General features: G+C 38.5%; 2 protein-coding genes, 1 non-coding gene and 1 pseudogene across 10 annotated transcripts; 1 reads left to right on the forward strand and 3 right to left on the reverse strand.

The window, feature by feature from the left end:
- Nucleotides 1–23109: 23109 nt before the first annotated feature.
- Nucleotides 23110–38933, reverse strand: LOC116108911 (annotated as a pseudogene).
- A 1408-nt stretch (nucleotides 38934–40341) lies between these two features.
- Nucleotides 40342–40737, forward strand: LOC116108912. Its single transcript, XM_031395157.1, has one exon. The coding sequence runs from the start codon at nucleotides 40342–40344 to the stop codon at nucleotides 40735–40737; it is 396 nt and encodes a 131-aa protein (XP_031251017.1).
- A 3657-nt stretch (nucleotides 40738–44394) lies between these two features.
- LOC116108889 (kinesin-like protein KIN-12B) lies at nucleotides 44395–49983 on the reverse strand. 8 transcript variants are annotated; one of them, XR_004124696.1, is made up of 13 exons: nucleotides 49398–49983; nucleotides 48922–49052; nucleotides 48767–48850; nucleotides 47560–47612; nucleotides 47199–47318; nucleotides 47027–47088; nucleotides 46722–46850; nucleotides 46436–46524; nucleotides 46286–46320; nucleotides 45418–45493; nucleotides 45136–45318; nucleotides 44617–44957; nucleotides 44395–44500 (listed from the first exon to the last, which is right to left on the reverse strand). XR_004124696.1 is itself a non-coding variant. In XM_031395130.1 (4 exons), exons 1-4 carry the CDS (start codon nucleotides 49681–49683, stop codon nucleotides 48580–48582), a joined length of 582 nt encoding a protein of 193 aa, XP_031250990.1. In that variant the 5' UTR covers nucleotides 49684–49983; the 3' UTR covers nucleotides 48470–48579. The 8 variants fall into 8 exon arrangements, 2 of the variants coding, with proteins under 2 accessions (XP_031250990.1, XP_031250989.1); XR_004124699.1 differs by lacking the exon at nucleotides 44395–44500 and having other exon boundaries at nucleotides 44526–44957; nucleotides 47288–47318; XR_004124698.1 differs by lacking the exon at nucleotides 44395–44500 and having other exon boundaries at nucleotides 44526–44957; nucleotides 47259–47318.
- Nucleotides 49984–65828: 15845 nt separating this feature from the next.
- Nucleotides 65829–65935, reverse strand: LOC116109081. The gene has a single exon (XR_004124718.1). It is a non-coding gene; the product is annotated as a small nucleolar RNA R71 (small nucleolar RNA).
- Nucleotides 65936–72089: the final 6154 nt, after the last annotated feature.

Below are 72089 nucleotides of genomic sequence, written 5' to 3' on the forward strand. Positions count from 1 at the left end.
CAAACACACATTAAAATTTTACAAATACACCTCTGACAAATTAAAAAAATCTTAAAATTATAAATATATATATTTTACAAAGTATAGTTATGGAATTAATTTTGGGAATTAAATTTTAGTCAATTTTATAATCCAAAAATACAAATATTATATAATATTATAATTACTAGAGTGAAAATAAAGTTTAATTAACATTAATTGTGAATTTGTGACACAATAATAAAATTAAATATTAATATTAATATGATTTATGAATCTTTCATTAAATAATTAGTATGACTTTAACTTTAAGTTTGTTTAATGATTTCTTAATATAATGTGACTCATGAGGCATGAGTTGTCATACTAGAATGTACTAATAATTTAATTAAATAATGTAATAATTTAGTAAATTACTAATGTTTATAATGTAATGTTATAATTAATTAAGTAATCATACTATAAATCTATAATGTAATGTTATAATTAACTAAATTTCTAATTATTTAATTAAGTAATGTACTAATATAGTAAATTACTAATGTTTATAATGTAATGTTATAATTAATTAAGTAATCATACTATAAATCTATAATGTAAAGTTATAATTAATTAAATTTCTAATCATTTAATTAGGTAATGTATTAATATAATAAATTACTAATGTTTATAATGTAATGTTATAATTAATTAATTTTTTTATCATTTAATTAAGTTATATACTAATGTAGTAAATTACTTATGTTTATAATGTAATGTTATAATTAATTAACAATTAGGTAATCATTTAACTAGTAATGTACTAATGTTTATTAATTTATCATATATAATTATTTAATAACTAATTTACTATAAATATACTTAGAACTTGATAATTGAAGTAAATAACTAAATATTATTCAATCGAATATATTATTTTATTAAAAATAATTCTTTTAATAACATTAAAACACTTCTAATTGGATTCTAATTCTAATTATAATTTATATACTTAATTAATCAAAACTTTAATATTATAATATATTAAAGTCTTTTATATGTAAAAATTTCAATATATTAATTTGATTAGGTTATTATAATATATTAAAGTTTTTTATATGATGAAGTTTATATGTATAATTAATTGTATATATATTTGATTGGTTATTGTCATTGTTACAGTATAATTTTTTATATAACATTTCATCCCATTTGGCCATTTATAATTTTTTTATATGTAAAATTACGAAAGACCCCCAATTCTTTATTGATATTTATTTAAATCCAGGTTCCAATACAAGTTCCTACATGGGTACCCGGACTCGATTCCAAGACATGTTCCATTCAAGGTACCTAGAAGAGTACCCACCAGGGTACCTGTTTCGGGTTCCCATCACAGGTTCTGGTTCCTGGACATATAGGATCCAAAACCGAACCCGCATAGTAACGATTCCAGAAAATTAGAACCGAAATCTTCTCACAGAGTGTCGATTTTGGATAGGTTATGGTTCCAGTTCTACCCACCCGTAGCGGGTCTTATCATGAATGTGGTTGGCATTTGTTATTCTTGTATGTTTTTTAGATGCTATATTCAATGGGTTGGTATGCTATTCTTCTAACAAACAATAACATCATTTGAGAAATGCTAGTCTTACAAAGTGTTATATAAAGAAACCCTACAAACTGACGTGGCATTTGCCACGTCACTTCCCACATCAATTAATGATTTTTTTTTCTCCTCCGTCGTTTTCATTTTCTGTTTCTTCTTCTCCATCGCTCATTTTTTTGCTTCTTATGTTTTTTCTTCTCCATCACTTTGTGTTTGATGAAATAGCCCATTTTTTCCATTTTTTTTCGTCATTCTAAAATCTTCATTAATTGATGAGATTTCATTACAAAATCCTTTAAAATGCCAACAAACCAAACCCTGACCTTAACCACCGAAACCATAGAGTCCGGCACACCGAATCTTCATTAGCTTGACGCCGACATGCCTCGCCACTCGCCGAATCGCCGACTTCGTGATCCCCTGAATGTTATATCTAAGAACACTTATGGTGACATTTCACTTCTGACTCCAGTGATTCGAGCCTTAACAACTTGTCTGTAAAGTCTTCATCAGTCTCAACCACTCAAACCAAAAAGGATGCTTTCCAAGTGAAATCTGGAATTTGGGCAAATTCACTAAGTCGTGGAATAATTGATCTTAATATAGCTGCTTGTAAGTATATTTTGCAACCACCTAAATTTTTTTATGCTTGCAATGTTCGTCTTCACATCTATTAAATAATATTTTCATGTATATATTATGTTGTAGGTTGCTCGATAATGTAATCTTACCTTCATGGATTTATAGTTAGACAAACTTCTTCCTGTATACATTTAATAGTTTGAGTATGGCAGTGGATCCAAGTTGTGTATAATTTACATATGATGCTTGAAGTCTCAGATTTGGAGTTGAACCATGGAATCTGCACTAATCATTTTCATGTTCAGATATGGAGGGGGACCTTGGTACATGATACATTTTGTCTGGCTTCATGATCTCCTGAATACATCAATTGTTCGTAAAGTAAAAGAGAAGAAATTGCGAAAGCAAGTAAATGATAAAAAAAGGTTAAAGGTAAAAATTTAGTAATTATCAAATTTGTTAATATTTTCTTATATTTATTGATAAATAACACAAAATTTGTTATATAATTGTAGGATTGTTGGATACCCAAGTGTAGACGTAAAAATCTACCTGTACGGAAGGAGGGATTGATCCCATGAGGTTGAGGCCACTAGCGATCCACTGTACCTGCACACGTAGAGAAATAAACGTGAAGTGACGGAAAACACCGAGGTGGTGTTTGCCGTAGGCACTCCGACACTTAAGTCAACAAGGCTGAAAGAGGCTGATTTAGTGAAGGCTAGGGAGTAGAGAGGTTACCAGAAGTCTAGTCGGGGACTGTGACTACGGTTGTAATGTGAAGTTCTCAACCGGGAACTCCGGGGTCTGAAGGTGTAAAGTAATCTGCCCTGTGAGAGGGCTAGCCTTTGTTTAAATAGTGACTGTTTGGTATCCCAATCCTACTAGGATTGGGAGTTCTTGTAGTAATCCGTTCCCTCTAGGGATATATCCTTTGGTCCCATTATCCTGGCGTGAAGGGGAGTCCAAGTATGACTCTGATACGGACCTTGAAGGAGTTGGGATGGTAGTGAACTGCTTTATTGATGTTCAAGTAGGAATGTGATCCATAGGTGACCGTGGGCTCTAAATTGTTCATAGGTCCGGGAAGTATACTGGGATTAGGAGGCCTGTGTCCAGATGGTTTGGACCGATTATACTTCGTATCAAATGGGCCTTACTTGGGGAGCTCTGGCTTGGGCCGCATCGGGATTGGGCCTGATCCCTTCCTTACTGTCGGACGCGTTATCCCATTTGGGCCGAGGACATTTTTTGGCCCTAATAGTTTGCCCCCTCTGAGTTAAGGTTTGCTTAAGTCAGAGAGTAGGAATCGAACGAGGTGTATCCGGTCACCCTTCTCGGACGACCGATTGCTGGCACAACTGATCGGTTGGATGTAGATGACACGTGGTCAAGTCACTCTGTGTCCTTCGCCGAGTCAGATCGTGCAGCCAGTTCTAGGGGGAATGGCCGATCAGTGTGCGGGGCCGAGTGGACTGAGTTCAAAGCGAAACGTTTGGGGTGCATGTACCCGCTCAGTGTGTCTAGTTGAGTGAGGGATTGAACAAGCCACCTATCACGGGTGACTTCGGTCGGTATGCCAGGTCAAGTGAGTAAGCAAGACACCAATCAAAGGTGCGCTCGCCCGAGGTATTTGGGGTGAATGAGTGAAAGAGGTCGACTCGTCCGGCTTGCTTGACTGCATGAAGGATGCTCGTGCTGAGCGGTCTGATCCGAGGCAAGGGTTGTACGGATGTTAACCCTTAGGCGCCCTCTCGTCCACTACGGAAGGCCGAATGGACATGACCGCTCTCGCCTCACTCGTCTCGAGGCAGTAAGTAGGCTAGAATGTTCCAGGCTAGTCGTCCTAGCTGGGAGAACCTCCTGGGTGTGCGAAGCATGGAAGTGAGTCGGCCGCGTTCGGGGGCCGGAGTGTTGTCATGTGCCTTCTCGGTCGAGTAGGAGGGACGATCCATCGTGGCTTCCGTACGATGGTTTGGTTTCCTAGGTGGCGTAGATGTCTACCACGTGTACGATGGTGATCGGTTCTTCGTTTTAGGGCAGGAAAAGGAAGAGTCGCTCTGACCTTGGTCCAATCGCAGGTTGCCATGTGTCCACCTCTGTCAGTTTTCTTCCATAAAACCGAGGGAGCGGACTGTTCGTCTCCCATTTCGCGTTTTCATCTGTTTTTTTGCAGTTTCGATTTTTTCCTTTTCTTTTCTACTTTCTTTGTTCTGGTTTCCTTGAGCAACGGTGGTTCTCTTTTTGTAGATTTCGGAATCGTTTACGGTAAATATTATCCTCTTACGCTGATTTTTGGTTTGTTTTGCTTGTTTGCTTCGTTTGTGCTAAGCTTTTGGGAGATAAGGTGAGATTTTGTGAGGTTTTGAGGGGTTTCGTCTGGGTTTTGGAGGTGTTGGAATTTTGATCTTCTAGAATAGGTGTGAATTCTGGATTTCCGGTGATTTCCCGCTAATTTGCCAGTTTTTTGGTATTTGTAGGTTTTTTGGACGGAGTAGAGAAGACGAAAATAAGTTACGTAGCATCTTGATTTGGCTCGGTCGGTCTGCCTGACCGAATCAAGTGACTAAGGTTAAATCTGGGTTAGTAAAGAGCTTGAAGTGGGATAGGTAGGTCACCCAGTCCATGCGACCGAGTGGTGAATGGATCGTGTGAAGGTGAACTTGAACAAGCGATCGATTGTCTAGACCGAGTGGGTGGTTGTACTGCAGTTCCCTGGTTTGGAGTAGTCGTCCGGTGACCCAGGGCGAGTGAAGTAACTGGGAAGGCGTTTGGGTTTCAAACAAGGGTCGGTTGCTCTGGGCACCAGGTCTGCTGGCTGTGAGGGTCGATCGATGAAGTTGCTGGTGTTGGGGGATTGTCCGGTCGATGGTGAGGATTGATCAGTGATCTCGGGCTAGGAAACTTAGCTGTGGGCTCAATCGGGTCAGCCGGTGGTGCAGGACGAGTGATGGTCTTGTACTTAGGATTTTAGGAGTTAGGGTTGTAGAATCGAATTGGTCGGTCGGGTAGGGTGAGTAAGTTGAAATGTCAGATTCAGAGTCAAGTAGTTTGAGTGAGATTGGGGTAGATGTTGGGAATGAGTACGAGCGTGCCCCGACCATGGTGATGATGCCCGAAGGGGGCGTTCCGTTGGGTATATCAACCGATGTGAACGTAGCTGCCCCTAGGACGAGTGTTGTTAATCCGGGTGGTTCAGGCAGGCATGGGGGAAGTTGGGAAGACTCCGAAGGAGTTGGTAGTCCATCTTCGTCCGGTAGTGGCTCTAAGGACGAGCCGAGTCAGCAGGGCAGTGGGATTTTGACTAGGGATTATCCGCCCGTGCTTAAGGATAACGACGTGTGGCGGATCCGGACGATGTATCACATTCTAGATTTGATTGAGATCAGGGTACTACGATCGTATGAACAGGTCGACTGGGAGGCAAAAGGCTGGGTGAGTGTTTACGAGAAGTGGTTTCATGACGGGCTGAAGTTTCCCTTTCCTCGCCTCGTATAGGAGGTGCTGAACCACTTCATGATTGCTCCGTCTTAGATCATGTCGAACGGTTAGAGGTTGTTGATGGCACTGGAGGACCTTTGTGTATGGAACCAGGTTATGTTTGGACTGCACGAGTTGCTCTATTCGTATTTCTTGAAGGAAAACGACAAGGAGAATGGTCGATATCTGATCAACCTCATGCATGATCAGTCTCACCTGGTGACCGACCTTCGATCAAGTGACAAGAATTGGAAGGATCGACATTTCTTTGTGAGGGGTGAGACGATCTTCGGGGAGAGAGGCCAGGGCGATATTCCGAACACTTGGTGAGCCACTGGTGAGAAACCTTGTCTTTGTTTTGTATTTTGATTACTAAATCTTATTGTGTTTCTTCTTTGTACAGCTTGAATTTAATCAGGCCGGGCAAAGCGGAGACGGCTTGGACGTGCAGACCCAGAAGGTTCTTGCCATTCCCAAGGTGCAGAGGGATTGGCGAGTGGTATTGGCGAAGGCCAACCTCAGGACCAGCCATCTCTGGGCCAGAGTAGAAGCGATTCAGCGAGGTATTCCCTTTCCTTCGTTGAAGCAAACTTGGGATGTGCTTCTGACTCGTTACTACAATCATACCACTTTTGGTAAGTCCAGGCTGAACCCACTAACCATTGGAGAGTTTGCGTGCAGAAAGATTGATGAAGAAACTGACTGTCCCCAATGCGAGCGAGTCCATCACCTGGCGTCGGGAAAAGAGGAAGAGGGAATCCTTGGCCAGAGAGGACATAAGAGCGGAGGATGTGGTGGCGACACCACCGAGTCATCAGCCTGCAACCGGAGCCAAGTCGTCCCAAACAGCGATCTTGGATGAAGAGACTAAGATGATCACCTTCCATATTCTGGATTCTGCATCGACCTATTCTGATGCAGCTTCCATGAGCAAGTTGGCTGATTCCTTCGTATTTCTGGCAGATGAGACCCGTTTGAACCAGATGAGGGTGGTCGCAGCCGCTAACTGGGGGATATCCTGTGCTTTTTAGGTAGGGCAAGAGTTTTATTTTATTGTGTTCATCGTGGTTTTATACTGATGAAATCGTTTTGTTGTGCAGGCGTTCATGAGCAGTCTGCATCTGAGGAAGTCCATAATAGTGCAAGAGAAGAGGATATAAGATGTGTCCAATGCGAACACCAGTTTGCTCCAGAGAGAGGCGACAGCCCAGAAGGTCGAGCAGGAGAGCTAGTAGCGTCTAAAGGCCACCGAGGGTGAGTTGCAGAGGCTGAGGAAAGAGTTAGTCGAGAAGACTGTAGAGATTGATTCCCTCAAGGAGCAGTGCCTCACGATTGTTGATGATACCATTATTAGGGCTCGGGGGGAGCTAATGCTAGAGTACAAGGCCTGGAATACTTCTCACTGGAATTTGGATGAGGACATCCAGCTCATGTAGGAGATGTTGGAGGAGGGGGCTGAGCATAAGGAGGAGCAGATTGATAAGTAGATGCTCGACTTTGCTAGCCTGCTGGGGCCATCGATTATTGAGGATGTGAGCGAACAGGCTGCAGGGACGGGTGCTAGCGCTGGTGATAGGGTGACCGAGTCGGAGATGGGTGAGACGACTTGCATCGATGACGCTTAGCTTTATTTTTGTTCTGCTCATGTATTTTGAGGCCTGCGATGCCCTTCCCTAGCGTGTGTGCCTTTCATTGTACTCTGAACTTAGCCATTTGAGGCTTCTTCTATATGATACTTGTGATTATGTTTTTGATGCTTTTCCTTATGGGTGAATCATTTGTTAATTGCTCTTTTGTTCGTAGATGCACTAGGGGTTGAACCGTATGCTTGTGTGATGATTTTGATGCGGCCTAGTGGCTGAGTCGTGTAGACTTTCTATTGGGTTGGGTTGATGACTTGTTGATTTGAGGTGTAAGAACCCTTCACTTGGTCCAGCCGACTGAATATGTAGCTTCATGAACCGGGTAGGGCCGATCGAAGGTATTGACCGTGGATCGAGCAGGGTTGATCCGAAGGTGTAAATCCGTGGATTAGGCAAGGCTGATCCGAAGGTGTAAAAATCATTTGATCGAGCAGGGTCGATCCAAAGATGTGAAATCTGTGAATCGAGCAAGGTCAATTCGAAGGTGTAAATCTGTGGATCAAGCAAGGCCGATCCGAAGGTGTAAATCCGTGAATCGAGTAGGATCAATCCGAAGGTGTAAATCCGTGAATCGAGCAGGTCGATCCGAAGGTGTAAATCCGTGGATCAGACAGGGCCGATCCGAAGGTATAAATATGTGAATCGAGCAGGGTCGATCTGAAGGTGTAAATATGTGGATTGAACAGGGCCGATCCGAAGGTGTAAATCCGTGAATCAAGCAGGGTCGATCCGAAGGTCTAAATCCGTGGATTGGACAGGGTCGATCCGAAGGTGTAAATCCGTGAATCTAGAAGGGTCGATCCGAAGGTGTAAAAATCATTTGATCAAGCATGGTCGATCCAAAGGTGTTAAAATCATTTGATCGAGCAGGGTCAATCTGAAGATGTGAAATCCGTGAATCGAGCAGGGTCAATCAGAAGGTGTAAATCCGTAGATCGGCAGGGTCGATTCGAAGGTGTAAATCCGTGAATCGAGCAGGGTCGATCCGAAGGTGTAAATCCATGGATCGGACAGGGTTGATCTCCGATCTGAAGGTGTAAATCCGTGAATCGAGTAGGGTCGATCCGAAGATGTAAAAATCATTTGATCGAGCATGGTCGATCCGAAGATGTGAAATCCGTGAATCAAGCAGGGTCGATCCGAAGGTATAAATCTGTGGATCGGGCAGGGCCGATCCGAAAGTGTAAAAATTATTTGATCAAGCAGTGTCGATCCGAAGATGTGAAATTCTGAATAATACTTCATTAAATTCGGGCCATAAGGCCGATTGTCTATGGGGAGGTGGATAGGCCCATTCATCCCTTTTAAAATAAAAACAAAAAGAAAACAAACATGTAAACGAATGAGTTGACCTAAAAGTAGTAGTGTTTGAGGTAGATTGCATTCCAATTGTTGCTGATGTCTTTGCCTTCCGGAGTCTGGAGTCAATAGACGCCTTTCCCCGCTTGTTTGATGATCTTGTAAGGACCCTTCGAAATGGGGCTGAGTTTGTCAGAATTGCTCTCCCTAGTGTTTTGAAAGACCTTGCGGAGGACCTAGTCGCCTGTTTTGAAAGTTCTGATCCTGATGTTGCGGTTGTAGTGCCAGGTGACCTGCTGAAGGTAGACAGCGTTGCGGATGCTCACCTGCTCGCGTAGCTCATCGACGGTGTTCAAGTTCTGGCAAAGGTTCTAGCTGTTGGTTTCTCGTAAGCCCATTGGAGCCTAGTGGACGGAACTAATATTTTGGCCGGGATGACCGTTTCAAAACCATATGTGAGGGAAAAAGGGGTCTCGCTTGTTGACGAGTGAGCTGTAGTTCGGTAGGACCAAAGGACTTCGGGTAGCTCATCTGCCCATGCACCCTTCGCTTTCTACAATTGCTTTTTTAAGGTCTGTATGATGGTTTTATTTGATGACTCGACCTAGTCGTTGGGCTGGGGGTTGCGAGGGGTGGAGAAGTTAAGCTTTATCCTCCACATGTCGCAGAAATCCCTGAAGCTTGAACTAATAAACTGGAATCCATTATCCGTGATGATTTCCTTCGGTATCCTGAACCTGCAGATGACATATTTCCAGATAAAAGCTTTTACCTCTCGGTCTTTGACTTGTGCGAAAGCTTTGACTTCAATCCACTTAGTGAAGTAATCTGTCACAGCCAACAGGAAAACTCATTGCCCGGGTGCGGTTGGTAGCTTTTCTACTATATCCATTCCTCACTTCATGAAGGGCCAAGGGGTGAGGATGGAGTGGAGTCGCTCGGGTGGGAGGTGTGAGACATGAGCGAACCTCTGACAACTGTCGCACTTCTTAACATAAGCAGCCAAATCAGTGCATATGGTTGGCCAATAGTATCCAGTGGTGATCACCTGGTGTGCAAGGTTACGTCCCCCAGCATGGTTTCCACATTCGCCTTCATGGAGTTCGGCGAGAACACGTTTGACCTCTTCTAGGCTTGTGCACTTGACGTAAGGACCGGAGAATGATTTCCTAAGGAGTTGACCCTCATATATCGTGAACGTGGCGGCTCTTGCTCTCAAGCGGCGAGCTTCGTTTTTGTCAGTCGGGAGCTCGTTGTGTTCTAGGTACTTCACTATCGGGGTCATCCAGTAGTCGGCCAGTTCGATGTCCATTGCTTCTTTGGGCAACTTGTTTGCTGGTTGTTTCTTCCAGTTGGCTAGCCATTATAGAAATAACAGAGGAATGGATGCCTAGGAAGAACATTGAAGGGCTGAGCCGAGGTTAGCAAGGGCGTCAGCATGAGAGTTCTCCGCTCTTGGGACTTGGGAGATGGAGAATTCTTCGAATTGGGCCTGCAATTATTTGACCAGGTTCAAGTAGGCAATCATCTTCAAGTCTGTTAGTAAACGGTCCCGTATACGCAGCGAAAACGAAAAATATAATATAACAAGATCGTTTACATGAGCCAAGATCAAGGGTATGCTTTTACAATTTATATTAAATAAAATCTGCATAAATATTCAACATGAGTTAAGAGAAACAAACGAAAATTGAAGGCTCCTCCAAATTTGTCGACGAACGTTTTGCTACCGATCCAAGTGTAGGATCGAACCTGCGTAGTCCACACGAAGACAATCTTAAAAGAACCAAAGAGGGATTTGCTAGATCCTCTTTGGCTTCAAGATTAAGAAGAAGACAAAATCAATTGAATTGATTTTAGGCAATGGTGTTACTGCCGTGGGAGAGGCAAAGATTGGGGCTGCTGTGTGTATATTGGTTTTACAAAGAAAAACTCACTCATTAAAAATCACACACATTTTTCCTTTTATATTTAAAAACAATTTGCCCTAATCCCATACGGAATAGGCTTGGGCTCCAACCCAAACGCCCCATGTTGCCAAACACTCCCAATTTGATTTATTTTAATTTCCATCATTATCTCAATTAAAATCAATTAATATATATATTTAAATATATATTAACATTTAACAATAATGATAATATATTTAAATATGTGCGAACACACATTTAAACGTAATTTCACTTATTTAATTTTTCTAACAAATTAAATAAAGGCTACGACCTCAGCAAATTTAATTGCACTGTGAAATTACCAAAATACCCTTTCGCCTTAAAAGACGAAAACGCCCTTCTTTCTTCTTGCATCTTAAATTGTCTTCTATGTGTGTGACCCTTAGGCTCCTCATCATATCGGCAGTGTATAGTATTGCGATTAACACCAATTAATCGTCTCACTAATACACAGACCAAGATTGGCCCCTAGCAAGGCATCATGGCCACCCGATAGATTCGGATTCAGCAAAGTAGCTACCTGTCAACGATATGGTTACCGTGCAATTCGATCCTTTCATCATACGTTATCTCGACGAGACGAAGGCATAGAAATAGTGTCAACCTTCGGTTACTCTCGATATTATTTATTCAGTTTCTGGACCAATGACCCGTATTATAAACTGGATAGAGCAACAACTCAATCCCACTGTGGCCACAGTTTTAGTGTCATTGCCATATACTGAATTGCGCCGTGAGATAACTTTCTCCCGTACCCGGGAGTGATAAATCCTCTGTCAATCCACCATAGTCTTGATACACTCCTTGATGCAGCCAATCACCACCGTATTGACAGCTCTGAAAAGAACTGCGTTAGGCTAGTGTCAAACTACACCAATCGGTGCACAAGGCGCTCCGGTGATCTCAAGTCTAAGGATCACATGCACCACCATTCGTTAGAGGATTTGTTCCATAGACACTGGGGTTACCATCCATATGGAATCCTCTGGTGGGTCAGTCCAGTGAACTTGCTGTGGTGTAATCGCCTACAACAAACACCCATGTGTTGCACCAGGTTGTCACCAAACAACCTTGACAAGTGAGATCAGTCACTGCCTTTCGACAGGGTCGTTCAACACTATGATAGCCTTACCGTATTATCTGTGCCCTTAGTTCAGAATAATACTGGGGCTACGGACGTTTCTAGAATGGCCACCATATGTGCTCATAGGGTTCTCACTATCAAGATTTGAAACACTTGATACCCTCGTCACGGCTCTACCATTCTAAGGACATATATCAATACATATTGCAATAATAATGATTTACGCGATATAGAATAAAATGCCTTTTATTGATTAATGAACATTATTACAAAGAGTCAATTCTACAATAATTGATTGGCTCTAGGGCATCTACTCTAACAAAGTCGCGTGCCTGGTAAGTACCTTGTAGCTGGTTGACCACGAGTTGGGAGTCAGACTTCACCTCCAGTCTCCTTGCTCCGATTTCTTTGGCCAGGGAGAGTCCAGCGATGAGAGCCTCATATTTGGCTTCGTTGTTCGTGCACTTGAACCCACATTGTATTGCCCACTGGATGACATCTCCCTCTGGTGTAGTCAGTACGAGCCTGAGCCCGTTGCCATTCACGTTGCTTGAGCCATCCACTGAGAGAGTCCACTTGGAAGGTGATCCACTGTTCATGCATAATAACTCTTTTTCTGTTTGGACGGTGGTGCACGGGGTGAAATCCCCGAGGAAGTCTGCCAATGCTTAGGACTTGACGGTAGTACAAGGCTAATATGATATGTCGAACTCACTAAGCTCTACTGTCCATTGTGTGAGTCGGCCTGATAGCTCTGGTTTATGCAGTATCTTCTTGAGTAGGAAGGAGGTGAGTATGACTATGGAATAACACTGAAAGTACGGTCTGAGCTTTCTGGATGCATGGATGAGTGCGAGGGCCAGTTTCTCCAGTTGACTATACTGTGTTTTTGTGTCGAGGAGCGACTTGCTCACATAGTAGACCGATAGCTGCTTCGCTTCCTCTTCCCAAACTAACACTGCTGAGATAGCCATCTCTGAGACTGCCAAATAGGTGTAAAGCTTCTCCCCATCCACAGGCTTGTAAAGGAGCAGAAGAGAAGTCAGGTACCTTTTCAATTGTTGCAAGGCTTCCTCGCATGAGGGGGTCCACTCGAACTTGTTGGACTTCTTGAGTGCATGGAAGAAAAGATGGCACTTGTTGGCAGATTTGGAGATGAAACGGCTTAAGGCGGCTACTCGTCCTACAAGGCGCTGGACGTCTTTGATGCAAGCTGGGGATGGTAAATTGAGGACCGCTCTGATTTGGTCGGGGTTAGCTTCCATCCCTCGCTAAGTTACCATGTAGCCCAAGAATTTACCTGACGAGACGCCGAATGAGCATTTGGCTGGATTCAACTTCATGTTATACTTCCCTAGGACGGCGAACGCTTGGCTGAGCTGGTCAAGGTGCTATTCGGCTATCAGGGACTTGATGAGCATGTCGTCAATGTAAACCTCTATAGTGTCCCCGAGGTGTTCAGCAAACATCCTGTTGACTAGCCGCTGATAGGTAGCCCCCGGTGTTCTTCAGACCGAATGGCATCACCTTGTAGCAGTAAGTTCCCCTCTCCATGATGAAGGCTATCTTCTCTTGGTTGTCTGGGTGCATCAAGATTTGGTTGTACCTTGAGAAAGCGTCCATGAAAATAAGGAGCTCGTGGCCTACGGTCGCATCAACCATCATGTCGATATGTGGAAGGGGGAAGGAATCCTTAAGGCACGCTTTGTTTAAGTTTGTGAAGTCGATGCAGACTCTCCACTTTCCATTCTTTTTCTTTATAGCCACGACGTTTGCCAGCCATTCGGGGTAGTGGACCTCTCTGATCATACCGTTGCTTAGTAGCTTTTCAACCTCTTCATTGACAATCCAGTTGAGCTCTAGTGCAAATTTCCTTTTCCTCTGCTTCACTGGCTGGTGATCCGAATCTATCTTGAGGTGGTGGACCATTGCCTCTGGACTGATCCCTATCATGTTAGCGTGGGACCAGGCGAAATAGTCTTGGTTCTATCTGAGGAATTCTATTAGCTTCTCTCTTGTCTCGGGCCCGAGGCGAGAACCTATGTGTGTCTTTCTCTCGGAGTCATCCGGATGTATCTGTACTTCATCCAACTCTTCCATAGATGGTCGATCCGGCTCGGTCGGAGAGGTTTGATAGAATGGTAATTGCTATGAAGCGTTACCCTTGCCCTTGATGGCATTCTTGTAACAATCTCTGGAAGCTTTCAGGTCGCCCTTGATTTCTCGTACCCCCCATTTGGTAGGAAACCTGATCGTTTGGTGGAAAGTGGATAGGACCATTCACATGTCATGGATCCAGGGTCGACCCAAGACAACATTATATGGTGAAGGATAGTCGATCACTAGAAAGAAGGTCTGTTTGTTTACTCCGCTGGTGTAGATAGGAAGGACGATCTCTCCGATGGTGCACTTCTACTCAGAACTGAACCCAACCAGTAGGGTCGGCCTTCTGTTGATGTTTGCTTCTTCTAGCCCCATAGTCTTCACTACTTCAAGGAACAGAATGTTTGCTGATGTTCCCCCGTCTATGAATACCCTCTTGACCAGAATGTTGGCGATCTGGAGGGAGATGACTAAAGCATCGTGGTGAGGGGCTGCCAGGGTGACTGGCTCGTCTTCTTCAAATTGAATTACCTGGTGCGAATGTGACCAAGAGGACGGGTGGATAGATTGTATTTCATGGTGGCTATTGGCTCTGGCGTAGCGTTTGGCTGAAGAGTAACTTACCCTACTGATCTCTGACCCTCTTGAGATGATATTGCAGAATCCCTTTGACGTAGGTTCCCGCGGAGGTAGAGATTTTTCTTTCGTGCTTTTCTAGCTGATGGTATTCTTCCCTTTATCTGTCAATAGATCTCGGAGATGTCCTCTCTTCAACAGTACGGCGACCTCCAACCGTAGGGCAATGCAGTCTAGGGTGTTATGTCCATGGTTGTCGTGGAACTCGTACCACTTGGTCATGTCTCTCTTTGCTTCATCATTTAGCTTGCCTGACCACTTAACACTAGATCCCATTCCTTTCATGATCGCCACCACTTGGGCTGGTTCGACGTTGAGGTTATACTTTGGGATTTTGTATCGGGTCGGTCCAGTTGGTCTATTGTTGGTTCTAAGTGGCTGGCGGTCATATGGTTTTCTTACTTTGTTCTGGTTACGAGGAGGGGGCTGGTGACCAGGTTCAATCGATCTAAATTCTGGCCTTCTATCATTCCGCCTTGGGTCATACCTGGCATGTATTGCCTGATTCATCTCATCTTCTTCCCACCTTATCTGAATCACTACTCTGGCCAAGGTGTCCTCCATTATGGTGCAGCCAAGCTTCGTCAGCTCTTTGTATAACTCTCTATCTGGAGGAGACTCTTCCTGAAGGCATCTACGGCTGTCTCGGGTTACAAGAAGAGATGAAAATTTTCTCTTTGTTGTATCTACTAACATACTCTCTCAGTGGCTCCCCCTTTTTCTGGTATACTCTATGTAGGTCAGCCGATAGTTTCTCGAGTTTTTTGCTGCTGGTGAACTGCTCCATGAAGGTGTCGATGAGCTGTGCAAATGAGTTGATGGAACCGTTCGGGAGATTGGTATACCACTGAAGTGCTAGACTAGATAAGCTTGAACCAAAACTCTTACACATGTAAGCTTCCCTCGGCGCTTGGGGTATCAAAACAGTGAACATTCGTTACTTGTATGAGGCTATGTGATCATCTAGGTCGATTGTGTCGTCATAGGGCTTCATGCCAGGGATAGTAAATTTGTGGGGCATGTCGGCTAGGGCGATCACATCTATAAAAGGCGAATCGGCGTAGCAGTGGGGCCTACTCTTCTTGGTGGGAATCAGTATTCTTAGTATGCGTCTCATCATTGCCTCTACATCAGCCAGTCTCTTGGCCAGAATCTGTTCCATGGGAGAGGGTGATACCACTAGGTCATCCCGTTTGACTTGGTCGGCCATTGCATTTGGAAAATTTTGTTGGGTCATTCCGCGTGGTGTAGCCTAGTGGATCATTCCTTCATGTATCGCCTGGTAGCTTGAATCACCGTTTACTCCCTCTGGTTGGATGACTCCCATTGTAACTGATCGAGTGTTTCACCCTACATGAATAGTTAGGAGGTTTGTTTGGTACTCGCTCGGTCCATCGGGATGGATGGACTCTAGCGGGATGGTTTGATTTGGGAGGCCGTTCGACCCGCGAGGGTGAGCCGAGCTGAATGGGTTTTGTGTAGGGATGGTTGACTGGAGGTGAGGTGGGATGGCTAGGATGGGTGGTTCTTGTTGGAGTGAGCTTTCTGTCACTTGGACGCTTTGATCTTGTGATTGAGGTGGTTCAGCCGAGTGGGGTTCCGTTGGCAGATCTTTTTCTCCATGGGTCAGGACCGAATCGTCGACCATCGACGAACATAGTTGATGCGACCTTTTATCTAAGGCCACGAGTCTGGGCTTTGAGGTTTGGAGAGGTTACATAGATGGAACCGAGGTGCGAAATCGATTGGGTGGTACCTGAGAAGGCAGAAGCTCAAGGTCATAAAATTGACTTACCTTCTCTTTCTAAGACTGGTTTTCAGACCTGATGGAGGCATTTTCGGTCCAAATGGCAGTGTTCTCAACTTCTAGTGCAGCCACCTTATCTGAGTTCTGCTGTATGAGGGCAGTCAGAGCTTCCAGTTTGGCCTCGAGGCCGGGGTTAGCGTTGTCAGAATTTTCAGCCATGGAAAGTTCCTTTACGTAGTAGGGTTTGTTGAACCGAATGATTGCTAGAGGCCCCAAGGTGGGCACCAAACTATAGATGTAAAAATCTACCTGTACGGAAGGAGGGACTGATCCCGTGAGGTTGAGGCCACTAGCGATCCGCTGTACCTGCACACGTAGAGAAACAAATGTGAAGCAACAAAAAACATCGGGGTGGTGTTTGCCGTAGCACTCCGACGCTCAAATCAGCAAGGCTGAAAGAGGCTGATTTAGTGAGGGCTAGGGAGTAGAAAGGTTATCGGAAGTCTAGTCGAGGACTGTGACTACAGCTGTAATGTGAAGTTCTCAAGCGGGAACTCCGGGGTCCGAAGGTGTAATGTAATCTGCCTTGTGAGAGGGCTGGTCTCTGTTTAAATAGTGACTGTCTGGTCTCTCAACCCTGGTAGGATTGGGAGTTCTCGTAGTAATCCGTTCCCTCCAGGGATATATCCTTTGGTCCCATTATCCTGGCATGAAGGGGAGTCCAAGTATGACTCTGATACGGACCTTGGAGGAGTTGGGATGGTAGTGAACTACTTTATTGGTGTTCAAGTAGGAATGTGATCCGTAGGTGACCGTGGGCTTTGAATTCGTTCATAGGTCCGGGAAGTATACTGGGATTAGGAGGCATGTGTCCAGATGGTTTGGACCGATTATACTTCGTATCAAATGGGCCTTACTTGGGGAGCTCTAGCTTGGGCTGCATTGGGATTGGGCCTGATCCCTTCCTCACTATCGAATGCGTTATCCCATTTGGGCCGAGGACATTTTTTGGCCCTAACACCAAGCATGTGAGATTTCGGTGGTTTGTTTAGGAGCTAATTAGTTGATGTATTAGGTTGAAAAGTGATAATAAATTTTTAAATCTAATTTTTTGGCCGTTTAATACAATGCTTTGTTAAGTATCTGAAGGTGTGGTGGCAGTTAGTTTGAAATCTTTGAGTAGTGCTTTAGGAAGATTGTTAGTAGGTGTAGACCATTCCCTGGTAAAGCTGATAAGCGTTTGTGCTGTAATTGCTTCTGCAAGGTTGATGCTTGAATTGCATATTGATGTTTCTTTATGTGGAGAACTAGTGAAGAGAAATGGAAACCAGAAGAATGTATTCAATACTGTTTATGCTTGAATTGATTCTATCATAATTTTCTTGTGCGTGATAAGATATGTCTAAGAATGTTGCTAAGTTTCTTCAAATAATGCTTGCTAAACCAAGCAATTTTCGATGCCCCCATGTAACAGTGTAAACTAGAACTACTATGCTGCTGAGTTGAATACAATAATTGCCAAGCTATTGCTAAACTTATTTTAATCTCCCTCTTGGGAGTTGCTTCTTTGTTGGGCTTAGGTTAATGATTGTAGACAACATTTCATTACGGAGCGCAATCTTGGCTTACAATAAGTTAACTTTCTTGCAAACCAAATAATATACAATCCTTTTTTTTGACTTTTTGTTGTGGATAAGACTTAATTCTTCAACTCTGTAAACACATTGTAGTACTTTTATGTTACCAAGATGCCGGGTAATCTATCATATTGGTGTACATCGAGATGCCGGATAATCTATCATATAGTAAACCTATGTATCGAGATGTTGGGTAACCTATGCATTAAATTCCCTTAATTACCCAAAAAAATAGAAATTAAGGCTTCGTTTGACTCACTCTTGGGAATACTATTATTAGTAGGGGTGTTCGGTTCTGGGTACCCTACACTTTTTGAAGGAATCGGAACCGACGGTTCCTTGAAATTTGGAACCGGAATCGAAAACAACGGTTTTGGTCCCTAGGTACCCAGAACCAGAACCTGTAACAAAGGTTCTAGTTCCGGTTCTGGGTACCCTATAAAATTCGTGACCCCACAAAACTTTTTTAAATGGCAAAAAAAACCTTTAGAAACTTACAAATACCCCCCCACCTGGCACTTGTTAACAAAAATAAAATTACAAACTCAATTACTTTGTAAAGGTAGATTCTCAAAAGTCAAACCAGCTTACTTTAAATGTTATGAAATATAAATATAAATGTATTCACATTACTTTTTCTACAAAAGTTTTTATTAACCCCCATAATATTTAATTTTATTTTATATTAGTCTCGGTTCCTTGTTCCTGGTTCCGGTTCCAGTTTTGGTTCCAAAAATTTGGAACCAGAACCTACCCATTGACAATTGGTTCTGGGTAGGAACCGGAACCAAACCCAGGATACCCGTCAGTTCCGGTTTCAACCGGTTCTTTTGAACACCCCTAATTATTAGTATTCCCAATAAAGTTAAATAATAAAATTGCAAAAACTGACAATATTATTTAACTTTTTTTAAACCACCTAAATTTGTTAATTTAATTAAATACCCCTAAATATTTTTTTTAGAAATTGCAAAAATACCCCAGCAACCCACATTTACTAGATTCCGGCCACCACTGCCAGAAGATGGCCAGAATCTAGTATAATGGCGCACTACCGGCTAAATCTAGCCAGTAGTGCACTGATCTAGTCTTTTCTGGCCAGATCCACGGTGGATCTGGCTGGAAAAGGCCAGATCTTTAGCCGTATCCAGTCGTTAACGACAGCCAACATATGATCGTCATTGACCATCAACAACAACCGTATCTTTGGCCATCATTGACTGGCAAAGGCGACCAGATCTGACCGTTAATGGCCAGATCTAGCCGTAGATCTGGCCTTTGCTAGCCAAATCCACTATGGATCTGGTCGGAAAAGGCCATATGGGCACACGACCGACAAGATCCAATCGGTCATTAGCCGATACGGCGACTCCGGCCACCCTCTGACGGTGGTGGCCGACTATCCTATTTAATAGGTGGGTTGGGGGTGTTTTTGTTAATTTTTAATGTTTTATTATAGGGGTGTTTAATAAATAAACAAACATAGGAGGTATTTTATTAATTTCCAAATCTTACATGGTAATATCCGCCCAATTCAACTTTTTTTAACTTTTTTCAAAAAACTTTTCTAAAAAGTATAAAAAAGTGAACAAAATGGAGCCTAAATTCCTTTTTTTTTTTGTTTTCTTTCAATTGGCTCGTCATCATCATGTTAACTAATATTGCCAGAAGTTCATTTTTTTTTTTTTTAATACAATTTCAGTTTTTAACTTGCTTTTCTGTCTTGGGGACATGAAATCCCCATGCGCATACATCAAGAAGTTTCAATTTTAAATTTACACCATCTGAGTGCTCTTTTAATTACATCTTCTAGGATAGCTATGAACATGAAATTGATGTGCTAATAGCTTCGATGCTGTTTCCTCTGATAACCTGCAGCAGAAATGTGATATCAATTAGAAAAGACCGCAACAATTTCATTACTCAAACGGAAGTTCAACCGTCTGCAAACAACAGAAAAAAACCGCTACAATTTCATTACTCAAATGGAATGTTGATCAATGCTATAAATCTGTACAACATACCCAGAGACATGCTTGTTTTGTTTATGGAATGAATCGCATAAGCGGTGCATAAGCTCAACACGAGTTAAAAGTCGGCTAGCTAGGTTCCATGAATTGTGACAGACAATACAAAGCAAAAATCACAGGCATCTTTCATCAATGTTATCTAGCTACAGACTCTAAACCAAGCCTCATAGAAAATGTTCATATGGAAATCTAAAGCACGAACCCAATAAATAAGAGAGTTGCTGCAAGTGGCAGGAACTGAAGAATGCTCCAGAGAAACGTACATATAATGAAGAAACAAAATTTTGGGATGATACCAGACACTCTTGATATTGTCTTAATGACTAACCTACCTTCTAACTAATCACATTTAGTGAAGCCAAGTTATTCCCACATAACATTTTGCACTACCCAAATTTCCATTTTGGATAAGTTTACATATCACACAAGAGAAAACTCACTAATGTTTTTATTTATTCATTAAAAAAAACAGACTTCGTGCCCTATAAAGAGGAAAAAGTATAATTGGCTTTCAAATGGAAAAATTTATGCAAAGACTATGAAATTAAAAAATTAAAACAGAAAAATTTTGTAGAATGCAAAATAGATTATCCAGAAAATATCTCCGTTATATGTAGCCCATAACACAATTTTAACAAAACGATAAATTAAATTGACAACATATCAAAAACCCCAACAATATTCTAGAATGTAACTTTCATGAAAAACCTGAACCAAGCATTTTTGGAAGATTGACATAATCCATATATATTAAACCCATAACATAATCCCAGCAAGCAAACACAGTAATTAAAATTAACTAGAAGCCAAAATGTTACCTGAATTAAACTACTACCAACATGACAACCTAAAGAAAAACTCGAGTCTAAAGAATTACAACTGTTTCAATTACACTAATTTCGGTTTGAATTTAGCCGTTATTTTAATAAATAAGTGAAACAACAAATAGTAAAAAACTGAGATTGCACAAAAGAGAACTTACTTTGCCCCAAATCGAAGGAGGGCCCAAAGTATAGGGACCTTTCGAAGGATCGAATCCAGCAAACTGTTCTCAGAGATAACATTCAGGGGATCACGAAGCCGGCGATTCGGCGTATAGCGAGGCATGTCGGCGTCAAGCCAATGAAGATTTGGCGTGGCAGTGTGCTGGACTGTCTATGGTTTCAGTGCTTCGTGTTTGGTTTGTCAAAGTTTTAATGGATTTTGTAATGAAATCTCATCAATTAATGAAGATTTTAGAATGACGAAAAAAAAAAAAAAAAAAAAAAGGGCGAACAGAGAGCGATGGAGAAGGAAAAAATAGAAACAAAAAAAGAGTATGACTAACATTTTTCATATCATTTATCTTAAATTTCACATCTCAAAGGATGTGTCAACATTTATCGGATTAACATATAAGTAAAATGACTATATATTTAAAGAGGTAGTGGTGTCAAATTGAATTTTGAACGTTGGAATCAGTCACAATTTGGCTAGAAAAATCAATCCAATCACGACGATGTTTGCAAGTCACGACCGGTGAACAGGGGCTACCAAATTCAGGAGTTAAAAGGGTTTTGTGGAGTGAAGGACGGTGCTTCAGGTGGCAGTGTTAGATTGAATTTAAGTCATCGAAATTTGACTGAAAAAATCAATTTAGGGTCCGATCGTAGGGGTGTATTTACTAGATTTTAAACCTGTAGGGACTGTAGAATTCTTTAGGGGTGTGTTTGTAAGATTTCAAACTTTCTATATCATTGGCAGATCGCTGGTTTAACCGATCAGATTGGGCAAATCAGGGCTCGACCCCTTGGCCAGATGATAGCCTGGGTCAGGTTTCAGAACCTTGGTTTTAACTAAAAACTTAGTTTTTTATATAACAAAAATCTATCTACCATTAATAAATCATTAATGAGTTATTGAAACTTATTCTATTATGACTGAATATATATTTAGTGAATTATTGTTTTGTTATTTATTTTAATACCTAAAACATAACAACATATTAATGCATTAACTCTTGATCACTAATGAAGTTTTTAAAATCTAAAGAAATTTATTATTATTTAATTAGTCATAAGGAGAATAATACATTAACTATCCATCTTTAGTGAAGTTTACACAATGGCTAGCTCATTTTTTACTAATTTTCTCAACGCTCTCACAAATTTTGTAGATTACCAAAAATTAACTGAATAAGTTAAGATTTTGCGCCTTAGTGTTGTTGGGATTACTGCAAAATATTTGGGTTCTCTTCACATAATTGAAGTCTGTTTAATAAATTTGGTGTTTGTCAACCTACTGTTTGCACTTGCCAATTTTGATTGAAGTTTGTACTTACAATTATTCTTTCACGTTAATTCAAATAAATTTTGATAAAAAATAATAATAATGAAGGAATAATGGATTCGGGTCTAGAAAAGAAATTAGAGTTACCTTAAGGTAAAATAGATTTGTTTTTTTCTGTCCTATTTGTAAATTTCATTTGATGATAAAATTGTAATATAAAATTAATTTCTAAATTGACCGAATCAGATAAGAGTTATCTTATTGTATTACAAATTATCTAATGAACTTGAATGAAAAGTTAGAATTAACTATTTTTAATGTTAACTAAATGAATAATTAAGCTATTGGATTACTATGAATTAATAATCATGGATGTATTTTACAAATTCATGTCAAATTGAGCATCAATTCCATTGTGTTATTTATTCCTAAGGAAAGTAGAAGCGATTGAATATCATCTCTCTTCCCTCATGACAATGATATTATACTACAAATGATCATTACTTAAAATCAGAAAGAAAACATGAAATACTTAATTTGGAGAAATAGATTCACTATTAAAGAACTGACAATTTCTAACTGTGTTTTTCTATTTATAAGTTAAAAAATGATATCTCTATTACATGTTAATTACGATTAATATACAATCGTCACTCAATCCTTGCTTGGAAGACCCTTGGAGATTTTTTCGCATGTCACAGACACTTTCTGATATGCAAGCAACTTCCTCCCTTAAAAATCAAAAACTTCTCTTCCTGGCTGATTTATGATGTCACAATCAAGCCCTCTTGCAATCCAAGCGTCCTTGCTTGTAATACCCTTAAAGAAACTTGTTCACACCACTGACACTTCGATCGGGATTGGCCTTAATACCGTCTATCATACTCACAATTTACAAGACAAGTCTACTTTTAATCTCAAGAGTTATTTCGCACTAAAAGAATTGTGCAGTTTGTTTTTGGGCTTTTACAACCCAACATGTGTTTTAGATATGTAAGCAACTTCATCCCTTACTAACATCAAAGACTTCACAAGTAATGTAGGATGTCACAATCACCCAATCAGAAATTCTCTTTCTCAATCCATGTGGATGTCACAAATTCAAGTGATATTGAAGATAATTTGTTGCATCAACAAAAACTTACTATGTTAAATAAATCTAGGAATTGGAACCTTTGAAATTTACAGAAAGGTTTAAAAGGTTGGCCATCTAACCTTGGTGTTTTTACAACATGGTACTTCACAATTTTTGCTTTGCTTTGATCAGCAGAAATTTCGTCAGGAAAGAGTTTAGCAAGCTCCTTCATTGTCGCATCAATTATTTCTGAGCTGCTGTGTGAGATTCATTCTTCAGCAGGGGCAAAAACTAACTCTAGCATGGATTGGTTAGGGTTGTAATATTCCTACTTAAACAAGGAATCATGAATTAACTAGTTCATGCATAATCAAAGAAAGATGAAGTTATTGCAGTTGGTCTGTACTTTGAATAAGAAAAACTGGATAAAAAGATAGACATCAACTTATATACTGTCCAACGTATTTAAACAGAGAAGAGCATACAATTAACTCTCAACATCAATTTTTTCCTAAATATTTAAATATAACAGGGTAGTTCCTTCATGCGGTGCCTCACCAGCAGAGCTACCCATGCCCGCAATATGTTAAGCAAAAGCTGACCATTACCAGGTCAAAATCTAAAAGTTTCTGTTATCTACCACTAATCAAGGGTACGGTGTAGGGTAGAAATAATGATTTAAAGGTATAAGCAAACAAACAAATGCTGTGGTTTAGTATATATGCATTCAACAAGGAGAGAAAAATGAGGGAGTCAATAAATTAGAACTTTACCTTACATGTTATAGACATGTCAACGTACACACTCAAGAGAGGACTTCTGTAAAAGAAGGAGACACATAGATGAAACTCAATACACAACCAAAAAGCAATATTACTAGATACCGTAAGATAACATCAAGCAGAAGCTAAAGAAACACTCTTCTTCAACCATGGGCAACCTAGAAGGCATTAAGATAGTCCAATTACTATTAGCTTTGTAAACCAATCCGCATTGAATCGCTAATGAACAATTGCACAAACAGCACCATCTCTTTAAACAGAACTAAAGATTAAGCATTAACTAAGAGCAGGACCTGCTGAAGAGTAGATGATCATATGTGTTTTTCAGTTTCCTCTCGAACCTGCAGATGAAAATAATCTGTGTCAGTTAACCACTGGACTCATGATTTAGCTCTCACTGATGACTAACTATAGAAATGAAGTTGCCAACAATTCCGAAAGATAGTTGATTATATACGATAAGAATCTAATTGACTGCTCAAAGAAGGAATGAGTATTCGTTTGTCAATCAGTTAATTAGCAGCAAATGACAATGAAATTGAAAGTAAATAAATGAAGAAAAAGAGTGATGAATTGATAATATAAAAAGAGCAATTCATATGGATTTCCCAATTTACCTAAGTAATTGCTTTTTCAGAACATTTGAAAGATTGAAATAAATTTTCACTTTCTATCAACTTACCTTTCCATTTAAGGGAATTCATGGACAAAGACATTTAAACAAAGAAATTGATTAAAATGAGCGGTGATATAGGACAAGTGTTAGTAATATGATTTTCGCATGTTACCTCAGTACTTGCATTTTTGGATAATCTTAAAGATTACAATGATTTTCACATACGCTGAAGTTGTTCTTTTCCATTTAAGAAATTTCCAGGCCTCATTTGAACAAAGAAATTGATCAAAACTAGTGATCATGTACAAAAAAACACAACTTTCCCAATGTTACACCAGTACTTTGGATTGGGAGACTATTTTAAGGATTACAAGAAAAGCTCACATCTTATCAACTTATTCTTTTCTATTTATCGGAGTTCCCAACCAAACCATTTAAACAAAGAAGTCAGTTTCAATAGACTTTCTGATTCAAATCATGTATTGAATGAGGGTTACTTATATTATTTTCAGACAAAACAAAGAGTTCATCACACTAATCATATGTGAACATTGATAACTGGAACTCCAACCAATTTCTCCAATCTTTTGAAGTACAACATCTCTTTCCAATTCTCAGGCAAAAGAAGCTTTAGGATGTTAACTGAATAAAACAAGATTCATAATCCAAATTAGTGAAGCTAAATTATATATACATAAGTATAACTATAGTTAATAGAAAATATATAGTATACCTAGAGTGGCATATACATAAACATCTCCTTCAATAATTTCCCCACTAGTTAGTAAGAAATTCTTCACAGTTCCATTACTATCAAGCTCAATTTTCTGTATCCGAGAACTTAGTCGGACTTCACCACCTAGTGACTGAATGTGATTAACAATCAGCATGCAAAGTCTCTCTGGGGGACTACCATCTAAGAATTTCATCTTGGAACCATGCTTCTCCTGCTAAACCTAATAAAATATATTCTGAATCAGCCATTCTCTACAGAAGTTCGTTTATGTATATTAAGTATAAATAGCTGGAAACGTATATCCAATAGTATATCAACAACAATGTTTATTCACATTATACCTATATTCATATACACAAATACAACCAAAACTCACAACAATATGTTAGTTGTTATCAACAGAAAACTAAATTAGGTCTCGATTTGACTTGATCAAATGGTAAAACAAAGTAAAGAAAAGTAATTCACTTAATTTGATAAAAGACCTATAGGTCATTCTACCTATGTCAATCTAAAATAGAATTAAAACGAAAATGAAAGCATTCTTTAAATAAAAAGGGAAATATTGATTTTTATTCTAATTGATATCGGTACAGTAAAATGGAAAGTAATTATTATCTAGATGGATCTATAAACAAGTTGAAGGTAGCAAATGAGGTACATTGTTGTGTATGTGTTTATTTTCTCTAGCTTAAAATATTATTAAGAAAAAATAAAAATGTACAGAGAGACCAAGCAGCAATTTACATATCACACATGGTGGATTGCCACAAAATTACAGTTCAATAAGGGTAATCAAAACATGTGGTTCTAAGCAGTTGTTCGGGATTATTTTATGAAATTAATCTGAAAAATAGAAACAAGAAACTGAAAGTCGTAGTTTCAAATTTCGAGAATGTGTAGTATCATTCTCAAAAGACAGTATTATGAAAGTGAAAATAGTGCAAATGTGTTCAATAGAGTTCTTTGGAAGGAAAAAAATATGTTTTCGATATATTATTACTAGAATAACTTATTAAATTAGCTAATAGCTAAAAAAAAAATTAAACGTATTAATAAGAATTCAAAAGCTCGAAAATGCTTTCTGGTTTTTCACAAAAGAATCATGAAAATGGTGAAAACAAGATAAGTGTTTTGTCATTTCCTTTACAAAAGTTAGAAAATGATTTCCGCAAAATGCGACCAAATGCCCCAAAACCTTTCAAACACAAAGAGAGCAGCCGAAAATGTTTGAGAGCAAATTTGGTCATAGTAAACAAAATAGAAGTGATATGTTACTTGATATGTTCAGTTTTACATCTATAAACTAATCCAACATTAGATCGCCAGCCAGAATTTACCAAAGATCATTTAAATTATTTTGATATTGATGTTAATATAAAGTTTTTGGTGGAAAATCAAGAGATTAATATAAAAAAAAAAAAGAGGATTACTGTACCTGAAGAAATCGATTTAAAGCAATCAATACACATTGCATTGACAATTCATAATAAAATTTAGTGTCTTTGACATTACAATAAACACCTCTGTCGTCACGCGTTTAGGTACTCCCTAAAGTTTAAAAGACAAAACAATTGGTCAATCATTCAGCTTGAAATATCTGCAAAGTTTATGCCAAATTCATGAGCACAAAGCATTCTGAAAAATTAACTTTGAAGATAAAGAATACAAAACTCAACTCGAGCTAATGTACATGTTAACTTACTAAATTTGCAGTTTGCACTAGCATTCAATAAATTTAACATGAACGATACAGAATAACCAACTCAACTCAGAAGCTAATTTATATATAAACCTAGGTTGGACTGGTTATAAAAAGTACTAGTGAATTAATTCCCAAACATTAAAAAAAAAAAAGGTAGTGACCCAAAAACAATATTTGTGTTCAAACACATTCCTCATGGTTTTAATCTACAGTACGAGGTAAAACATCCAGGTCAAATAGATACTTATACCATGTTGTAGACTCAAAAAATCCCAAAAGTCTAGATTTAATAGGTACGGCACCCAACAATATAAATAAAACTTTAACAACTTTCAAAAGCAAACACAATCAATAAAGTTTTAAAAGGAAAACTATTCCATGAATTTAGACTATATTTTGGAGGTACTTTTTATTTTCTTTTCTATTGCAACGCCAGTATGCTGAAAAAGAGAACAAAGATACAGAGGTGGACTAGATGTCCACTACAAGAGAGTTAGATCTTTACAATAACTCAAAATCTTGTGTAAACGGTGCAATACAAACACCAAAAACAGAGAATTCAACAGCCCACAAAGCCACAAAATTTTGGAGGTACTTCAAAGTCTATACTTATACTCTTCCAAGAATATAGTTTTCCCAAATTCTGTCAGTTTCTAGTATTCTGGAAGTTTGAGCAGCTTCTTTCAGACTGTTGAAATTTGAGGCTTGCATCAACACTCAAGAGTGACTTCACTAAAACTAGTTCATAAGCCTCAACTAACAACACCTAGGATCTCTTTGTGGGTAAGATATATTCTTCTTTAGTCAAAGACAAAGCAATGCTCAAGTTTGTAGATACAGTCACAGACACATTGTGCATACATACACATTTATGTCGTATTTGGTTAGCTGTTCAAAAAGTGAAGTATGAGGGCCATGGCTACAAACTAACGTTAGTTATCTTGCAATTTCACAAGCAAACAAAGATAATATTTTTGAGTGTCTAACAGGTATCTTATGCCACAATTAAAGTTCCTGAAAGACTAATCCACTAACAAGCAGAATTGTCAAGTGTCTAAAACTTTTAATGATCAAAACATCAGGTAAGATCGAAGATACCAAATATTCTCTTAGCTAAAGTTTCAATGATGAGGCATGCAATGAGTCATATGCTAACCAAGTGAAACGTGTTGCCTACTCATGTATGCACTATGCACATAATACTAGCCATCAAAATTACCACTGTACCTGCTTTATCATCCACTCCTTAACAGTTAAACCATCTTGGGCTTCAACATAAGCTTGTCCACCAAGAATTGCAGGAAGGAGTCCAATCGCAAACTTGACTTTCTCGGGCCAAGTCAACATTTCATTATTCCTTAAAATCGCTCATATTCCTTACAGTTACATTCAAAATGTAGTGTCAAAATGAACAAGCATTGAATGTGTAGCATAAGTGAAGAAATTCCATGTAAAAAAAACAAAGAGAGATAATATGTAAACTCTGGAAAAATATACTACAAAAATTGTGGAAATGTGAAGATATTTAAATTTTGAAAAAAAAATTATAAATGACATTAACAACCAAAAGTTAGCATTGAAGTTTACAACTAAGAAGATAAGTGATGAACCCTTCAATTCAGCATTCTTTTTTCTCTTATTCATGAGATTTGGTAGGCTTTATTGCGCAGATTATTCTTCATTTCCTTGTTTAATGAGAAGGTTTAACTTGTAAATCTCTATTCATAAGTTAAACTTCTAGTTCACCTTTACTAATAACATTTTAATGAATTAGTAACATGTTTTGTTTCTTGTAGTACGGATATTGATTACAAGGCCACTATGTCATAGACATGGTAGGAAGAATTGAACTTGTGTTCAAATATTTATCAGGTAATAACTGCATAAACCAACAAGCCAATTTACTCTTTGTTTCCAACCTTGGTTCTTCAACATGCATTTCCAAATCTATGTAAAGAGCACATACATTTTTTTTTTTTTAAGAAGAAGCAGAACATAACTTCAATTAAAAATGGTCGAGGGGTTTCCTTTTTTTCTTTAATGGTGGTACAAGTATCTAACCATTTACAGGAACTGGCAGAACTTCAAGAAACTCAAATCGGCTGAATTCTCTTGGCTTGTTCGATATTGCAAATATCATTGAGTGCCCCTTCACTGCAATCAATCATTGATACCAAGTTCTCCGAACAGGCTTTGTTTATTTGGGTAAGCCCCAACTTGCCAGCAAGAAAAGAAAATATTTATCAATTAAAAGGAAATGCATAAGATTAGCCCTACTTTAAGAAAGGAAAAGACAAAAAGGTAACTTTGTCAAAGTTTGTTATTGCAACATTCAAAAAACTGCATAAGGTAAAAGATACCTACTAGATCATCACTATGAAGTGAAAGTCCATCAGAACTTATTAAGACATTCATAACATCAAAAGAACAATCACTAGAAGACAATAATGAAGTTGTTGAGTCAAACATCAAAGACATCAGCAAACAAGAATTAGTTTCTAAACTTACGTAATTTATCGGAGTAAAAAATGCAGTAGAACTTAGGAATGATGGTTAATAGAAAATAATGTTGTAGCATCACAAACTAAAATGATAATACAAAAAAATAATAATTAAAAGTAATATAAAAGAAAATATATCAACTCATAAAATATATGCAGGCCTGTCTCATACCAGTCCCCATCATCATCTTTACAGGCAGCTACCTATAAGGAAAAAGACCAAAGTTTAATGTTGAGGACAGTTGATTTAGAGAGGAAATGTAACCTAGTGAGCTGAAAAGAACAGAGGAAGTGAAGAAGAAGACTGAATTTTCGTTAAGTGAATAACTGTCACTGTTACAAGCCTTTTATAATACAGGTAAGGGTAAATCAGTAAATCCCAAACTACTTTAATATCCTAATATCCTCCTTAACAAAAACTTCTATCAGTAAAAATGTTACCAACTACTCTAAATCACCCTTGAACCACATCAATTCCTTGCTGTACCATTCACGGCTGCCTTTGTGGAGCTGACAAGCAATTGGTCAACAGGTAGTAATGTGTCTACAGGTTTGCACAGAATATGCAAACTGGTCCAGCAGGTTTTAGCAGCTCAAGCAACTTCAACGCCACCTGCTTCCAAACAAACAGACAGCACTTCCCAGAACTCCAAATAATGCTAACAAGAAAAATTCCATATGCAGCCTTCCATAATGCAGCTCAAACAGCTTCAATGTACCAAACAAGCTTTAACAGCAAAATTCCATAATGCAGCTCTTCCATATGCGCTTAAACAGCTTCAATGTACAAACAAGCTTTAAACCAGAATTCCATAATGCAGCTCTTCCATAATGCAACACCAGAATTCCATAATGCAGTTTCAAACAGCTTCAATGCACTAAAACAAGCTTCAACACCAGATTCCATAATGCAGTTTCAAACAGCTCAATGCACCAAAACAAGCTTCAACACCAGAATTCTATAATGCAGTTCAAACAGCTTCAATGCACCAAAACAAGCTTCAACACCAGAATTCCATAATGCAGTTTCAAACAGCTTCAATGCACCAAAACAGTTCAACACACGAATTCATAATGCAGTTTCAAACAGCTTCAATGCACCAAAACAAGCTTTAACACCAGAATCCATAATGCAGCTTCAAACATTCAATATAGCTGTACTTAAATGAAAACAGGGTTCCAAAACCAACCTCAAACTTTCAGCAAGGAACCCCAAACTTTCCATAAACTGTCTTAAAAAAAACAACAACCTTCAAAAAAAAAAAAATCCCAGATCTGTACAATAACTGAGAAACAACTTCAGTCATTTCATATTTGTTTTTTTTTTCAGTATCAACACTGATCTCAAAACCAAAACTTCACTGACTGAATCAATATTCTACACCAGACCATAAATCACAAAAAACAGCAATCACAGAACATATGCAACAACCACAACTGCATCAGATCATAAAAACTCCACCAGACAGCAATCAACAGAACACATTCACAATGAACCAACAACTGCAACAGACCATAAAAAAACTACACCAGAACAACAAAAAAAAACTGAACACATTCGTAATAAACCACAACTGCATATTAGTCCGTTAACTAAACACTACCAGGTGCTTGTACAGTAAGTTTTTCTCGAAGTGGTTCAAACTTGGAAGCTAAAAGTGCCTTAGTAAAGATATCAGCTTTTTGATACTTAGTTGGAACATATTGAACCTTACCTTGGTGTAACTTGTTCCGTATATAGTGAGCATCTAGCTCAATATGTTTAGTCCTACCATGAAGATAGGATTGGAGGCAGTGATCCTGCACTCTGGTTGTCACACCAGATAATAGGAATTTCAGTCAACTGAAGACCAATTTCAGAAAAAAGACTGCAGAACTAGGCTATTTCAGTGGACCCTTGTGCAAGAGCCCTATTTCTGCCTCAGTGGAAGAAAGAGCCACTACCTTTTGCTTCCTTGAATTCCACTGAATGAGATTAGACCCAAAAAACACAAAGCAGCCACTAGTTGACCTTCTGTCCAGTGGATTGCAAGCCCAATCTGCATCTGTGTAACACTCTAGATTAAGCCTATGATTGGGACAGAATTGAAGGCCATAATTGGAGGTGCCTTTAAGATATCTCAGTAGCCTTTTACAGGCTTGCCAGTGCAGTTGTGTAGGAGCTTTAAAAATTGACTGGCTTATTGACTGAGTAAGAAATGTCAGGTCTAGACAAGTCAAATACTGCAGTGCACCCACTGTACTTCTGTAGAGTGCTGGATTTTCAAAAGGTTCAGTCCTAAGTGCAAGTTAGCTCCAGCAGCCATTGGGGTATTACAAGGCTTACAATCAACCATATTTGTTTTAACCAGTAGATCTTTTGCATATTTCTCCTGATTCATATGAATTCTGTCTTATTTCTTGTCACCTCAAACCCAAGAAAAACTTGAGAGATCCTAAAGCATTAATGCAAACTGTGTATTAAGATTAGATACTGTTTTCTGAACCAGATTGGGATCATTTCCTGTGAGTAAAATGTCCACATACACTAGAACATACACAATATGCCTTCTTTTTGATACACAAATAGACTAGGATCTGCTAGAGAATGAACAAAACCCAACCAAGAAATGCTTTCTTAAGTTTATCAAACCGGGCCCTAGGGGCCTGTTTAAGTCCATAAAGAGCTTTGGTCAATCTACAAACATGATGAGAATGTTGGAATCAACAAATCCTCAGGTTGAACCATATAGACTTTTCTTGAAGATCTCCATTAAGAAACGCATTATAATATCTACTGCTGGATATCCCATCCAAACTACAGCCAAGCTCAAAATAACTCAATAGTTGGAGATTTAACCACTGGACTGAATGTCTCAAGATAATCTATACCAGGAGTCTGCTGGAACCTTTAGCAAGCAACCTGGCTTTAAATCTATATAGAATCATCAGGATTAGTTTTAACCTTAAACACCCATTTACAACCTACTGGATTCATATCAGAGTTAGCTGGAACAAGTTCCCAGGTCTGATTGGATATCAAAGCATCATCAGCCTGCATAGCAGCTTTCCAGGATGGATGAGAGAGTGCTCTGACACAGTGACTGGTTCTTTGGTATCCAGGGATGAAGAGGTCAGTAGGGTAGTGTTTGGGCTTTGGTTTTTGCTCTAGTTAACATAGGATGTGTATTTGCATAAGGTAAAGGTGCTGCTAAAGGCAAGTGAACTGCAAGTGGTATAGTTTCAAAGGAGTTATAGAGGAGATGGTTACAGGGGACATCAAGGATTCTTCAGTCTTAGAGGTTTGTGACTCAAGTGAAGACTCAGCATTTTTAGAAATTTGGACATCAATAGGTGACAGGGTATGGAAGTCTAAAGTGAACTGGACTGAGATGAAACTGGAGAATGTATCCTGGTAATTTGTTCCAATGATCATGTGTTGATTGACATTGTGAGGTTAGAGGTAATATAGGAGCAGAATAAGTACTGCAGTAGGTTCATGCCATGATGAAACAGTGGGTTGGAATGACTCAGAACTGGATGATATAATAGGTGAAACTGGAGCTGATTGGTAATGTTCTGAAATGGAAAATCTGACTCATCAAACTTGACACTGACAAGTATAAATTTTGCCTGAAGGAGCTAAGCACCTATACCCTTATGATGTAGACTATAACCAATGAAAGTACACTTGACAGTGTGAAAGTTAAACTTGTGAGTGTTATAGGGTCTGGAAAGGGTAAACAGACAACCAAACACTCTAATGGCAGAGTAATTAGGGACAGTATGAAACATCTTGAAAGGGTGAAAAATTGTTCAAAACCTGTGTGGGAAGTCTGTTTGTAAGATAGGCAGTTGTTTGGAATGCATACCACCAGAATTTTAATGGCATGCCAGCTTGTGCAAGAAGGTTAATCCTTGTTCAACTAGTTGTCTATGTTTCCTCTCTACCCTCCCATTTTGTTGATGGGTGTGTGGACAGGCATGCCTAAACAAGATACCATTGGCTTTGAAATAAGGAACTAGACTCTTGTATTCACCCCCCCAATCAGTTTGAACACATTTTAAGGAGGTGTTAATTGTTTCTCAACAAGTTTATGAAATTGAGTGAAGATGGTGTAAGTTTCAGATTTGGTTTTCAGAGGAAAAATCCAGGTGAATCTTGTATGATCATCTAAGAATTGGATGTAGTATTTAAAACCTAGGTAAGGAATAGGTGAAGGTCCCTAAAGTCCGAGTATACAAGTTCGAGAGTTTAGAGGCTTGAAAGGTAGATTTGTGATAGGTAGATTGATGCAATTTACCATATGGCAGGCTGTACAAAATGTGAGGTCAGTTTTGTGTGAAAGGGGATCTCCAAATTTTTAAGAATTTTAGTAAGGACTAAGAAGTTAGGATGACCCAGCCTTTTATGCCATATCATAATGTCAGTTTTCTGGACAGGAAAAGATTGAAAATATCTAACTTAGTGGTAACAACCTTGTCAAGAACGAAGATTGCAAAACAGTACTTTCATTATTATTAGGTGCTACATCAAAAGGGGTACATTGCTTGGAATAGACAAACTAGAATACATGGCAAGATCAGTGTATCTATATTTTTGCCCTTATTGAACGTACAATCTTCATTACAATTATTGAGAGTTGGAGAAATCAAAGGTGATTGTTGAGACAAATCAAGAAGACTTGATTGGAAGAGCAAGAAAATGAGGCAGAGCTGGTGCTGTGATGTTGAACATTGTGTGAAGAGGACAACAAGGAGACAAGCTGCAATGGAAGTAGGACAGACTGGAGTTTGAAGTAGGACAGACGGAGTTTGAAGTTGGTACAGACCAGCTTAAGAATCCTTGGAGAATGGTTGCTTTGGAGGATTTGTCCTTAAAACACAATGATCATTGAAAATTCAACCAAGACATCATATCTCTAGTTAATTTGGAAACCTAAGTAAATTTTTGGTAATATTGAAACAACAAAACATTTCTAAAACAAATTCCTATGTGAACAGGTAATATAGCAGAACCAGTATGTGAAATAGTTACAACTCACCATTGCCAACCTGAAGCTGTTCTCCTCCTGTGTAATTGGAGCTTGTTGTCAGCTGGGAAAAATCGAGGTAACATGGTCTGTTGCTCCAGAGTCCATGTACCAAGCAGCATCTCTTACAGTGGATGGTGGGCTATGTAGTTAATGGCTGCTGGAGTCTGATTGTGGCCTGATCATAAGTCTGAGACTGAGCCATAAACACCTGATTAGACATATTTGAAGGACCAACATTAGACAGAAGCCAGTGTGTGCTAGAGGAAGTTCCAGGGGTTGTGAAAATGGAGGTTGTTGATCTGATAGACATTCTGAAATGGTGGTACCTGGCTCTAAAATGGTGGCAACTGGCCTGCATTGGCAGTTTGTGAGTAGTGCTGAGGAGGTATGGAAGGATAAAAACCTCCATGATAAGGTTCAAGTGCTCTTGCAAATCCAGAGGATAAATGTTCCGTAGCATTGAAGAGTTTCTGAGAAATAACATTAAACCTATGGTAGCAGTTCAAAGCCAGATGACCAGTTTTACCACACACTTGACAGATAAATCTGTTTCTTCCTCCTACACAACCTCTTCCTCTGCCACCGAATATCCTCTAGCAAATTGTGAAGTAAAGAATTGATTATGAGGTGGCATGAATTGATTCTGAGAGGGTGCATTCACTACTGAATTCTGATTAGGTGCAGCGTATGACTGGTTACCAGATTGGTGAACTTAGAGGATTGTGAGGTTGGAGCTAGATCAGTAGAGAACTGTGGTACAGATTGTAACTTCGTCTGTTCATTGTTCATAGATAGACTAGCAATATTAGCTGAACTGCTATGAAATTCATTCTGAACCAAGGATTCATTGTACTATTAGCTTTCTCAGCCTAAGTTCTAGCTTCTATAAACAATTTGAGCTTCTTGCACAGTTATCGGATCAACCTTAGATTCAAGCTAGTCGTTATGTTAACAACTGCCACATCATATTCAGAATCTAAACCATCCAATATGTAATTCAACAACTCTTCATCGGTGATAATAACACACTAGCAATCAAACTCTAGCATAACTTTTCATCTTTAGGAATAAGCATGCATACTTAAACCATCCTTTTTCGTGTTTTGCAATAGACTCTTAACATGCAGTGTTTTAGCTTTCGATTCGGTAAGAAATTCTTTTTCCAAGGTAGCCATATCTTGGTTGCAAACTGACACTTAGAGATCGCAGAAAACATAGACTCTGATATTGAAGATAATACAAACTCACCAACATTTATCAGTTCTTTTCCAAAGTAGATACTCTGAATTAGGTTTTTTGTGAACCTCTGAACTTGAGCTATCCACTTGACACGAACAAAGGGTGCTGGACATGATACGAGTCCAATGAGTGTTCTTCGAGTCCATGAGCTCCAATGGCAAACAGAATCCGTGATTTCCAGAAACGGTGGTTATCTCTTGTCAATTTTGGTGAGATTACCGGAAGTGTTGAAGAGGAGAAAGAAGAAGAATTGGAGAAATTGACTGAATCAAAAGAGTGTTTGAGACTTGAATCATTATTTGCTTTGTCAAAGGAAGAAGAAATTGGTGATGGATCGACCATTTTCGACGTTGGTCAGTGGCTCTGATACCAAGTTGATTTAGAGAGGAAATGTAAACCTAGTGAGCTGAAAAGAAACAGAGGAAGTGAAGAAGAAGACTGAAATTTTCGTTAAGTGAATAACTGTCACTGTTACAAGCCTTTTATAATACAAGGTAAGGGTAAATCAGTAAATCCCAAACTACGTTAATATCCTAATAGTGACAAATGAAAATATAAAACCCTGCATTACATATGGATATCAAGATGGAAACAAAAATTATCATGCAATTATGTCCATCATTACTCCTAGAAATAGAAAAGTACTCATGCCAAAATATCAACCAGAATGAAAAACTTCTTCCAGATTATCATCCATATGAAAATCGCCTATTGTTCAATGAAGTTGAAAAAATACCTCTCTTCTAATCACTAACTAGCAAGCTTTTGTAAGTTTCTATAAGTTAACAAAAGACAGAGAAATCAACAAAAAAGTATACATATATATCTTTAGCTTGGCATGAACTAATTGGAAAGTGGTAAAGATAAAGCAACACAGAAACCTTTCACCCAGAACATCTCTTGCTTCTAGTAACAAAGGTTGGTGACCCGCATCTGTCAGATATTTTGCATTTGATAAACCAGCCAAACCTGCGATAGTTTTGGAAATTAGAAGTTTCAATATAACATAAAAAAGAAGAACCTTTTAAAAAAGAAATGGAAAAGATGGAAAGTTTATTTTAGTTTAAGTAGGGTAAAAGCTTTTGGCTAAAGTGTCACAAGAATAACAAAGGTCTATGTCAGAAGATTGTCTTGGATGCTCAAATTGCATTGTCCACAAGCAAATTTAAGAACCTTCGCTTACAGATTCAAAGATTCAGTGCTTCCCATAGTACATATTGGGAAAAAAAATTACAATGGTAACCACAAGCGTTTTTATTTATCTGTTGAGGAGATGGGCCTCACAGAGAAGAGACCAAAGTGAATATTCTGTCCTGAAGCAATCTTGTTCAGAAGACAGATTGACTAAGATGAGTTGGTTCCAGTAGGGAACTTTAGTTTTGCTAATTCTAGGAAATACAATGGGAATGCAAAGCCGGTGCTCTTTCATTAATTTAGACCTGCCTTTTGTTCTACTTTGAATATAATGTCAGTGCTGCATTCAATTATTCAAACCCATGAGAATAGGTGGAAGAACATTATCTTTAAGGTGGCCAGCTCACTCTAATTTGAGTGTTCTCTCAAGTTAACCAACGTACTTCATGTCATTACCTATTCTGACATTTGTGAGTCAACACAGTCACCAAGGAACTTTTCACAAATAGGGAACTTTATTTGCTAATTCTAGGAAATACATGGGTATGCAGAGCTGGTGCCTTTCATTAATTTAGACCTCCTTTTGGTTCTACTTTGAATATAATGTCAGTGCTGCTTCAATTATTCAAACCCATGAGAATAGGTGGAAGAAACATTATCTTTAAGGTGGCCAGCTCACTCTAATTTGAGTGTTCTCTCAAGTTAACCAACGTACTTTATGTCATTATTCTAATTTCTGACATTTGTGGAGTCAACCAAGTCACCAAGGAACTTTTCACCAATAGGGAACTTTAGTTTTGCTAATTCTAGGAAATACAATGGGTATGCAGAGCCGTGCTCTTTCATTAATTTAGACCTGCCTTTTGGTTCTACTTTGAATATAATGTCAGTGCTGCATTCAATTATCCAAACCCATGAGAACAATTGACTAGGTGGAAGAAACATATCTTTAAGGTGGCCAGCTCACTCTAATTTGAGTGTTCTCTCAAGTTAACCAACGTACTTATGTCATTATTCTAATTTCTGACATTTGTGGAGTCAACACAAGTCACCAAGGAACTTTTCACAGAATGGTTTAATTCATAAGTCAAAACTTCAACGTGATAATGCGCTAAGTTCATATCCTATTTGAAATCGGGTGTTTTGTCATTATTCTAAGTTATTAAAACTATCTTAACAGGGTTGGCCATTTCATCAACAGTATTTTTGTCTTTAACTTCTTCCCGTAGAGGAAACACTATAATAGAAACAGATTTTCCCTTCAAGCTGATATTTCTGGGTGCATCTTTTGAAAGAGATTGACCAAAGGAAAACGAGACAGATTCACAAAAATTAAGGAACCTAACTCCCTTGACATGCTTACACTAAATTATGAGTACATTTTCATAAAAAAAAAAAATAGTCAGCACAACCATAAACACACTCCCTCATTTCTATTCAGCATCATCTACGGTTTGGGAAAACCCCATAACTTATGCCATTCAGACAAATGTTCCGTTAGCCAGAAACGAGAAAAACAATGCCAAGCCATATAGAGTTTACAAGTAGTGAAATGGAGTTTAAGATTTGTAGTTAACTCTGAAGACCAACTAAATTCTACTAACAGTTAGCTGGGGAAAATAAATCCATTAGAATCTTAAAAAGTACAAAATCTCTGAAATGAAATTATTTGTTTTGATACTTACTAGCTCTGATTTTCGATATATATTTGCTTTAATTTCATTGACTTAGAAAATACGTTTTTATTCATAATTTTGTTAAATTTCCAAAAGCAAAGCAAGGATTCTAAAACTGAACAAAACAAAACTGAGTGAGATAAAAAGAGAAAACACGCCACCTGCACTAGCAATTACAACTTTCAAAGGCTTGGTTGGACGAGGAGAAGCATGAAAGGAAGAAGATAAGTAAGCAGCTTCCAAGAATTAGCCTATTATCAGTATCCGGTTTCGGATAGTCCCACAAGCTACCTGTAAAAATTAGGCCAAGTTTAGAACTTCATAATTCAATTTAACAAATCAAAATAACCATTAAAATTCACAAACTTGCAAAGGATTTTCCCTTCCTAGGAGTTGTTTTAACATGATTTTGGTGGCCTTACCCATCATTCACTCCCATGAAACGCCATTAAAGCACTCCACACAAGGTGAGGCTCATTTCTTTGTTAGTGAAAGATCTGAATGCTTGGTGGAAGCTGATAGAAGTTAAGTTTTTATTTGATAAGCATAATATAATATAAGGCGTGGTGATAAATGAGATTGTCGTGGCGTTGGCGGTTTCTTAATTTTGAAATGGGAACATTCAACTTAATTCACCACGGTTTTGGTTATGGACCAAACATGCCCAATTTTAGCTTTTTAGCAACTTAACTTTAGACCGCATCTAGATAGTTTAAGCAAGGTTCTGAAACCTGACTTAGAGTGTCACCTGGCCAAGGGGCTGGGTCTCGTGTGTCTAGGTCCGACCGGTTAAACTGGTAGTCTAACCAGTGATCCAACAAGTTTGAATCCTTGTAAACACACCCCTAAAAAATACACAACAGTTTCTATAGTTTTGAAATCTAGCAAATAATCCTACGATCTGACCCTAAATTGATTTTTCCAACCAAATTCAACTGATTCTGATAGCCAACATTTAATTCGAGGCCACCACCTAAACCACCGTCCTCCACTCTACAAACTCCTCTACTCTGAACTTCGTTGCCCCCCTTCCCCGGCGTGACCTCTAAAACCGTCGGGATTGTTTGATTTTACCCTTCCAGTCGTCCCCATTATGGCTTTTGTCGTGGCTGCCTCATCTACAAAAACAGGTTGGTTTACCCAAATTTGAAGTTCATTCCTAAACTATTAGAAGATTTCACTGCAGCTCCCCGGGGGGGGGGGGGGGGTGGGGGGGGGGGGCCGGCGGCAATGGGATTCTGGTTTTTTTAGAACTTATAAGAAACTGATGAATATAGTGGTTTGGGATGGTATTAAGAAGGATGTGGGAGTATGTCCAGCAATGCTCCATTTGCCAATTAAATAAATATTCTACTCTCAAACCAACAGGTCTACTTCAGCCCTTACCCATTCCATCCCAAGTTTTTGAAGATATCAGCATGGACTTCATTGGAGGGTTACCAAAGGCAAAAGGACAGGATACTATAATGGTTGTGGTGGATAGGCTCACTAAATACGGACATTTTATTCCCTTGTGCCATCCCTACAGCGCTAAGGATGTTGCTGCTATTTTTATCGCTGCTATTGTGAAGCTCCATGGATTTCCCAAATCTATCGTTTCGGACCGCGATAGGATCTTTATCAGTCAATTTTGGCAAGAACTGTTCAAGGCTGCTGGCACTTCGTTGAAATTCAGTTCTGCATACCATCCTCAAACCGATGGCTAGACGGAGGTTGTCAACCGCTGTTTGGAAACTTACTTGCGATGTTTCTGTAGTTCACAACCCAAACAATGGCATAAGTGGCTGTCCTGGCAGAATATTGGTACAATACCACACATCACAGCTCCATTAAAATGACTCCCTTCAAAGCCCTATATGGAAGGGATCCACCCACTCTCCTCAAATTTATAGATTACCCTTCCTCTATGGAAGAAGTCAACCAACAAATGGCTGCACGAAATTCAATATTGGATGAGTTGAAGCATAACTTGGCTGTTGCTCAAGAACAGATGAAGGAAGCAGCTGACCTAGGTCGTCGGGATGTTAGTTTTCAACCGGGAGACCAGGAGTATTTGAAGCTCCAACCGTATCATTTCAAGTCCTTGGCCAAAAAACTGAAAGAAAAGCTAAGACCTAGGTTTTATGGTCGCTTTCCCATAATAGAGAAGATTGGGCAGGTTGCTTACAGGTTGGAGCTGCCGTCTACGGCAAAAATTCATCCAGTCTTTCACATCTCTCAGCTTAAATGAAGTCTGCACACCTCAGTACCCATCCAGCCGCTGCCATCCTTCCTCACTAAGGATATGGAACTTCTTGTTCAACCAGAATCGATGTTGGCAGTCCGCACTTTATTAGATGGCTCTCGGGAAGTCCTTATCAAATGGAAGGACTTGGCTCCCTTTGAAGCATCTTGGGAGGCTTTTGATGTTATAAAGCTGCAATTTCCTCATTTCCACCTTGAGGACAAGGTGGCTCTTCATTTGGGGGGGGGGTGTGGGGGGGGGTATTGATAAACCTCCCATTAAGAATGTTTATCAATACAAAGGGCATAAGAGACATTTGGGTCAGTAAGTGTAAGGAGTAAGAGGTGCCTGGTTGTTGGGGAAATTCGTTACAGTCACGTGGGAGTGGGGAATCAAAGTTGTTAGTAGAGAGAATATGTAGTCAAGAAGATAGTATAAATAAAGGGGTCAGTTTTGGGGTAGGATTGGAATATTAGTCTATTGTCATTGTGGGAGGTCCCCAGCTCCTCGAATTGCTGGGATCTATCTGTTTGGTTTTCCAATTGTTTGGTTGTTTCTTTTTCCATTCTCTAGAAATATAATCTGGTTGAGACTCGATTGAGAGAACTCTTTTCTGTTATTTTGGACTGTTTGTGTTGTTTGCTGGTCATTGTTGCAGGGAGTCTTAACATGCACTAATGTGAATGGGAAGCGGGAGTTGGGACATATTGTATTAGCAAAATTAGAACTCCCATACTATATTAGCAGCCATTAAAGAACCAATGCGTAGGAGATGAATGAATTATCTGTCAAAAATACAATCCTAAAATAGGAAATATTCTAACCTTATTTATGCCCAATTGGTCTTCAAATTGAAATCCATCCAAGTTCAATTCAACTTCCAAACCTTTGTTGACGTGATTACTATATGCATCAAACATCTGGAAGAAATGAATGGTTACATAGGTTAGCAAGTATGCCTTAAAACCACTCGCAAAAGCTACACAAGTTTCCAATTATCTAACTTAAAAGATAATACATTTGCTTGATTGTTGCAGGTTGAGCCAAAACAATATTTCTTTAAATGTTATTATGAAGTACCTCATTATTCCATAAAGTGTTCTAAATCTATAATTATGCTAAAAGGAAATTAATAATATCATGTTCAGCACTGAAATCAAAGATTAACAAATGTATTATGCTAAAAGGAAATTAATAACATCAAGTTTCGGCACTAAAATCAAAGATTAACAGTATACACTAAGTACCACACGTTAAATGAAAATACATTGTGAAATACCATATGCAATATTAAGGAATCTACCCCATTGATGCAGTTGATATGCTTAGGTTGTCAAATAACATATAATTATCTGTATAATCAATTGTGTTCCCAGTTCAACATATACGATGTCAGTATATAAGAATTAACTTTAAACTGAGTTCAGCTAGGCCCCTCCCTTTATAAGATTAATCTTTGAGACTAATGATTTGTCAACCACTCTAGTTTGCTTCATTAATCTACAATATACTTAATTACAATCATAAGACATTACAAATTTTCCAAAATAAGTCTAGCCATGAAAATTATAACATCCCCAAAATACCTCAAATTTAAGGTGCTTAACCATAGAGCCTAGAAGCAAATTGTTTCCAAAATTTGGTGATTGGATAGTGACATGCTTTAAAGATCCAAGAATAACTGATACATATATATAAATCATATATAAACATATGAGTACAATGGCAAGATGATGTTAGAAAAAAGATTGAAACAGGTTCTAGATGCAAATCTGTTAAAGATCACTGGAATACCTTGACATGGAATTGAAACTAAAGCCAATTCATCTCGTGGAGATATCACCAAGGTAGCCTCATAATGTGGCTGGATCTTGTCCAACTCATAGCTTTCAATCAGAATATCCTATAGAATTAGGATAACTTAAACAAGGAGCTAATGCACACCAAAAACATACTATCACCCTCGTAACAGATGCAAATGGAATCCGATTATCATAGATGTCATAGCACACAATGGATAAATGTGGAAAGCACGAACCAACTATGTGGAAAGTGGTTATTTTATGACAAAAGGGGGAATATAAAAGGTTATTAAGTCTAATTAGAAATGCTAGTTAAGGGAAAAATAATAGGACAAAGAAACTCCCTAAACAGCATTAAAATATGCATGATAATTGATGTGAAAGTTAAATAGATTTATTAAGTAACTACTTAAACCAAAAGTTTACGCTTATAGGTTTAGGCCCAACGACAATATTTAAGCTGTAAAGTCTCGCCATGCGTAATGCCAGTTAAAAGATGATGCTTTATTGGTCATTAATCCTATTTAGAGAGTGTATTGAGATTGAGTGGATGATAAAGAGTATCATACTTAATTCTAGGAATGAGCCAATAAAATTGCTTTTCATCTTTCTACAATACACCTTGGATGGGAAATTGTGCAATTCATTCCTGTGCAATACAAGAAACATCTTGTGATAAATTATTTGGGATACTTATCACCCCTTATTTTGTACTCTAGGCTTAAGGCTAGCAAAGAATAATGTTATCCGAAGTTTCTTCAAAATTTTGTATGAATGAGTTATCTCAGCTAGAAGATGGAAATGATTTTACTGTGAGTTTCATGAACAAAAAAAATTGATAAGCTGATTCGTTAAAAGTTTTCTTACCTAACACAGAACTGTGGGCTCTGTTTACAACTCAAAAGTCTCCAATTTCCAACCTTAGAAGATCCCTTAACTACCACATGTCTCTCACAACTCTTACAGCTTGACTGAGGCTAAAGCACAAAATTCCATCATATCAGGTTATATAATCATAAAACACAAGAAACGATATCATATTATACAGCAACGAACAAAAAGAGATAAGAATCTTTTGTATCACTTACAAGGTGAAATGAAAACCTATACATCTCAGCATTCTGAAAGAAGTTTGGTCACTTACACTCGAATTCAAATACATAGAAACCTTGATACCCTTTCGTAGAAGTAAGTGGTACATGAGCTGTGAAGATGTTGATACTCTTTTGAAGATTCTTCCTTTCACCTATGAATCCGACTTCCATGATCATCTATAAATTATTCTTAACAATGTGCTTCTGGTCCAACTTCTTTGAAGGACTAGAAGAAACAGCATTGGCAGGCCGAACAACAGCCACAATTTCTCTAGGAGGTACTTCTCCATCTTTAGCACTGAAACAAAAACTCATTAGTTGTGATTAAATATCTTGATGGAAGAGAAAAGAAAGGGATTGAATTTTTGTTTCTCAAGCTAAGTGCCAAAAGAAATGGAGAATATTTTTACATATATTCAAGATGTGACATTCTATATTTATGAATTTCCAAATAACTTAATCATTGTTCTCATCCTTGATAAACCAAAATAAGATAAGTTTGATGAATACAGAACCCCATCAACATCTAATTTTTGACATTCTGTTGCACTCAACAAGTCAATCAAAGCAGGAGTTTTTTGACGTTGCTACTCTAGTTGTAGTTCCCAATCAATATTGTCAATACATACACGGTAATGCCAATGCCAATGACAAAAAAATAAATAAATAAATACTTACTCTCAAGTAAAATTTTGCAAATATCAAAGAAATAAAAATGTACGTAGCAATAAAGAGAAAATTGAAACTAAATGGAAAACCTTTCCAAAATCAATTATGCCAATAGGTAACAATAAGTTGCCAAAAATATCCAAGCTATCAGTCCCATTGTTCTCCACGAGGACACATCCTTCCTTATCCATGAGACCTATTGGCCTTTCAGACCACAAAAGATATTAGACATCACATGTTTGTGAAACAACAAGTACAAGGATTATATTTATACACTAAAAATAGAACTTTTAGAGCCACAAATGCACAAGATAGCATACCTGCATATAATTCGAGCATCACCTATTAGAAATGTAAAAAAGGGAGGGTGAAATTTATCAAATTTGCAAGAAGATTAAATTATGTAAACATGTCAACAATACATTTGTCCTATTACGAAATGATAAAAAGCAAACTAATAGTCATGGTCTATAAGTCTAAGAGTCTTAAAACCAGTGCCTACCAGCAGCATCCCCACGAAGACCTTCAATTAAAAAATAATCTATTGTTGCATAGATATTGTTTTTATGAACTCCAGCACATGCTCCCTTGAAAACCTTAACTCTTTGACCTCTTTTCCCTGTTAAACCCTTCCTCTTTAGTACTTGGTGCACCCTTGCAACTATAGTTGAATAATATATAAGATATCTCATCAGATAAAAACAGCAGGTAAACAAACAAATCAGCAACAAAAGAATAAAAAAGAGACCCAAGGAATTGAACAAAGTATGTGAAAAGCAAACTATGCAAAATGGAAAATAATGTTATGTAAGTTAAACTCCTTATCAATCAAAGCCTACCATCAAATGAAATGCCCAGTGACTTTTTGTTTTTGGGGCTAATGATAAAAATTGGTTGATCTGCTCCAAAGTTATTTTGTTCATCATAATGATCATACATCTGCAGAAGCTAGTCTTGATATTCCTTTTCCAGTTGCAAAGGAGTTAATAGTTTTCCAGCTCTATAAATTTCAACATTGATATCTGCAAATTTGGAAATTATACCATTGAGAAGATAGTGTAACGATTCAAATAAACTGACTAAAACTAGCCCCATATTTACAATTTGAAAATAAGAATTACCTTTGTCTTCCTTACAAGTAATAACACCAAAATTCTTCAAAGCTATGGTAAATGGATTCTGGTGTGCTAGATCCGTCTGTTAAATCATCGACATTTGAAAAAAAAAAAAAAATCAACACAAAATGATTATACAATTACTTCACCGCGTCCACAAACTGAATTTAGAATTATTTTAGTTTAGTTGCAATGTCTGTAACCATCTTTGAAAATCTTGGTGAGAGAAAATTGAACATTGTAGGCATATGCTAAGAGTAGAAACAATAAGTACTAAGAAATGTTTTTTCCAAATTAATATTTAGAAAGAAAATTATACATTAGCTTTTAAAGACACGCTAATCTGCCCAATATATAAAATAACTTTGGTAAAAACGCCTTAGCAACTCACAGTCAAACAAAATTGTAGAAAAGACAGGTTGCAGCATGAGATGGTACAAACACATGAGCTTCATTTGGTTCAGTTTTGGGAATACTATTGTTGGTATTCCCAAAAAAGTTAAACAGTAAAATGTCATTATTCTCAAAATATTATTATATATTTTTCAATTTCTTTTAAACCTCCTAAATTTGTTAATTTAACTAAACACCCCCAAATTTTTTTTTTTAGAAATTACAAAAATACTTCGGCCACCCTGCAGCGGTGGTGGCTGGCTGTCCGTATTTAATGGATGGGTTGAGGGTGTTTTTGTTAACTTTTAATATTTTATTATAGGGGTGTTTAGTAAATAAACAAACATAAGGGATATTTTTGTTAATTTTCAAATCCTACATCGTAATACCCACCCAATTTAACTTTTTTCAAAAGATTATTCTAAAAACTATCAGAATAATGAACCAAACGGAGCCATGGAAATTTCACTACATTCCTTACCTTAGAAGGCGCTGGATTAAAACCAGTATCAGTATCTACAACGAAACAGATTTTGCAAAACATGTATTAGATGAGAGGAAAACAAATCACATCCCAGTGAGTGGAAAGTACATGGATAGTTGTGACTTAAAAAATATACAATTACCCTACCAATGAAGCATTCTGCTCTTGAGCAACATCTCTTAGTAGGTAAGCCTTATCTCCCTTTTTTGCCTTAAATCCATAAAAGGAAGTCATGCCTGGTGTAAATCAGAAACGTGAAAAACTACCTTGGGAATTTATATTAAGTGGCAGATGATACATAAACATTGACTACATTGTAGATGTATGTCCACATATGGTAGAAATTGAGGTGAGTCATTTGTGATTAAAACAATTGTATTTTCACTACTTAGCTCAATCAACTTCTTTTGAATTCATAGGATTTAGAACTTACCCAGCGAGCATCTGGAAGAAGACGACCAAGACAACAGATAGCAACACGACTGAAAGTTTCATAGTTTTCAGGAACTCTGCATCCTTTAGAATTTAACTTCTCTATAATAATTTCAATGCTCTCTCCCCCCTGTATTAAACAATTTCAGAATTTATCTAGCATGCAGAAAAAAAGTTGTGCTCTGTATGGCACATACCTCCGTAACTGGAAAATAAACACATTTTAAGTGTGCACCCCCCTGTATTAAACAATTTCAGAATTTATCTAGCATGCAGAAAAAAAGTTGTGCTCTGTATGGCACATACCTCCGTAACTGGAAAATAAACACATTTTAAGTGTGCACTTGCTTCTTGAGATGTCCATGAACCTGACAAATACGAATTCTTAAGATATTAAAATCTACCAAAGATTGCATTTTGTTGACAATTGATATGCCATTGAAAATCATGACAAAAGAACTGCAATTGCTACTAGGACCTTTGGCTGTAGAACAACCAAGTTTAAGGGAAAAGTTAAGTTGTAAGACAAACTCAGGACCATTGCATGAATTATTGCAACTTCCCCACCTGCAATTTCAGCTAAGTCAACACCATTAACCTGCAAAGACGAAATTCCTTCTTTGTTATTTTCTTTTTTTATTTTAAGAACCATAAAAAAGAATTCTATTAATAACATAAATAGAGACAAAGCTGCATTCCAATCTCTATGACTTCTGTAATTCCTTCTCATGACTTGTAAAATTTGCTTAAAAAATCCCAAGTACTTTGGTGTATGTATACCAATCACTTGAAGTATTGGGAAGAAATTCAGCAGGTTAAATAACAGTAACAAGTTAAACCTGAGGCTCAATTGGTGTGGTGGTCTTCCCTGTCTTAGATACACTTCATCGCACTGCACATCAACAGGGATAAAATATGAGACATAATAATTATTAATATCTAAAAAGATTTGCATATTGATAATGTCTACAATCAAATTAAATTTGTATGGTCAACCGAATTGTCTTGATAATGAATTAAAAAAAATAGCTTTTTTACACAAAAAAGAAAAAAGAAAAGAGCTGGATAGGTAAAAAATGAGAAATAACAATTGGAAAAAACAGAAAAAATAGAAACACTCTTATCATTAAAATCAGACACTGAGGGGAGACAAGAATTTTACAAGTGAATATTTTCCCCAAAATAACTACCAACTATGATCCAGAAGCAGTAGATAAAAACAAAACAAAATGAATTTCATGGATGACAATTCTCGACATGAACCTCATCAATTAGCTAAACTTCCAGATCTGAGGTGAGAACCTAAGGTAAAGCCTTACACCATCAGCAATAATCTTTAAAATGCTTCAGTCCAGTAAGCAAATATACATCAACTTGAATCCCCTTAAAGAAGTAAAACCAGCATACTTTTAGTGAAAAAACAATTTCAGTAAAACATCTAATGCTTTGTCAATCTTAATTACAATTTATTTATTGATTATTCGAAAAAGCTTAGACTTCCATATAAATCCTTCACTATTATATATCCTCCTTAAAGAAGTAAAACCGACATACTTTTAGTAAAAAACTAAGACATTTAATGCTTTGTCAATCTTTATTACAATTTATTTATTGATTATTCGGAAAAGCTTAGACTGCCATATAAATCCTTCACTATTATATATAAACTAAAAGAAAAATAAAAAACTCTCAAGTCACCTTAACTCTTTTGTCTGGTCAGTTCTTTGTCTCCTTTTTGAGTCATTTGGGAACTAGGATACAAGGAGAGGATTCAAACTCCTAGAAGAACATCAATGATTTCCTATGTATAAGAATCACCAATTTGTATATTTGATACGTATTCTTATATTTACAGGGAGTTAAGCCTTGTTGATCACTTGATAAGTTTTCTTCCAACAAGGCGTTAGCTGGTCCCCACATGGTATAAGTCTTTCCACTCCCTGTCTGGTGTAATCAATTTTTCAGATACATGAAGAAAGCTAATGGCATAATTACATGTAAAATAAAATATGAGTGGAGAGGAATCAAAAGCAAGATAAAAGGTACCTGCCTATAGGCAAACACTGAACTGTTAAATCCAGCTAAACAATTTTCAATGAGAGCGAGACCAACAAGCTGGAAAACATCCAGCTGCAAAACAAACCTATATTTGAGCACCTTATGGTAATAATGCAAATAGTCAAGTAGAAAAGAGATAATACCTGTGTCAAATCAATGTCAGCAACTGAATCAAATGTGAATGTCTGTCCATTGATTTTCAAAGCATCATTGCCAACTTTCTGTACTATCATCTCCCCTTGTTCCTCTTCCTTATTTACAGGTCGCAATTGGACTATCATTTAATCCACACCATCCAAACTAGAGACATTAGAATCTACTATGTATACAGTTGGGCAGTAAAGCTACTTAATAACATTCAAGAATATCAGCAATATATAACCTAGTATTTATTTTTAACAATGTACGCAATTTTCCAATTTCTTTCTCTCTTCTAATACAGAACAAAACAAAGAAACTCAACAATTTCTCCCCTTTCCTCTCAGTAACAAAACAGAAGCTTTAAAATTTACATTTTCTCAAGCTTAAGTCACTTTTTCCCTAAATTCTGTCAAAATTTAAAAAAGATAATATCAAATATCAACTGAAAAGAAGAAGATCGAAAAAATTACTTAAACACCTGAGTTGTGGACCCCAACCATTACATTCTCGGGAAATGTATCAGTGGCGAGCTTGCGCTTGAGGGGATTGGGCGGGCATGGGGGCAGCGGACTCTTAATCTTGGAAGATGCCAGAGAAGGTGGAAGAAGTGAGTTCAGATCTGACAGCGGAGCGTTTTCTTTGGATGACTTTTGCTTCTGCGATGACTTTAATTTTGAATTAGGATTTGGAGACGACGAAGATGGCGACTCACTTGAGTGGGTCTCTATCAAGATTGTGTTTCTTGGCTGCATGAAGTGCTTCATTCCGATCAGTAAACTACAGAGAGAGAAGAGAGAGTAGGGTTTGTTAATTTGGGCAAGATTGCTGAGATTGAGGGCATTGGAGACAAGAAGAGGAGAGGAGAGAAAAATGTAGCCGTTAAAGAGGGGTAAACTTCTGAATTTTGTAGAATTATTCACATTGTGGGGAAAAAGAATAAGAATGTGAGGATCGAAAAAAGGGAAAAGTTGTTTTGAAAGTGTGATAATGCAAAAAAGAAGAATTGATTTACAAGAAAGGGAACGAACATGGTCGCCTCAAAATACGAGGGGATGTTCGTCAGATCTTTGCTGTGTTACGCGTGTACAAGATAGGGAAAAGTTGTTTTTATGTCCCTTATGCACATTAATTATTTGTAAGAGATGGTAAAGGGTGCGTTTGGTTTATTATTTTGGATAAAATTTTAGGAATAATATTGGGTAGTTGGATAGGGGAGTATTACGAGGTAAAATTTAAAAATTTATGAAAAAGCTCTTAGGTTTGCTAATTTAATTAAATACCCTAATATATAAAATGACAAAAACAACCCCACCACCTGTAGTGCCAGATTTCGGACACCACCGTCGGAATCTGGTCGAAAAATCGCGTCGTTATAGCCTTTTCTGACCAGATCCACCACGGATCTGGCCGAAAAATGTCAGATCTACGCCCTGTTGTGGCTGCGACGATCGGAAAAGGCCAAAACGACAACCATCTTTTGCCGTCAGCGAAGGGTCTTGGCCATCGTTGACCAAAAACGATGGCCATTTCTTTGGCCGTCGTTCACAACTAGATCTGGCCTTTTCCGGCCAAATCCGTGGTGGATCTGGCCAGAAAAGGCCAAATCGGTGAACTTCCGACCATTTTTGGTCGGCAGGTAGGCCGTTATACAGATTCCGACTACCACCGACGGTGGTTGCCAGAATCTGGCAAGTATGGGTCACAGGGGTGTTTTTGATAATTTTTAAACTTTTTTTCAGGGTGTATTTGATGAAATTAATAACCTTATGGGGTCTAAAGTAATTAAAAAATAAGGAAATATTTCTGGAATAATGTGCCAAACATTATTTGGAGAATAGGATTGGGAATATGGATTTTACAATCATATCTCTTCAAAAAATTATATTAATAATACAAAAAATTTGATGGATATAAAAACATTAAAAAATACCTCAAATACACCCCAAAAAAAGTTTAAAAATTATCAAAAACACCCTCGTGACCCATACTTGCCAGATTCTGGCAACCACTGTCGGTGGTAGCCAGAATCTGTATAACGGCCTACCTATCGACCAGAAATGGTCGAAAGTTCACCGATCTGGCCATGACCGATGGCCAAAGAAATGGCCATCGTTTTCGGTCAACGATGGCCAAGACCCATCGCTGACGGCCAAAGATGGTTGTCGTTTTGGCCTTTTCCGACCGTCGCGGCCACAACAGGCTGTAGATCTGATATTTTTCGACCAGATTCATAATGGATCTGGTCAGAAAAGGCTATAGCGATGTGTTACGACACAGATCCGACCGGTCTATGTCGTAACATGATTTTCCAGCCAGATTCCAGCGGTGGTGGCCAGAATCTGGCACTGTAGGTGGTGGGGGTGTTTTTATCATTTTATATATTAGAGTATTTAATTAAATTAGCAAACCTAGGGGCTTTTTCATAAATTTTTAAATTTTACCTCGTAATACTCTCCTATCTAACTACCCAATATTATTCCCAAAATCCTATCCAAAATAATAAACCAAACGCACCCTAAAATGTTTAGGCTCCGTTTGGCTCACTTTTTTACACTTTTTAGAAACGTTTTTTGAAAAAAGTTAAAAAAAGTTGAATTGGGCGGGTATTATGATGTAGGATTTGGAAATTAATAAAATACCCCCTATGTTTGTTTATTTACTAAACACCCCTATAATAAACATTAAAAGTTAACAAAAACACCCCTAGCCCACCCATTAAATACAGACAACAGGTCACCACCACCAGAGGGTGGCCGGAGTCGCCGTATCGGCGCATGACCGGCTAAATCTTGCTGGTTGTGCACCGATATGGCCTTTTCTGGCCAGATCCATGGTGGATCTAGCCGGCAAAGGCTAGATCTGCAGCTAGATCTAGTCGAAAAAGGTTAGATCGGTGCACAACCGACCAGATTCAGTCAGTAATGCACCATTATACCAGATTTCGGCCATCTTCCGGCAGTGGTGGCCAAAATTTGGTACATGTGGGTTGCTAGGGTGTTTTTGTAATTTCTAAAAAAATATTTAGGGGTATTTAATTAAATTAACAAATTTAGGGGGTTTAAAAAAGTTGAATAATATTGTGAGTTTTTGCAATTTTACTGTTTAATTTTATTGGGAATACTAATAATAGTATTCCCAAGAGTGAGCCAAACGAAGCCTTATATTCTCAAAAAAAATTAATTATATAAATAAAAACAATCTAATAGCATTATTGGCTGGATTACACATCAAATCTTCAAAGAATAACTAAACTTCAAAAATAAAATAAAATTCACAAAGCATCTTAACAATATTAAAGTTATTGACATTAATTCCTCTTATGGATGATATAAGAATAAAAAAACCTTTTGAGGTTTTTAAAATAACAAAATCTCTATGATGTTGACAAACTATTAGTAAGGCATTTAAACTGACAGTGTTATGAGTTAATAAATACAGTATCATCAATTACCCTCCTATAATTAACCTTTTTTTTTTTTTTTTTTTTTTTTATGATCAAGGGTGTTTAGACCAGCTTCCGCGTACTTCAACTAATCTTTCCAAACCCTAAAACTATCGGTCGAATAAGAGTTCTAGTAGCTATTCATATTAGCAAATGAGAAGGGATTCAAAATCAACTCATAATTTCTTGAGTAATAAACCTAAGAATCTTTATTGAACTGTTCGATCACCCAGAGATAGTTTCCTATAATTACTTTAATTCATATAGCTTAACGACAAAAAGATTTCTTTCATTTTTGAAATCTCAAGATAATTTTTATGACTATATATATATATATATATATATATATATATCTAATATATATATAGATATAGAATAGTATATATTAACTAATATATATATAGCCTACCTGTCTTTCCCCGCAAGAGCGATTCCTTTCTTTCCACTTGCTTGATGTGGACTAACGTAGAACGTCTGGCAGATGAATTCCTAGAGTGGGTTGAACGTCAGAAGTCCGTGCGTAAAGCCCAAAGGGCTGAAATGATCATGTACCATTCAGACGGCCATAACTTTTTATCTGGGAAGAGTTACAGGGCCTATAAGATACTGTTGAAAATCTCATTCAAAGTCCGTCGACATGGACTGATGTAGAATGTCTAACAGATGAATTCATGGAGCGGGCTAAACGTCAGAACTACGTGCGTAAAGCCCAAAGGGCTTAAATGCGCATGCCCCATTTAAACGGCCATCACCTTTTATCCGGGAAGAGTTACGAGGCCGATAAGATTCCGTTGGAAAGCTCATTTAGAGCCCGTCAAATGTCCGTTGACATGGAATAACATAGAATGTCTGGCAAATGAATTCATGGAGCAGGCTGAACTTCAGAAGTCCGTGTGTAAAGCCCAAAGGGCTTAAATGAGCATGTCCCATTCAGATGGCCATAACTTTTTATCCGAGAAGAGTTACAGGGCCTGTAAGATACCATTTGAAATCTCATCCAGAGCCCATTGACGTGAACTAATATAGAATGTCTGACAGAAGAATTCATGGAGCAGGCTGAACGTCAGAACTCCATGCGTAAAGCCCAAAGGGCATAAATGAGCATGCCTCATTCAGACGGCCATAACTTTTTATTCGGGAAGAGTTACAGGGCCTATAAGATAGCATTGGAAATCTCATTTAGCCCCTGTCAACGTGGACTAATGTAGAATTTCTGAGGGATGAATTTGTGGAGCGGGCTGAATATCAGAACTCCATGCGCAAAGCCCAAATGGCTTAAATGAGCATGCCCCATTCAGACAGCCATAACTTTTGATTCGGGAAGAGTTACAAGGCCTGTAAGATATAGTTAGGAAGCCTCATTTAGAGCCCGTCAAAACTCTATCCACATGGACTAACATAGAATCTCTGGCAGATGAATTCATGGAGTAGGCTGAACGTCAGAAGTCTATGCGTAAAGCCCAAAGGGCTTAAATGAGCATGTCCCATTCAGGCAGCCATAACTTTTTATCCGGGAAGAGTTACAGGGCCTATAAGATACCATTGGAAATCTCATTCTTAACCCGTCGATGTGGAGTTATGTAAGATGTCTGACGGATGAATTCATGGAGTAGGCTGAATGTCAGAACTCCGTGCGTAAAGCCTAAAGGGCTTAAATGAGCATGCCCCATTCAGATGGCCATAACTTTTGATTTGGGAAGAGTTGCGAGGCCTGTAAGATGCCGTTGGAAAGCTCATTCAGAGCCTGTCAGAAGTCTATCAATGTGGACTAAGATAGAACATCTAGTAGATGAATTCATGGAGCATGCTGAACGTCAGAAGTCTGTGCATAAAGCCCAAGGGGCTTAAATAAGCATGTCCCATCCAGACGGCCATAACTTTTTATCCAGGAAGAGTTACGAGGCCAGGAAGAGTTACGGGGCCTGTAAGATACTGTTGGAAATCTCATTCAGAGCCTGTCAACGTGGACTGAGGCAAAATGTCTATCGGGTGAATTCATGAAGTGGGCTGAAAGTCAGAACTCTGTGCGTAAAGCCTAAAGGGCTTAAATAAGGATGTCCTATTCAGACGACCATAAATTTTGATTCAAGAAGATTTACGGGGCCTGTAAGATACCTTTGGAAATCTTATTTAGAGCTCGTTGAGGTGGACTAATGTAGAGTGTTTGACGGTTGAACTTGTGGAGTGGGCCGAACATCAGAACTCCATGTGCAAAGCCCGTAGGGCTTAAATGAGCATACCCCATTCAGACGACCATAACTTTTGATCCGGGAAGAGTTATGGGGCCTGTAAGATACCGTTGGAAAGCTCATTCAGAGTCGTTAGAAATGTGTTAATGTGGAACATCGACAGATGAATTCATAGAGCGAGTTGAATGTTAGAAGTTTGTGCATAAAGCCCAAAGGGCTTAAATAAGTATGTCCCATTCAAACGACCATAACTTTTGATCCGGGAAGAGTTACGGGGCCTGTAAGATACCGTTGGAAATCTCATTCAGAGCTCGTCAACATGGACTAATGTAGAATGTCTGATAGATGAATTCATGGAATAGGCTGAACATCAGAATTCCATGCATAAAGCCCAAAGGTCTTAAATGCGCATGCCCCATTCGGACGACCATAACTTCTGATTCGGGAAGAGTTATAGGCCTATAAGATACCATTGGAAAGCTTATTCAAAGCCCGTAAAATGTCTGTAGATGTGGAATACTATGGAACATCTGGAAAATGATTTCATGGAGTGGGCTGAACTTCAGAAGTCTGTGCGTAAAGCTCAAAAGTCTTAAATGAACATGTCCCATTCAGACAGCCATAGCTTTTTATCTGGGAAGAGTTACGGGACCTGTAAGATACCCTTGGAAATCTCATTTAGAGCCTATCGACATGGACTAATGGAGAATTTCTAACAGATGAATTTATAGAGCAGGCTAAACTCAAAACTCCGTGCATTAAGCCCAAAGGGCATAAATGAGCATGCCCCATTTAGACAGCCATAACTTTTGGTCCGGGAAGAGGTATGGGGCCTGTAAGATACCGTTGGAAAGCTCATTGAGAGCCCGTCAGAAATTTATCAATGTGGACTAATATAGAATGTTGGGCTGAAGAATTCATGGAGCGGGCTGAACGTTAGAAGTTCGTGCATAAAGCCTAAAGGGCTAAAATAAGCATGTCCCATTCAAACGGCCATAATTTTTTATCCGATGAGAGTTACGGTGCCTGTAAGATACCGTTAGAAATCTCATTCAAAGCCCGTCAATGTGTACTGATGTAGAATGTTTGACGGATGAATTCACTTAGCAGCCTGGACATCAAAAGTCCATGCATGAAGCCCAAAGGGCTTAAATGAGCATGCCCTATTCAGATGGTCATAACTTTTGATTCGGGAAGAGTTACAGGGCCTGTAAGATACCGTTGGAAAGCTTATTTAGAGACCGTCAGAGGTCTATTGATGTGAACTAATGTAGAATGTTTGGAAGATGAATTCATGGAGTGGGCTAAACGTTAGAAGTCCGTGTGTAAAGCCCAAGACTTAAAAGAGCATGCCCCATTCAGATAGCCATAACTTTTGATCCGGAGAGAGTTACGGGGCCTGTAAGATACCGTTTGAAATCTCATTCAGAGCTCGTTGATGTGGATAGATGTAGAATGTCTGATAAGTGAATTCATTTTACGGACTGAACGTCAGAACTACTTGCATAAATCCCAAAGGGCTTAAATGAGCATGTCCCATTCAGACGGTCATAGCTTTTGAACCGGGAAAAGTTACGGGGCCTGTAAGATACCATTGGAAAGCTCATTCAAAACCTGTCAGAACTCTATTAATGTGGACTAATGTAGAATGTTTGGCATATAAACTCATGGAGCGGGTTAAATGTTAGAAGTCCGTGCGTAAAGCCCAAAGGGCTTAAATGAGCATGTCCCATTTAAACATCCATAACTTTTTATCTGGGAAGAGTTATGGGGCCTGTAAGATACAGTTAGAAATATCATTCAGAGCTCGTTGATGTGGACTAATGTAGAATGTCTAACAGATGAATTAATGTAGCAAGCTGAACATCAGAACTCCGTGCGTAAAGCCCAAAGAGCTTAAATGAGCATGCCTCATTCAGACAGCCATAACTTTTGTTTCGGGAAGAGTTACGAGGCCTGTAAGATACCATTGGAAAGCTCATTCAGAGCTGGTTGACAACTAATGTAGAATGTCTAATAGATGAATTAATATAGCAGCCTAAACATCAGAACTCCGTTCATAAAGCCTATAGGGCGTAAATGAGCATGCCCCATTTACACAACCATAACTTTTGGCTCGGGAAAAGTTACGAGGCCTTTAAGATACCATTGGAAAGCTCATTTGAAGCCCGTCAGAAGGTTGTTGTCATGGACTAATGTATAATGTATGGCGGATGAATTCATGGAGTGGGCTGAATGGCAAAACTCCGTACATAAAGCCCAAAGAGCTTAAATGAGCGTGCCCTATTCAGACGGCCATAACTTTTGATCCGAGAAGAGTTACGGGGCCTGTAAGATACCATTGGAAAGCTCATTCAGAGCCTGTCAGAAGCCTATCAACATGGACTAATGTAGAACATTTAGCAGATGAATTCATGGAGCAGGCTGAATGTCAGAAGTCTGTGCGTAAAGCCCAAGGGGCTTACATAAGCATGTCCCATTCAGACGACCATAACTTTTTATCCAGGAAGAGTTATGGGGCTTGTAAGATACCGTTGGAAATATCATTCAGGGCCTGTCAACATGGATTATTGTAGAATGTTTGACGGATGAATTCATGGGGCGGGTTGAACGTTACAACTCCATACATAAAGCCCAAAAGGCTTAAATTAGCATGTCTTATTTAGACGACCATAACTTTTGATTTGAGGAGACTTACAGAGCCTGTCAGATACCGTTGGAAAGGTCATTCAAAGCTTGTTAGAGGTCTGTCGATGTGGACTAATGTAGAACATCTGGTGGATGAATTCATGGAGCAGGTTGAACGTTAGAAGTTCGTGCGTAAAGCCCAAAGGGCTTAAATGAGCATGTCCCATTCAGACGACCATAACTTTTTATCTGGGAAGAGTTACAGGGTTTGTATGATACAGTTGAAAATCTCATTCAAAGCCCGTTGATGTGGATTGATGTAGAATATCTTAAGGACGGATTCATGGAGCGGGCTGATCGTTAGAAATCTATGCGTAAACCGTAAAGGGCTTAAATGAGCATGTCCCATTCAGACGACCATAACTTTTTATCTGGGAAGAGTTACAGGGTTTGTATGATACAGTTGAAAATCTCATTCAAAGCCCGTTGATGTGGATTGATGTAGAATATCTTAAGGATGAATTCATGGAGCGGGCTGATCATTAGAAATCTGTACGTAAAGCGCAAAGGGCTTAAATGAGCATGTCCCATTCAGACCACCATAACATTTTATTCGGAAAGAGTTGTGGGCCTGTAAAATACCGTCATAAATCTCATTCAGAGCCCGTCGATATGGACTGATGTAGAAAGTCTGACGAATGAATTCATGGAGTGGATTGAACGTCAGAACTCCGTGCGTAAAGCCCAAATGGCTTAAATGAGCATACCCCATTCAGATGGCCATAACTTTTGATCCGGGAAGAGTAACAAGGCTTGTAAGATACCGTTGGAAAGCTCGTTCAGACCCCGTCAAAAGCCTATTAATGTGGACTAGCATAAATGGTTTGAAAAATGAATTCATGGAGCAGGCTGAACGTTAGAAGTCCGTGCGTAAAGCCCAAAGGGCTTAAATGAGCATGTCCCATTCAAACGGGAATAGCTTTTTATCCGAGAAGAGTTACGGGGTTTGTAAGATACCATTGGAAATCTCATTCAGAGCCCGTTGATTTAAATTAATGTAGAATGTCTTACAGATGAATTCATGGAGTAGGCTGAACATAAGAACTCCTTGCGTAAAGCCTTAAGGGCTTAAATGAGCATGCCCATTCAGACGTCTATCGATGTGAATGAACATAGAATGTCTAGCAGATGAATTCATGGAGCAGACTGAATGTCAAAAGTCCGTACGTAAAGCCCAAAGGGCTTAAATGAGAATGTCCCATCTAGACAGCCATAACTTTTTATCCAGGAAGAGTTACTAGGCCTGTAAGATACCGTTGGAAATCTTATGGAGAGCCTATTGACGTGGACCAATGTTAAATGTCTGACGAAGGAATTCATGGGGCGGGCTGAACGTCAGAACTCTGTGCGTAAAGCCCAAAGGGCTTACATGAGCATGCCTCATTTAGACGGCCATAACTTTTTATCCAAGAAGAGTTACGGGGCCTGTAAGGTACAGTTGGAAGTCACATTCAGAGCCCTCGATGTGGACTAATGTAGAATGTCTAACAAATAAATTTTTGGAGTGGGATGATCGTCAAAACTCCATGCGCAAAGCCCAAACGGCTTAAATAAGCATGCCCCATTCAGACAGCCATAACTTTTGATCTGGGGAGAGTTACGGGGCCTGTAAGCTACCATTAGAAAGCTCATGCAAAGCCTTTCAGAAGTCTATTGACGTGGACTAATGTAGAATGTTTGGTAGATGTATTCATGGAGCTGGCTAAACGTCAGAAGTCCGTGTGTAAAGCACAAAGGGCTTAAATGAGCATTTCCCATTAAGATGGCCATAACTTTTTATCCGGGAAGAGTTATGGGGCCTGTAAGATATTGTGAAAATCTCATTCAGAGCCTGTCGATGTGGACTAATGTAGAATGTCTTACGGATGAGGTCACAGAGTAGGTTGAACGTCAGAACTCTGTGTGTAAAGCCCAAAGGGTTTAAATGAGCATGCCACATTCAGTAGACCATAACTTTTGATTTAGGGAGAGTTACGGGGCCTGTAAGCTACCGTTGGAAAGCTCATTTAGAGCCCGTTAGAAGTCTATCAATGTGGACTAACGTTGAATATCTGGCGGATGAATTCATGGGGTGGGCTGAATGTCAAAAGTCCGTGTATAAAGCCCAATGGGGTTAAATATGCATGTCCCATTCAGACGACCATAACGTTTTTTTCAGGAAGAGTTACGGGCTTGTAAGATACAGTAGGAAGTCTCATTCAGAGCCTGTTGACATGGACTAATGTAGAATGTCTAACGGATGAATTCATGGAGCGGGCTGGACATCATAACTCTGTGCGTAAAGCCCAAAAAGCATAACAGAGCATGCTCCATTCAGACGACCATGACTTTTTATTCAGGAAGAGTTATGGGGCCTGTAGATACCATTGGAAAGCTCATTCACAGCCCATCAGAAGTCTATCACTGTGGACTAACATAGAGCATCTGGCAGAAGAATTCATGGAGCGACTAAACGTCAGAGGTCCGTGCGTAAAGCCCCAAGTGCTTAAATGAGCATGTCACATTCAAATGGCCATAACTTTTGATCCGGGAAGAGTTACGGGGCCTCTGAGATACCGCTGGGAGGCTCATTCAGAGCCTGTTAGAAATCTGTGGACATGGACTAATGTAGAATGTCTGGCGAATGAATTCATGGACCGGTTGAATGTTAGAAGTCCATACGTAAAGCCCAAAGTGCTTAAATGAGCATGCACATTCAGACGACCATAACTTTTTATTTGGGAAGAGTTATGGGTCTTATGAGATACTTTTGGAAAGATCATTCAAAGCTTGTCAGAAGTCTGTCAACGTGGACTAACGTAGAATGTCTGGCGGATGAATTCATGGATCTGGCTGAACGCCAGAAGTCCGTGTGTAAAGCCCAACGGGCTTGAAGGAGCATGTCCCATTCAGACGGCCATGACTTTTTATCCAGAAAAAGTTACGGGATTTGTTAGATACCGTTGGAAATCTCATTCAGAGCCCGTCGAGGTGGATTGATATAGAATGTTTGATGGAAGAATTCATGGAGCGGGCTGAATGTCAGAAGTCCATGCGTAAAGCCCAAAGGGCTTAAATGAGCATGTCCCATTTGGACACCATAACTTTTTATCTGGGAAGAGTTACGGGGCCAGTAAGTAATAATCCAAGGATTATATTGTTTTATTTAGGCTTTTAGGCCGGATTTTAGATTTCTTAGTTCTTTTATGCCTGAATTGTTACTTAATTACTTACATTTCGTGTTTCAGGCTAAAATGGACATTTTGAGCAAATAATGAGTGAATGGGAGTTTCTGGACTCAGAAGTAAGCGGATCTCAGAATTTGGGAGAGTTCTGAAGCAGAATGCAGTACTATGAAGCTTGTTCCCATGGGAGAGCACCGAAGATCGGAGATTCAAGCAAAGAAGCAAGCAGAGGGCAATTCTGTAATTTCAGAATTCTTCATGGAGGTTCGTCACGGCGAAGTTTTTTCTTCACTGCGGCGAAATGAGTCACGCATGAGAATCCATTTCACTTCGTCGCCATGGCAAAGTCCGCAAATCCCAGTTTTTGTAAAACGCACAGTTTCAATTTTAGGTTTTTAGGCGAGGTATAAAAGAAAAAACTTTGCCATTTTAGAGGGGAGTCGTGTTTTCCTTAGTCTAGAGCAGCTTTTTCATCTTCTTAGTTTTAGATTTGACGAATTTGTGTTGAAAAGTGAGAAGATTTGGGATTAACTCCGGTGGATTCTTTAATTAGGGGAGATCTCTTGTCTTTTCTCTCATTTTTATTATGTTGAACTTTGTGTTTATTGTTTTTCTTGCTTATTGTATGGATTTAGCTATAAACTCACCCATTTTGGGTTAGGGTTTTGATGTAGTTCAGATTCTCATGGATTGAGCAATTGATTTTTATTATTTTCATATGCTAGTGCAAAGATTGTGTGATTATTCTGGATTTATTGTTTTTAATTGATGAACATGATGAGATTGAGAAATGAGTCACGTTAAGCTTCATGGATAATCACCATTATAATATTAAATGCTAGAGATAGATTTATGAATCAATGAAATCAATCTAGGATTCTAGGTACTTAATGAGCTTAGAACTATTAATCTTCAAATTTGTTGGGTGCAGAAGTTTAATAGGGAAAAGTAAGAAAACATAGCCTGAGAAGGTATGTTTACAATTTAGAGAATTCAATTTACAATCAATGCATGTGAATATGGAAATAGCATAATCTGTAGGTTTAATCCATAGAGTTCGAATGAAATCAAAACCCTACTCGTTGTTTTAAATTGATATTACCTTGTTTTAATCTCGCTTTCATAATTTAGTTTTGAATATTTAGAATTTTCTGTTTTAGTTTTAAGCTTAATTTTCTCCCATTAATCCAAACAATTTCGATTGCTCCAACTTGAAAATAGTGGAAAACTTAGTGCTTAGCAACCAATCCTCATGGGAACGATACTCACTCATCACTTTATTACTTTGTACGAGTAGTGCACTTGCTATTTTTGCATGTTGTAGTAACAACGCATCAGTAAGATACCGTTGGAAATCTTATTCAGAGCTTGTTGATGTGGACTGATGTAGAATGTTTGACGGATGAATTCATGGAGCAAGTTGTACGTTAGAACTCCGTGCGTAAAGCCCAAAAGGCTTAAATGAGCATGCCCCCTTCAGACGACAATAACTTTTGATCCAGGAAAATTTACAGAGCTTGTAAGATACTGGTGGAAAGCTCATTCAAAGCCCGTCAGAAGTCCATTGACGTGGATGAATGTAGAACATCTGGTGAATGAATTCATGGAGCGGGCTGAACGTCAGAAGTCTGTGCGTAAAGCCTAAAGGGCTTAAATGAGCATGTCCCATTCAGACGACGTAAACTTCTTATCCGGGAAGAGTTACGGGGCCTATAAGATACCGCTAGAAATGTCATTCAGAGCCTGTTGACATGGACCAATGTTTAATGTCTGACGGATGAATTCATGGAGCGAGCTAAACGTTAGAATTTTGTGCGTAAAGCCTAAAAGGCTTAAATGAGCATGTCTCATTCACACGGCCATAACTTTTTATCTGGGAAAAGTTACGGGGGTAAAATACCATTGGAAATATCATTCAGAGCCTATCAATGTGGACTAATGTAGATTGTCTGACGGATGAATTCATGGAGTGGGCTGAATGTCAGAAGTCCGCCCAAAGTGCTTAAATGAGATGTCCCATTTAGACGACCATAACTTTTTATCTGGGAATAGTTACGGGGCCTGTAAGATACCATTGGAAATCTCATTCAGAGGCTGTCGATGTGGACTAATGTAGAATGTCTAATGGATGAATTCATTGAGTGGGCTGAATGTCAGAACTCCATGTGTAGAGCCCAAAGGGCTTAAATAAGCATGCCCCATGCAGACGACCATAATTTTGATACGGGAAGAGTTACAGGGCCTGTAAGATACTGTTACAAAGCTCATTCAGAGCCTATCAGAAGTCTATTAATGTGGACTAACATAGAACGTCTGGCAGATGAATTCATGGAGCGGGCTAAATGTCAGAAGTCTGTGCGTAAAGCCCAAAGGCATAAACGAGCATGTCTCATTCAGACGGCCATAACTTTTTATCCGGGAAAAGTTATGGGGGCTGTAAGATGCCGTCAAAAATCTCATTTAGAGCCTGTCGACGTGGATTAATGTAGAATGTTTGATGAATGAATTCATGGAGCCGGTTGAATGGCAGAACTCCGTACATAAAGCCCAAAGGGCTTAAATGAGCGTGCCCCATTCAGACGGCCATAACTTTTGATCCGGGAAGAGTTACGAGGCCTATAAGATACCGTTGGAAAGCTCATTTAGAGCCCGTCAGAAGCTTATCGACATGGAATAATGTAGAACATCTAGCAAATGAATTCATGGAGCAGGCTGAATGTCAGAAGTCTGTGCGTAAAGCCCAAGGGGCTTAAATAAGCATGTCCTATTCAGACGGCCATAACTTTTTATCCAGGAAGAGTTACAGGGCCTGTAAGATACTGTTGGAAATCTCATTTAGGGCCCAGTCAACATGGATTGTTGTAGAATGTATGAAGGATGAATTCATGGGGTAGGCTGAATGTTAGATCTCCATACTTAAAGCCCAAAGGGCTTAAATTAGCATGCCTCATTTAGACGACCATAACTTTTGATCCAGGAAGACTTATAGAGCCTGTAAGATATCGTTGGAAAGCTTATTCAGAGCCTGTCAAAATTCTGTCTATGTGGACTAATATAGAACATCTAGCGAATGAATTCATGAAGCGGGCTGAACATTACAAGTCTGTGCATAAAGCCCAAAGAGCTTAAATGAGCATGTCCCATTCAAACAACCATAACTTCTTATCCGGGAAGAGTCATGGGGCATGTAAGATGTCGCTGAAAATCAAATTCGGAGCCTCTCAATGTGGACTACTGTAAAATGTCTGACGGATGAATTCATGGAGCGGGTTGAACGTTAGAAGTCCATGTGTAAAGCCCAAAGGGCTTAAATAAGCATGTCACATTCAGACAGCCATAACTTTTTATCTGGGAATACTTATGATAATCTGAGGATTAAACTATTTTATTTAGACTTTTTAACCAGATTTTGGATACTTCTTAGCTCGTTTATGCCTGAATTACTACTTAATTTCACATATTTTCTGTTTTAGGCCAAAACGTGTATTTTGAGCAAATAATGAGCGAATTGGAGTTTATGGACCAAGAAGCAAGCGAATCTCAGAATTTGGGAAAGTTCTGAAGCGGAGTTGAAGCACTATGAAGCTTGTTCCCATAGAAAAGCATCGAAGATCGAAGATTCAAGTAAGGAAGCAAGCGAAGGGCAATTCTGTAAATTTAGAATTTTTCAGGAAGGTTCACCACGGCGAATTTTATTCTTCACTGCGACGAGAAAAGGTTGGCATGAGATTCACTTTAGCTCGTTGCCGCGGCAAAATTCTTTCTTGACCGCGGCGAAGTCTGCGAAATTTTGTTTTCTCCAAAACGCACAGTTTTATTTTAGGAAAGTTTTTAGGTTTTTGGTCGAACTATATAAGGGAAATCTTGCCGTTTTTGTCAGGGTTCGTCTGGTTTCATCTAAGTCTATCTTTGTTTTAGAGTAGTTTTGACATTTGGGGAGAGAAGAAGAGAAGATTTGAGCTTTAATCTTGTGGATTCTTCAACTAGGGGAGATCTTTACTCTTTTCTCTTTGTTTCAATATGTTGACTGTTGTGTTTACTGTTTTTTTTTGCTATTTGTGTTAATTTAGTTATGAACTAACCCATTTTGGGTTAGGGTTTTGATGTAATTCGGATTTCTATGGATTAATCAATTGATTATTGTTGCTTTTATATTCTATTGCATAGATTGTGTGATTATTCTGATTTTTATTGATTTTACTTGTTTAACATGATGAGATTGAGAAATGAATCATGTTGAGCTTCTTGGGTAATCACCATTGTTCTTTTGAATGCTAGAGATAGATTTGAGAAACAATGAAATCAATCTAGGATTCCATTAGCTTAATGAACTTGGATTTGTTAATCTTCAAATTGTTGGGTGCGAAAGATTAATAGGGAAAAGTAGGAATTCATAGCTTGAGAAGGTATGTTTTACAACGTAGGGAATTCGATTTACAATCTGTGCATGTGAGTGTAAAAGTAACATAATGTGTAGAATTAATCCATAGGATCCTAATAAAGTCAAAACCCTAACCGTTTACTTTATTTGATATTACTCTTGCTTTAAATTTGGCTTTCATTAATTAGTTATTGAATTGCATGGTAGATTTTGCTTTCAGTTTAGTTTTATATTCTCCCATAAATCCAAACCCTTTCGATTTCTCCAACTTGAGAACAAATAGGAAAATCAGTGCTTAGCAATTAATCCTCGTGGGAACGATACTCACTCATTACTTATTACTTGTTACGACTAGTGCACTTGCTATATTTGCATGTTGTAGTAACAACACATCAAGTTTTTGGCGCCGTTGCCGGGGATTGATTTTTGTGTTAACATTGAATTTTCTTGAGTTAGCTAGATTGGAGTTTTATTTTTGCTCTAATTGTTTATTAGTTAATTTATGTTGTTCTTTTCTGTTAGTTAGTGATCTCACGTTTTCTCTCGTTCAGTGTAGTTTATGTGAAGAGCGAGATGTCAGCCAGTGGTTCCTGTAGATCCAGAGATTGAAAGAACCGCAAGAAGACTTAACGGAAAGAGAAAAGAACGAGAGGCCACAGCTGTTGAGATGGCAGAAAATAGAATATTGAGGGAATTCTCAGTTCCCTCAATTGATGGCAGTGGGTCAAGTATTACTAGACCAACAGTACAAGCCAACACTTTCGAAATAAAGCTAGCAGTCATCTAGATGATCCATCTGTCAGTACAATTTAAGGGAGATATGAAGGAAGATCCAAATCTTCACATTGCAAATTTTTTGGAGATTTGTGATACTTTCAAGTCAAACGAAGTGTCAGATGACGCCATCAGATTGAGATTGTTCCTTTTCTCATTAAGGGACAAAGTAAAGGCATGGTTAGTGGCACTACCACCAAGGACGATCATTACATGGAATGAATTAGCACAGAAGTTCATGACAAAATTCTTTCCTCCAGCAAAATCTACAAAGATGAGAAATGATATCACATATTTTCTACAGAAAGAGTCTGAATCATTATATAAGGCTTGGGAAAGATACAAGAAACTACTGAGGAGGTGTCCACACCATGGGTTGCCAGTTTGGATGTAAGTCCAAACGTTTTACAATGGATTGATGGTTAATGTGCAAACCATGGTAGATGCAACATCGGGAGGAGTGTTGCAAAATAAGACACCGGTAGAAGCTCATGAGTTGCTTGAGGTTTTGGCAAGTAACAACTATCAAAGACCAAATGAGAGGATGCAGTTGAAGAAATCTATGGGTCTTCATGAAGTTGATGCATACACGGCCATTTCAGCCCAACTTACAACATTTCAGAAACAATTGGGAAGTATGCAGGTAAATTCTATTCAAGCACCTCAACTAACTTGTGAATTTTGTGCAGGTGGTCATGTGAGCAGTGAATGCCAAGTAGGGAACACGTTTGCTTCAGCGTCTTCATCATCAGAACAGGTTAACTACTTGGTAGGAAATCAGAGGCAACCGAACAATCCGTACTCCAACACATATAATCCTGGTTGGAGGAATCATTCGAACCTGTCTTGGGGCAATCAGAATCAACAGAATCAGCAGAACAATCAATGGAACCAAAGAACGATGCCAAACAACCAAGCAAGGGTGAACAATCAACTGGGAGAGTAAAGATTGACAAAACTAGAGGATATGTTTGGAAAGTTTATGCGAGAGACCACAGGTTTCATGAATGAGATAGGGACAAATTTCAGAAACTAAGAGGCGTCCATCTGGAACTTAAAGGTATAGGGGTTAATTGGCTGATAAACTTAATGAGAGACCACAGGGTTCCCTACCAAGTAACACAGTGACAAACCCACGTGAACAAGCAAATGCAATAACATTACAGAGTGGGACAGTCTTGGAAGAGGTGGAACAATCAGAGGAAAAAAGGAAACCCCCCAAAAGAAAAGGAAGATTCTGATGAGGAAGTTGACGAAGAAATAATTGTTGAAGAGAAACCAACCAGTTCTAGGGAAGATGAACAAAAGCAGGAAGAGATGCAAAGACAAAAGGAAAAGAAATTGCCATTCCCCGAGATACCACCAGAGTTGGCACATCACACTCCTCCTGTGCCTTTTCCTTAGAGACTCAGAAAGAAGAATCAAGATAAGCAGTTTTCCAAATTCATTGAAAATTTAAAAAACTGCATATTAACATTCCTTTTGCAGATGCATTGCAACAGATGCCTTAGGTGCAAGCATATACCTAATGCCTTTTTCTGTTTTCAGGAGATTAGGGATTGGTGAAGTGAAACCACGACCATATCTTTACAACTTGCAAATAGATCCATCAAGCATCCGAGATGTATAGTTGAAGATGTTTTGGTGAAGGTGGATAAAGTTATCTTTCCAGCGGACTTTGTTGTTTTGGACATGGAAGAGGATAAGGAAATGCCTTTCATTTTTGGCCGACCATTTTTGGCCACAGGAAGAGCTCTCATTGATGTGCAAGAAGGAAAGTTGTTGTTAAGGGTTCAAGATGAAACAGTAACATTCAATGTTTTAAAGCCATGAGATTTCCATCAAAGTCAGATTCGTGTTTTAGTGTAGACGTGGTGGATAAACTAGTAGTAGAGGCTATTGAAGAGAACACCCCTCAACTACCTCTAGAGGCATGTGTTGCCCAATAAAAAACCATAGAGGTAGATGAACCGACGAAGAATGAGTCTGCTAGATTTTTGGAAGCACTTGAGCCAATTAATGAGAGCCAAGATCTAGAATTTGAGGAATTTGATTTTGAGAAAGAGGAGGAAAAGGAAAGAAATGAAGAACCTCCAAAACTTGAATTGAAGCCTTTGCCTTCCCACCTCAAATATGTGTATCTTGTGAAGCAGAAACCTTCCCAGTGATTATCAATTCAAGGTTAAGTAAAGTGGAAGAAGAAGTTAATTCTAATGTTAAGGGAACATAGATCAACAATTGGATGAACTATTACAGATATTAGAGGCATCTCTCCATCGTTTTGTATGCATAAGATGCTCATGGAAGCTGATGTCAAGCCCAGGGTACAACCACAACAGAGATTGAATCCTTCAATAAAGGAAGTGGTGAAACTTCTAGATGCAGGCATAATTTATCTTATTTCTGATAGTCCATGGGTGAGCCTAGTGCAAGTGGTTCCAAAGAAAGGGGTATCACAGTGATAAAGAATGAAAGCAATGAATTGATATCAACCAGGACAGTCACGGGTTGGAGAGTGAGTATTGACTAACGGAAATTGAATGAAGCGACAAGGAAGGATCATTTCCCACTTCCCTTCATTGATCAAATGTTAGAGAGATTGGCAGGGCATGCTCACTATTGTTTCTTAGATGGTTTTTCAGGATACAATCAGATTACCATTGCTCTTGAAGATCAAGAGAAGACAACATTCACTTGTCCCTATGACACCTTTGCTTAGAGAAGGCTTACAGAAGAATGCCCTTTGGGTTGTGCAATGCCAAAATTTTTATTGAACCGGTCGTCATGACCACAAAATTAAACCTAAATACCATAGTTAGCGATAAGCAGGGTCGAATCCACAGGGAGCAAGACTAACAACCTAATGTATTTTGAGTAGCGAAAATGAAATTGGCAATTGATTAATGAAACTAAACAAACTAAATGCAAATAATAAAAGAGTGAAATTAAAACTAATAAAGACTTTATAGTAAAAATGTTGCCGTTACGGTTTTGGTTCGACACAAGACCGACTCACACAATTCTTCTCCACCCTTTACGATCCCCTAAACCTACAAGGCAAGGTAAATCAATGAAATGGCCTCCCAGCACTCTAGGTATAATCTATCTTGTCTCACCTGATCACTCAAGTTTGATTGGTTAAAGACTATCATTAAATGCCGATAACTGCTACAAGACAATACCACTAGTTGGTACGCGATTAACAAATACAATTTGTCAACACGTATCTTCCAATCAACCAACTTCACAATAAACGCAACAATAGTAGAAATAAAATTAAATCCGAACACAACTCAATTACAATCGATGTGAAGTAATGAAAAGCAATATTCATCATTTAATTATTTCAAACCAACGTTTATCATTTAGTGAGTTCTATGAAAACATTAAATCACAATGGACAACAATATTCATCACAGATTATGCTCAAACCATATTAAAGTATCGAAATCAAACATGAAACGAAAACAAATATTATCCGAAGCACAATACTACCAAATGTCCTATAATCGGGCTCATCCAACTAGTCAAGAGCTGATGAGCAGAGTCGTGGAGTCAATCTCGATCTTGCCTATGCCGTAACAAACAACCGGGATCTTAGCCGCTCATGGTGGTGATGACGGAGGCTAAAACGGTGGAAACGAAGCTGATCATGGCGGAGAGGAGGTAACCGACAGTGATATGATGTGAAGAAGGGGCGAAAAATGACCAACGGAAAGCCTGGAATATGAACAGCTGCACTCGCCGAAAAACGTTAATTTTCTGGCGGGTCTTCTAGAAAATGGTGGCGGAAATGGGATCCAAAGGTAGCAATGGAAAGCTCTGGTGATGGGGAGTTTAGATTAGGTCCTAGGGAGCTGAAAAGTCACCGAAAATGAGCAAGATCTGGGCTAGAAGATGAAGAGTCGCTGTGGCTAGATGGTGGATTCCAGTGGTTTTCCGGTGGCTGAAGCTTCGGATGTGTAGATCCGGCCGTAGGGAAGGGAGATCAACCTTTAGGGAGCCCAAACGTCGTCGAAAAATGGCGAAATCTGGCCTGTAATGCGAAGAGTCGCGGTTGGAAGATGAAGCATCGCGACAACAATGATGGTTCTCACGGTGGTGATCCGGGACGATGAAGATCTGTGCACGAGGAAGATGAACTGTCGCTAGAGGTTGCTAGAAAAGAAGATGAAGAGTCGCTGGAAAATGGATGAACAGCGCCTCCCCTGTACGCGACCTTTCATTTTCATTTTATAGACAACCTACAAAATATCACTTTGGTCCCTGGATGACTGAAATATGACAAAATCAACCCTTGTAAATGTGATAGTTTACCCCCTAAACAGCATAAATGAGACAAAATCACCCCTAATCCATAAATCACAACCTAATATCAACTCATATCCTTTCCAAAATCATTCCAAACATGTTAAATTCATAAGAAAAATATTAGGAAGCGATTTTCATGAATAAATTCATAAATTCTTTAATTGTCTCAATATACTTCAATTTAATCACACATGGGGTATTTTTATCACCAAAATAGAGTCACTTTCATGACTCTAACACACTCCCCAACTTACTCTTTGCTCGTCCTCGAGTAAAGTTAAAAGAACTCTTTCAACATTCTCACAAAACCATACACAACCATATTCATCAACAACCAAGACATTCATCAAAAGGTAAAGTGAAGAATTTGAACATAACAAGTAAATAACACAATCCTAAATAAAGAACTAAAGTTTCTGTCAAGATTTGCCTATCTCCATTCAAGCTTCTCAAACACACATTTCATATTCATATCACAATGTTAAAATGTCATGCAAAACTCCCCAACTTATGTACACGCAACATAATGCTCATTTTCCACACAAGATTTTGACATATAATTTCTTTTTCATTCATCACCTTTTTTTTTTTCTTGTCTTAACTTCTTAAGCTTTCTAGAAGGTCCGTGTAACGGGCTTTAGGTCAATGACTCCCAAACCAGATGGCTATAGGGCACTAAGTGTAGAATACTCCTCGAACTTACTCACCCGAACCAACTAGGCTACAAGTCAAGACTTTATTTCTTTATTTCTTATAAAGCTCATGATTTATATAATGACTTATTAAGCTTTCTAGAGGACCCATGTAACGAGCTTTAGGCCAACCGCTCCCAAGCTAGATAGCTTTAGGGGATTAGGTGTAGAACACCCCTCGGGCGTACTCACTCGAGTCAACTAGGCTACAAATCAAAACCAAATCATCAAGCAACATTTAAGCACTTTTAACACACGCAAGATAATAAATGAAACTTTGCTCCATGGGTATGTAAAGTATGTGGGAGACTTGCATAAACACTAGAACATATGACATTTACACAAAACGGTGTCTAACCACAATTATGGACAAACCTAGCACAAAACAGAACCAATAGTGCAATGTTTAAAACCATGTTGCAACAAACAATTTTCAAAAACCTCACAAAACCTTTCAACTAGCATCTCAATTGCTTCAAAAATGGTGAATATGCATGAATTCATGAAAATTTTAAAAAATAACTCACTTTAGTTCACTTTAACCACTTTTGGACTTACAAGAGTAAGATTCAACATATTTTCAACAAAAAACATCATCATGCCACAAAAATTTAAGCACAATCCATTCAACACACAATCTCCACAAAAGCATCATCAACAACACTTCACAAAGCTATCACAATCTCTACAAAAGCATCATCAACAACATTTCACAAAAATATCACAATCTCCACAAAAGCATCATTAACAACACTTCACAAAAATATAAAATCAGATCAACACTCCCCAACTTAAAATGTCATTGTCCTCAATGACCCACAACTACAACCATCCTCCCCAACTTAGCATCAAATGATCTCAAATGACAATATGATCAATAACATTCAAATCATCCAACATATTTGAGAAACAGGAAATCTAACAATAATAGCATATAAGGTGGAGAGATATAACCTGAGGAACAATGGTGGGGCTGTCATCAACAGAGTTTGAGCATGCATAAGCGTAGCCTTGGACTAGTTAATGAGTTTCCAAACATGACAATCATGCGAAGACAAAAACAACAAAAACATAAAAGCAGTAAAAACATATTTACAAAGGTGGGTTGCCTCCCACAAGCGCTAAGTTTAAAGTCTTCAGTCAGACTCAGTGCACTGACATGGCTAATGTGGTTCTAATAAAGAAAACTTCTCAATCACCTCTCCATCATTAATGCCATCGACATAAGGTTTAAGTCTTTGGCCATTCACCTTAAAAACTTGTTCCCTTTTTGGGTTTCAGATTTCAACAGCTTCGTGAGGGAAAACATTAAGAACAATAAAAGGGTCATCCCATCATGACCGAAGCTTCCCAAGAAAGAGACGAAGCTTAGAGTTAAAGAACCACACTTTTTGATTAGGAGAGAATGACTTCCTAACAATGTGTTTATCGTGAAAAGCTTTAGTCTTCTTTTTAGAGATGCGAGAGTTCTCATAAGCTTTGTGTCTTAGCTCATCTAAATCCGAAAGTTGGAGTTTCCTATGGTCACC

This window comes from Pistacia vera, unplaced genomic scaffold, assembly GCF_008641045.1.
Source record: "Pistacia vera cultivar Batoury unplaced genomic scaffold, PisVer_v2 Contig570, whole genome shotgun sequence".
Taxonomy (NCBI): Eukaryota; Viridiplantae; Streptophyta; class Magnoliopsida; order Sapindales; family Anacardiaceae; genus Pistacia; species Pistacia vera.

Bases quoted from the DNA above. Each gene is read 5' to 3' on its own strand.
- LOC116108912 (XM_031395157.1), top strand. From the start codon at position 40,342: ATGACTCCCTTCAAAGCCCTATATGGAAGGGATCCACCCACTCTCCTC.
- LOC116108889 (XM_031395129.1), bottom strand. From the start codon at position 49,683: ATGAAGCACTTCATGCAGCCAAGAAACACAATCTTGATAGAGACCCAC. The intron at 49,053-49,397 runs GTGTTTAAGTAA...ATTAAATGATAG, and splicing joins GGTTGGGGTCCACAACTCAG to TCCAATTGCGACCTGTAAAT. The intron at 48,665-48,766 runs GTACCTTTTATC...TGATTACACCAG, and splicing joins CAGTGTTTGCCTATAGGCAG to ACAGGGAGTGGAAAGACTTA.